Below are 60,948 nucleotides of genomic sequence, written 5' to 3' on the forward strand. Positions count from 1 at the left end.
TTACTTTCAGTGCAGCAAACTCTCTCCAGAAGTTCAGTGAGGATCTCTGAATGATCCAATGTTGACCTAAATGACTAATGATGATAAATACAATCCACCTGTGTGTAATCAAGTCTCCGTATAAATGCACCTGCACTGTGTTAGTCTCAGAGGTCCGTTAAAAGCGCAGAGAGCATCATGAAGAACAAGGAACACACCAGGCAGGTCCGAGATACTGTTGTGAAGCCGGATTTGGATACAAAAATATTTCCCAAGCTTTAAACATCCCAAGGAGCACTGTGCAAGCGATAATATTGAAATGGAAGGAGTATCAGACCACTGCAAATCTACCAAGACCTGGCCGTCCCTCTAAACTTTCAGCTCATACAAGGAGAAGACTGATCAGAGATGCAGCCAAGAGGCCCATGATCACTCTGGATGAACTGCAGAGATCTACAGCTGAGGTGGGAGACTCTGTCCATAGGACAACAATCAGTCATATATTGCACAAATCTGGCCTTTATGGAAGAGTGGCAAGAAGAAAGCCATTTCTTAAAGATATCCATAAAAAGTGTCGTTTAAAGTTTGCCACAAGCCACCTGGGAGACACACCAAACATGTGGAAGAAGGTGCTCTGGTCAGATGAAACCAAAATTTAACTTTTTGGCAACAATGCAAAACGTTATGTTTGGCGTAAAAGCAACACAGCTGAACACACCATCCCCATTGTCAAACATGGTGGTGGCAGCATCATGGTTTGGGCCTGCTTTTCTTCAGCAGGGACAGGGAAGATGGTTAAAATTGATGGGAAGATGGATGGAGCCAAATACAGGACCATTCTGAAAGAAAACCTGATGGAGTCTGCAAAAGACCTAAGACTGGGACGGAGATTTGTCTTCCAACAAGACAATGATCCAAAACATAAAGCAAAATCTACAATGGAATGGTTCAAAAATAAACATATCCAGGTGTTAGAATGGCCAAGTCAAAGTCCAGACCTGAATCCAATCGAGAATCTGTGGAAAGAACTGAAAACTGCTGTTCACAAATGCTCTCCATCCAACCTCACTGAGCTCGAGCTGTTTTACAAGGAGGAATGGGAAAAAATGTCTCGATGTCTCTCGATGTGCAAAACTGATAGAGACATACCCCAAGCGACTTACAGCTGTAATCGCAGCAAAAGGTGGTGCTACAAAGTATTAACTTAAGGGGGCTGAATAATTTTGCACGCCTAATTTTTCAGTTTTTGATTTGTTAAAAAAGTTTGAAATATCCAATAAATGTCGTTCCACTTCATGATTGTGTCCCACTTGTTGTTGATTCTTCACAAAAAAATACATTTTTATATCTTTATGTTTGAAGCCTAAAATGTGGCAAAAGGTCGCAAAGTTCAAGGGGGCCGAATACTTTCGCAAGGCACTGTATTATGCAAGGCAGAATTTAAAAAAATGAAAAGCATAGGATTTTATGTCTTTTGTACATTTTCCAATAAATAAATAAAAAATCTGTATATATACACTATTCTATCCTACATATTCTACAGATATACTAAATATTCTATCCACATACATCACATACTATATATTTATACTCCGGACTCCGATATTGCTCGTTCTAATAGTTTTCCATTTCTTAATGCCATCCTTTTACATCTGTGTGTATCGATGTAAATTGTTAGATATTACTGCACTATTGGAGCTAGAGAAACAAGCATTTCGCTACACCTGCAATAACATCTGCTAAACATGTATATGTGACTAATACAATTTTATTTTATTTTAAGCATTATAGACTTCGATCCGATAAATTCACAGCCATACTTCCATATGCAAATGATTTGAAATCATGCATCTCACTCACGCTTATACAGCTTTTTATTGGTGGACAGTCCAATGAGAGATCACAAGTCTCTCAAATAGTAACTCACATCTGGAAATGTATGTGAGGAGTCAATGTATTTCCCAGGTGTGGAGGTATGGGTTGGCCTTCGTTCAAGAGCTCTGTGCACCAACCATCTCCACTCCAGCCAAATCAGAGTGGTTGCCATAGAGACAGTAGGTGTGTATTCCTCAACAATGGTTGACAGGGGCTGCATAGAAAAAAAGGATATGCAAAAATTTTTACATTATGCATTTGGTGACTAGAAACATCCTCATTGCATGGACAATTCTGAATTTTATATCATTACAGACAACTTTATCTTCAGAGATGCCATAATCAGTGAGTGCTTTGAAAAGCAGTAGCGGTGGATGGGTCAAATCACCGGGGATGCCAAGCCAGGGAAAAAAATGGCATATTGTGTGTTGTGATAATTGTGTTGTTTGCACTAGAACATGTTAGTTCATATGCCTTGCCACTGTGATATATAAGCCTAAAGGCAGAGACAATACGAGGGGGCAGAATAAATTCAACCACCTTTGTTTCATCACAAAACCGGACAACAACATATGTCCACAAATCCTATTGCATGTAAAAAAAATATATATATTAAAAAAAACAGTTACATGACATACAGCATGGACAATCAAGTTCATGTTTGACATTTTCAGACAACTATTTATTTAGAATCACAGAGAGTTACCGCAAGTCGCAAAGAAAACAGGAGATGCCTCCACTATTCCAGCACAATTTCAACTTCCACATCATCAAATCACCTATGCTTAGTCTAATACAGTGACAATTAAAAGATACCAAAAACAATTTAGTCCAATCAACATAAACTAAATATGATGTGGCTGTCCATGGTACCAATTTCTCTGTGTGTGTGTTCGTACAAGTACAAAAACAACATGTTGACTCACCCTACTTGTGGAGAAACGCCAATGCCATCCTCCTCTGTTTCATGTCGCTGAAACAGTCTATGACGATCATACGGTAGGCAACATACGTTTAGTTTTTGTTGTCCTGGCTAAAATGCTTGCTCGCTAGCCTAACTTCCTTTCATGGGCAATGATGAACCAGCTAGTTAACATTAGCCTACTATATCTATCTACATATTGAACTTCGATCCTTTCAGGCCAGGGGCACGTAGAATGTATGAATTTATGGTTGGATCAGAATCGCCTTTATTATCATTGGCCAGTACGGAGAATTTAGTAAAAACCAGACTAGACACCGGAGGAAAACAACAACGAGATGCAACAATTCAAGTTTTTTTCTGTCACTGTCGTTTGGCTGTGTTTGTGATGTGATTGGTGTGAAGTCAAATCCAAACTGTCTTCCATTGACACTTTTTTTTGGGGGGGGGGGGGGGGTGAATCGGGACCATTCACAGTTGAGCTCAATGCTGATTGACTATTGTTTTCATCAAGGGAGGCCAAATGCACGCTGGCTTCCCTTGTATTCAATGTTACGGGAAGCAAATCAAATCAAATTTATTTATATAGCCCTTCTTATATCAGCTGATGTGCTGAAGTGCTGTACAGAAACCCAGCCTAAAACAGCAAGCAATGCAGGTGTGGAAGCACGGTGGCTAGGAAAAACTCCCTAGAAAGGCCAAAACCTAGGAAGAAACCTAGAGAGGAACCAGGCTATGAGGGGTGGCCAGTCCTATTCTGGCTGTGCCGGGTGGAGATTATAACAGAACATGGCCAAGATGTTCATAAATGACCAGCATGGTCAAATACTAATAATTACAGTAGTTGTCGAGGGTGCAACAAGTCAGCACCTCAGGAGTAAATGTCAGTTGGCTTTTCATAGCCGATCAATAAGAGTATCTTTACTGCTCCTGCTGTCTCTAGAGAGTTGAAAACAGCAGAGCAAGGACAGCAAGGAGTCATCATGCCAGGTAGTCCTGAGGCATGGTCCTAGGGCTCACGTCCTCTGAGAGAGAGAAAGAAAGAGAGAAAGAGAGAATTAGAGAGAGCATACTTAAATTCACACAGGACACCGGATAAGACAGGAGAAATACTCCAGATATAACAGACTGACCCTAGCCCCCCGACACAAACTACTGCAGCATAAATACTGGAGGCTGAGACAGGAGGGGTCAGGAGACACTGTGGCCCTGTCCGACGAAACCCCCGGACAGGGCCAAACAGGCAGGATATAACTCCACCCACTTTGCCAAAGCACAGCCCCCACACCACTAGAGGCATATCTTCAACCACCAACTTACCATCCTGAGACAAGGCCGAGTATAGCCCACAAAGATCTCCGCCATGGCACAACCCAAGGGTGGGCTCCAACCTTGACAGGAAGATCACATCAGTGACTCAACCCACTCAAGTGACGCACCCCTCCTAGGGACGGCATGGAAGAGCACCAGTAAGCCAGTGACTCAGCCCCTGTAATAGGGTTAGAGGCAGAGAATCCCAGTGGAGAGAGGGGAACCGGCCAGTCAGAGACAGCAAGGGCGGTTCGTTGCTCCAGTGCCTTTCCGTTCACCTTCACACTCCTGGGCCAGACTACACTCAATCATAGGACCTACTGAAGAGATGAGTCTTCAGTAAAGACTTAAATGTTGAGACCGAGTCTGTGTCTTTCACATGGGTAGGCAGACCATTCCATAAAAATGGAGCTCTATAGGAGAAAGCCCTGCCTCCAGCTGTTTGCTTAGAAATTCTAGGGACAGTTAGGAGGCCTGCGTCTTGTGACCGTAGCGTACGTGTATGTATGTACGGTAGGACCAAATCAGAAAGATAGGTAGAAGCAAGCCCATGTAATGCTTTGTAGGTTAGCAGTAAAACCTTGAAATCAGCCCTTGCCTTAATAGGAAGCCAGTGTAGAGAGGCTAGCACTGGAGTAATATGATCACATTTTTTGGTTCTAGTTTAGCACTAACTGAAGTTTATTTGGTGCTTTATCCGGGTAGCTGGGTAAGTGGAGCATTGCAGTAGTTTAACCCAGAAGTGAAAAAAGCATGGATTAATTTTTCTGCATAATTTTTGGACAGAAAGTTTCTGAATTTTGCAATGTTACGTAAATGGAAAAAAGCTGTCCTTGAAACAGTCTTGATATGTTCGTCAAAAGAGAGATCAGGGTCCAGAGTAACGCAGAGGTCCTTCACAGTTTTATTTGAGACAACTGTACAACCATCAATATTAATTGTCAGATTCAACAGAAGATCTCTTTGTTTCTTGGGACCTAGAACAAGCATCTCTGTTTGGTCCAAGTTTAAAAGTAGAACATTTGCAGCCATCCACTTCCTTATGTCTGAAACACAGGCTTTCAACAAAGGCAATTTTGGGGCTTCACCATGTTTCATCGAAATGTACAGCTGTGTGTCATCTGAATAGCAGTGAAAGTTAACATTATGTTTCCAAATGACATCACCAAGAGGTAAAATATATAGTGGAAACAATAAAACGGAAACTTGAGGAACACCAACATTTACAGTTGATTTGTCAGAGAACAAACCATCCACAGAGACAAACTGATATCTTTCCGACAGATAAGATCTAAACCAGGCCAGAACTTGTCAGTGTAGACCAATTTGGGGTTCCAATCTCTCCAAAAGAATGTGGTGATCGACGGTATCAAAAGCAGCACTAAGGTCTAGGAGCACGAGGACAGATGCAGAGCCTCGGTCTGACACCATTAAAAGGTAATTTACCACCTTCACAAGTGCAGTCTCAGTGCTTTGATGGGGTCTAAAACCAGACTGAAGCGTTTTATATACATTGTTTGTCTTCAGGAAGGCAGTGAGTTGCTGTGCAACAGCCTTTTCTAAACTTTTTGAGAGGAAATGGCCAAGCACAGGAAGCAGCTCTTTCAGTAGTTTAGTTGGAACACGGTCCAGTATGCAGCTTGAAGGTTTAGAGGCCATGACTATTTTCATTATTGTGTCAAGAGATATAGTACTAAAACACTTGAGTGTCTCCCTTGATCTTAGGTCCTGGCAGAGTTGTGCAGACTGAGCTTTGGAGGAATACGCAGATTTAAAGATGAGTCCATAATTTGCTTTCTAATGAAATTGATATTTTCCTCAAAGAAGTTGATGAATTTATCACTGCTGAAGTGAAAGCCATCCTCTCTTGGGGAATGGTGCTTTTTAGTTAGCTTTGCGACCGTATCAAAAATAAATTTTGGATTGTTCTTATTTTCCTCAATTAAGTTTAAAAATAGGACGATCGAGCAGCAGTGAGGGCTCTTCGATACTGTACGGTACAGTGCAGTATCGTACTCTTATTGTCATCCTCTTTTTGACCAGACAACATCAGATAGATGGGCTACTCATACAAATAAATTATTTGTTTATTTTTTGTTGGTCATTTTTGGGGGGGAAGCCTGGCTTCCCTTGGCATCCATGACTAACACGCAACTGTTGAAAAGACCCTTCACTTCAATGCACCACGGAAGGACCCAACATCTGAAAATATCTTATTTCTCAACTATATTTTACACTCACAGAGAGCCTGCCCCCAGGGTCCATAAAAAAATATCAGGACAATAAACGAAGAGAAGCCAGGGTTTTCATTGTGCCAACCAGCTGACAGGAACCATTGGATTGATGCACCGTGAAGAGTCGCATCCTCTCGGACTGCCACATCATCTCCCCCTAAGCTCATCTTTAGAGTTTGAGACGGTCGGGGAGTTAAAATCTAATGTCTTAGTCACTATTCTTCACTCGTCTGCATCTTCCACATCCAACAACAACTAATGAAGGTCATTGACGTCTGAAACAATGTTTTGAAAACAAAATACAATAGCTAACTAAACATGTTTTGTGAGCGAGTCACTTTAGTCGAGCAGGGCGGCTAGCTAGCTAATTCCTCAGATCATATGGGGAGGAACGACACATTAACACATAACGCTAATGAGTTGGATAGAAAGCAGGGCTCTCAAATAAATTTTGGCGATGCGGTTCCGGGGAGAGTGCACTCGTTTATTTTCTAGTTAGACCTATTTTAATGTGCTGGATGAGATGCATGGGTTGTGGTGTCAGTATGTGGATTGCCCAGAGGGCCATGGAGGTCCAGGGTCCTCTAGCGGCATGATGAGAATTTCTATCTCATTAAGAGCAATAGAGCCAGTCTGACCTCTCTCATCTGACCTCATTTTAACAGGAGGGGATGGAAGCACCGGTTATTATGCTCTAACATGAGTGAATGATTACCGAGGCACTGATTAGATGGGAGTGGGGACTTCGGCCTATAGCAAATGCAAAAATATCTGTTCGTACACATACGTTGCCACAATCGCTCTGAAAAGTTCTACAGATGCCAAACTAAGATAGTTGAAATAGGTCAATATAGATGGAAAAGTTTTATTTCATGTGGGGTATGACTTTCATAGGATTTATGCGGAGGATTTGAAGTGCTCTTTATTTTTTCAAACCTTTTACCCTTTCCCTTCACTATATCTGTGGTCTTTACCCCCTTTCCATAATTTCAAGTTATTCAGTCATTCTACATTTCTAAGCAATTGATTAGTGCGGGCAAATGAGCAAAAAAGTTATTTCATAATGTAGACCACTTCTTTCAGCGGCGTGTGTTTTACATGTGTTTTTATCTCCTATCTTTGGCTGTGAAGTTGTGTGGAAACAACTGACAAACATCTAGGCTAATCTGTTTCCTCTTGGCAGCTGAAGTGAGTAACATGAACTACCTTAGATTATATATTTTTGTGTAGAGCTATAGTTGAGACAAGGACCGGAACTCTTGCATGTTATCTGCATACACCACTAATGGTGATGCAAGATGCATTTTGCAAAGTTGCAAAGTCCATTATCTCAGAAGTTGTATGGGCAGTGCATTTTGTGGGGATAAAGAGCTTAAGGTTTGATTTGTAGCACTTTACTTAAAGCCTGCAGGTATAATGAGCAGGCAGTAAGACATGTCATACGCATGCATGACTCCTTAATAACGTCTAGACTCATTATGATCCTGACAAAATACCAATAATTTTGAGTCAAATAAACATTTCCCACATAACTGTATTATACGTCTTGAGCCATTATGAAAGGTCATACACTTATAACAATTCATAAAGCATAAGACCTGCACTTCTGCAGGGTTTAAGTAATCTGTGTCCTCCCCTCTTATTCCTCTACCTCTTTCACTCTCAGTCTCCCCCTTCCCCCTGCCTAAGATGACTGGATTTCCAGGTGGGTCGCATTAGTTTGTCCTGTCGACGTGACATTCCTGGCACTGACGGCACAGTTAGTTTTGGGTGTGGATCAGAAGCTCCCGGACGGAATGGGATTTCCAGCTTTTCTCAGTCAATGTGTTTTGACTCCTGGTGAGATAGGGTCGTGGCAAATGAAAAAGCAGCAGCTGCTTTAATATTGATGTTTCCTACTTCACCGGCGTGCGTGTGACTGTGTGTGAGTGCGCATGCATGCATGTATGTATGTGTGCGTGCATATGATGTATGTGTGTGCACGTTCACGCGTGCGTGTGTGTGTAGGTGCATGGTGAGACTGATCTGGGTTTCTTTTATCAGGGCCATACTGAGGATAACAGTACGGGTCGTGTTTCAGGGAGACACAAAGAGGCCCATCTCTGTCCTACTGGAGGTCTCATAGGCCGGATTATGGGCTGCATATGATCTGACAACTAGGGAGTCCAGTGACACCTGCGAAGGAATGCACACCGCTAGCTGCTAAAGCATTTTAGGGAGTGATGGGCATAGCAGACCCTATTTGATCTGATCTGTGTGCTGTGCTGTGTGGGTTCACCCTCCACCTGTCATGTGTTGTGTTGGTTTGGCTGGTACATTCCCCAGTCCAACCGTACGCCATCAACCATCACTAGACCTCTGCCCCAACACCTGGCTCAGCTAGGCCAATATAGCAAAGCCTCCAAACTTTGGCACTCGTGTACGCCTACCCCGGTGTATTTCAGGTTTTTTTCTCATCTCTTAACTAATTGTAATTGAGCTGTTAATTCAATAATGTTGTGGATAGGAAGTGATAGGAGTTTTGCTCCTCACAAAAGTAGTGGGCGAAGACTGGATACAACAAACCTACAACTGACCAAACAATGTCATGTCAACCCTTGGTTTGTCCACCGCCTAGCAACAGAAACAAAAAGGACTATTTTCTGCAGCCTGGTTGTCTAGCCAAGTGGCCAGTAGGACGGGATGTTTGGTGCGGTCCAGGTAGCACGTGGTTTTAGCCCATCATTAATCACCAACCTCATTGAGCTTCAAAGACGTCCCCAGACAGCAGCCAAGATGGCAGGACGGCACGTTGTGGGCACGCTCAGTGCAAGCTTGTCTTGGGAACGGACCTTAATGGTCTAAAGCCGCCAGCTGAGCTGACGATTGTGGAGCAGTCAAGTAATCCATGCTTAACTGGCTCCATGACCGCTAAGTGGGATTGGGAGTCCTGGCGGGGCTCTAACCACTCTCCGTGGCTATGAAGAGAGACTATAAGCTGCTGGAAGGAACTTTAGCCAATGGATGGGTGAGGACTGCAGCGTATGAATAACTCTTCAACACTCAACTTATGATGTTCTTGGACAGTCTCGGACTGTCAGACACTCTCTAGTGAGTTAAAGTGACATTTGTCACAGAGTCAAAGAGGTAGAACAGAATTGTATTCTTATTCGACACTGAGTCCGTCTTAAAAGTGATGTAAGAGTACAACCTGTAGAGGGCCAGAGTCAAAGGCCACCTTAATTAGGGACAGAGCCGAAAGCACAGACCGTAAATCAGTCCACAGTCGCACAGCCCACTTAAGAGACATACTAGTATCATAAGTCCATTATGGGATGTTCTGTGTTGAGTTCTATTAGAACATCATCTTTATTGAACTGCTCATTTTGAGCCTGGTGTGGCCAAAAATTATATTCTCTCACCCTGAACCCAGAAGCTTGTCTTGCTATAGTTGTTTGCTGTAGGTGTGAACACTTGTGAAAATAGTTGATAAATTGTGATGTGAGACAAGGTTGTAATTCAAATCAAACTTTTTAACTTGCCCGAATACAACAAGTATAGACCTTACCGTGAAATGCTTACTTACAAGCCCTTAACCAACAGTGCAGTTCAAGGAAAGTTAAGAAAACATTTACCAAATAAACTAAAGTAAAAAAGCAAAAAAGTACCACAATAACAAGGCTATATACAGGGGGTACCGGTACAGAGTCTCTGTGTGGGGGTACAGGTTTGAGGTCATTTGTACATGTAGGTAGGGGTGAAGTGACTATGTCTAGATAATAAACAGCGAGTAGCAGCAGTGTACAAAACAAATGGAGGGGGGGTCAATGTAATAGCCCGGTGCCCATTTGATTAATTGTTCAGCAGTCTTATGGTTTGGGGGTAGAAGCTATTAAGGATTTTTTTGGTCCTAGACTTGGCGCTCTGGTGCTGATTGCCTTGCGATAGCAGAGAAAACAGTCTATGACTGGAGACTGGAGTCTCTGACAATTTTATGAGCTTCCTCTGACATCGCCTATTATATAGGTCCTGATTGCAGGAAGCTTGGCCCCAGTGATGTACTGGCCTGTTCGCAGTACTCTCTGTAGCGCCTTAGATGCCGAGCACTTGCCAAATCAGGCGATGATGCAACCAGTCAGGATGCTCTCGATGGTGCACTGTATAACTTTTTGAGGATCTGGGGACCCATGCAAAATCTTTTCATTCTCCTGAAGGGGAATAGGTTTGATCGTGCCCTCTTCATGACTGTCTAGTTGTGTTTGGACCATGATAGATTGTTGGTGATATGGACACCAAGGAACTCGAAACTCTCGACAACGTCCACTAGAGCTCCGTTGACATTAATGGGGGCCAGTTCAGTCCGCATTTTCCTGTAGTCTATGATCAGCTCCTTTGTCTTGCTCACATTGAGGGAGAGGTTGTTGTCATGGCACCATACTGCCAGTTCTCTGACCTCCTCCCTATAGGCTGTCTCCTCATTGTCGGTGATCAGGCCTACCACTGTTGTGTCGTCAGCAAACTTGATGGTGATGGAATAGTGTTTGGCAACGCAGTCGTGGGTGAACAGGGAGACAAGGAGGGGACACACGCCTGAGGGGCCCCAGTGTTTGAGGATAAGCGTGGCAGACGTGTTGTTGCCTTACCACCTGGGGGTGGCCCGTCAGGAAGTCCAGGATCCAGTTGCAGGGGGAGGTGTTTAGTCCCAGGGTCCTTAGTTTAGTGATGAGCACTATGGTGTTGAACGCTGGGCTGTAGTCAATAAACAGCATTCTCATCTAGGTGTTCCTTTTTTCCAAGTGGGATGGCTTCATCTGTGGATCTGCTGAGGCGGTATGCGAATCGGAGTCGGTGTAGGGTATCCGGGAGAATGCTGTTGATGTGAGCCATAACCAGCCTTTCAAAGCACTTCATGGCTACCGACGTGAGAGCTACAGGACGGTAATCATTTAGGCAGGTTACATTTAGTTTCATTGGGCACAGGGACTATGGTGGTCTGCTTGACACATGTAGATATTACAGACTCAGTCAGGGAGAGGTTGAAATATCAGTGAAGACACTTGCCAGTTGATCCGCGCATGCTTTGAGTACACGTCCTGGTAATCCCACTGCTTTGTGAACGTTGAACTCTTTAAAGGTCTTCCTCACATCGGCTACCGAGAGCATTATCAGACAGTCATCCAGAACAGCTGGTGCTCTCGTGCATGCTTCAGTGCTGCTTTCCTCGAAGTGAGCATAAAAAGGCATTTAGCATGACTGGTAGCCTCGCATCACTGGGCAGCTCGCATCTGGGTTTCCCTTTGTAGTCCGTAATAGTTTAAGCCCTGCCACATCCAACGAGCATCAGAGCCGGTGTAGTAGGATTCAATCTTAATCCTGCGTTGACGATTTGCTTGTTTGATGGTTCGCCTGAGGGCCTAGCGGGATTTCTTATAAGTGTCCGGATTAGTGTCCCGCTCCTTGAAAGTGGCAGCAGATGTTGCCTGTAATCCATGGCTTCTGGTTGTGATATGTATGTACGGTCACTGTGGGAACGACATAGTCAATGCACTTATTGATGCTGCCGATGACTGAGGTGGTATACTCCTCAATGCCATTGGATGAATCCTGGGAACATATTCCAGTCTGTGCTAGAAAAACAGTCCTGTAGCGTAGCATCCGCATCATCTGACCATTTCCGTATTGAGCGAGTCACTGGTACTTCCTTCTTTAGTTTTTGCTTGTAAGCAGGAATAAGGAGGATAGAATTATGGTAAGATATGCCAAATGGAGGGCGGGGGAGAGCTTTGTATGCATCTCTGTGTGTGGGGTAAAAGGTGGTCAATAGTTTTTTTTTTCCTCTGGTTGCAGATGTGACATGCTAGCAAAATGTTGTAAAACAGATTTAAATTTGCCTGCATTAAAGTTCCCTGTCACTAGGAACACCGCTTCTGGGTGAGTATTTTCTTGGTTTGCTTATAGCCTTATAAAGTTGGTTGAGTGCGGTCTTAGTGCCAGCATCGGTCTGTGATGGTAAATAGATGGCTACGAATAATATAGAGGAGAACTCTCTTGGTAGATAGTGTGGTCTATAGCTTATCATAAGGTACTCTACCTCAGGCGAGAAATACCTTGAGACTTCTTTAATATTAGACATCGCGCACCAGCTATTATTGACAAAAAGACACACACCCCACCCCTCATCTTACCCGACGTAGCTTCTCTGTTCTGCCGGTGATTCGAAAATCCCTCCAACGCTATATTATCCATGTCATCGTTTAGTCACGACTCAGTGAAACGTATTACAGTTCTTAATGTCCCGTTGGTAGTATAATTGTAATCGTAGGTCATCAATTTTATTTTCCAATGATTGCATGTTAGCAAGTAGAATTGATGTCAGTGGGAGTTTACTTGCTCGCCTACGGATTCTCCAAAGCCAGCCCGATCTACAAAATAGCACAATTGGTTACGAGCATGTAAAACGTCAGTCATCCTCTTCGGCGTCATCTTAAATTCTACTCATCACCTTACTCTCATGTCCAGTCTCATCACCCTTTCATTTCCAAAATGAGGATCCCAGTCTCACACAATGAGGTGGGGCTGAAATGAATAATAAGATGAAGCCAAAGACCGATTCACCGTTATTATTACGAAGCCTCAAATTTTGCTCTAAAACAGAGGGACAACGACTAAGGTCTCATTCAACTGAGTAAGTCGAAGTAAGGTGGGGTGTGTGAAAATGTCCATTCCGGTGGAAGATAAAAAGGTTACATTCAGTAGGCACCAAAAAAAAAAACTGACAGAAACAGGTATGGACTACCTGTACTTGTCCAACAAGAAACAATTGTTGTTTTGCTACGGTGGGCACTAGTGAATACGACCCAGGTGTAGCTAGGCCTTTGCCTGGAATGTTCCATGCTCCGGGTTGGATCGGAGCACCATGTCACAGACTGGGAATGTGGGATGGAAGGAAATGGTATTCCGTAGAGCGTATAAATGATTCCCTTTTCTCAATAAACATATTAATCCTGAGGTACATTATCTCCTCTGGCTGGCCTGGAGGGCAACTGACGGTACTATGAGCTTCCCATCTGCAGGATGAAGAAAAAAACTGACAGAAATGCTGTCTCCGTCTGTCCCTGCACAGGAGGACTGTGCTCCCAGAATGTCTGGCTTGCTGCTCTGTTACGCTCATCAGGGTCGTATTTATGGGAGCACAACGTAGCAGAACGTTGTGCAACAGAAAACAAAACTAGTGCTTCTTACTCAAGTGTAGATAGTATCTCCCCGTTTTGGCCTGTTTCTTCTTTTTTTTGTGCCTCGTGAATACAACACAGGGAGAGAGGGAGAGACATTTATTTTACTCAAAAGGTTGACAACCTACCTACTGGTTGTTAGGAAATGACTCGATGGAAGATTGAGAAACATGGTATAGAGGTGATGGACACACTGGTTGCCCTCTAGGTTACAGAGACCTGGTAGTCCCATCCACCAAACTACCAAGAGTGAAACAGGGAAGAGTCAAGTGGTATGCCAATTTGTTGTAGACCAGACCTAACCCACTCCATTAAGTTAATTAAAACAGGAGCATTTTACATCTTGTTAGAAATAAATAAGTCAATCTCAACAGAGAAAAATGTCCACCTGTGTGCTACCAATATCCCCCCAAAAGACTCCCCATACTTTAATGACGACAGCTTCTTCATCCTAGAGAGGAAGATCAACCATTTTCAGACCCAGGAACATATACTAGTCTATAGTGACCTAAACACCAGAACTGGACAAGAACCTGACACACGCAGCACACAGGGGAACAAACACCTACAGCATTCCCTCCCCCATATGGGAAAGGGGACACCTAGTCAGTCGCACAACTGAATGAATTCAAAAGAAATGTGTCTTCCTCATTTAATCCAACCCCTCTGAATCAGATAGGGGGAGACAGCCCCACACCTGTACACAACTAAACTCAGCAAAAAAAAGTTATGTCCCTTTTTCAGGACCCTGTTGGTCAAAGATAATTTGTAAAAATCTAAATAACGTCACAGATCTTCATTGTAAAGGGTTTAAACACTGTTTCCCATGCATGTTCAATGAACCATAAACAATTAATGAACATGCACCTGTGGGACGGTCGTTAAGACATTAACAGCTTACAGACGGTAGGCAATTAAGGTCACAGTTATGAAAACTTAGGACACTAAAGAGGCCTTTCTACTGACTCTGAAAAACACCAAAAGAAAGATGCCCATGGTCCCTGCTCATCTGTGTGAACTGCCTTAGGCATGCTGCAAGGAGGCATGAGGACTGCAGATGTGGCCAGGGCAATAAATTGCAATGTCTGTACTGTGAGACGCCTAAGACAGCGCTACAGGGAGACAGGACAGACAGCTGATCATCCTCACAGTGGCAGACCACGTGTAACAACACCTGAACAGGATCGGTACATCCGAACATCACACCTGCGGGACAGGTACAGGATGGCAACAACTGCCCGAGTTACACGAGGAAAGCACAATCCCTCCATCAGTGCTCAGACTGTCCGCAATAGGCTTAGAGAGGCTGGACTGAGGGCTTGAAGGCCTGTTGTAAGGCAGGTCCTCACCAGACACCTCCGGCAAAGTCGTCGCATATGGGCACAAACCCACCGTCGCTGGACCAGACAGGACTGGCAAAAAGTGCTCTTCATTGACGAGTCGCAGTTTTGTCTCACCAAGGGTGATGGTCGGATTCTCGTTTATCGTCAAAGGAATGAGCGTTACACCGAGGTCTGTACTGCAGTAGATGATAGAGAACAGTATATACAGTGTGGCAAAAAAGTATTTAGTCAGCCACCAATTGTGCAAGTTATCCCACTTAAAAAGATGAGAGAGGCCTATAATCTCCATCATAGGTACACTTCAACTATGACAGACAAAATTAGAAGAAAAAAAATCCAGAAAATCACATTGTAGGATTTTTAATGAATTTATTTGCAAATTATGGTGGAAAATAAGTATTTGGTCAATAACAAAAGTTTATCTCAATACTTTGTTATATACCCTTTGTTGGCAATGACAGAGGTCAAACGTTTTCTGTAAATCTTCACAAGGTTTTCACACACTTTTGCTGGTATTTTGGCCCATTCCTCCATGCAGATCTCCTCTAGAGCAGTGATGTTTTGGGGCTGTTGCTGGGCAACACGGACTTTCAACTCCCTCCAAAGATTTTCTATGGGGTTGAGATCTGGAGACTGGCTAGGCCACTCCAGGACCTTGAAATGCTTCTTACGAAGCCACTCCTTTGTTGCCCGGGCAGTGTTTTTGGGATCATTGTCATGCTGAAAGACCCAGCCACGTTTCATCTTCAATGCCCTCGTCTGGCACTGCAGGATTTGAGTCCCTGGCGGCGTAGTGTGTTACTGATGGTAGGCTTTGTTACTTTGGTCCCAGCTCTCTGCAGATCATTCACTAGTGGTTCTGGGATTTTTGCTCACCGTTCTTGTGATCACTTTGACCACACGGGGTGAGATCTTGCATGGAGCCCCAGATCGAGGGAGATTATCAGTGGTCTTGTGTGACTTCCATTTCATAATAATTGCTCCCACAGTTAATTTCTTCAAACCAAGCTGCTTACCTATTGCAGATTCAGTCTTCCCAGCCTGGTGCAGCTCTTTGGTCTTGGCCATAGTGAAGTTTGGAGTGTGACTGTTTGAGGTTGTTGACAGCTGTCTTTTATACTGATAACAAGTTCAAACAAGTGCAATTAATACAGGTAACGAGTGGAGGACAGAGGAGCCTCTTAAAGAAGAAGTTACAGGTCTGTGAGAGCCAGAAATCTTGCTTCTTTGAGGGTTACCAAATACTTATTTTCCACCATAATTTGCAAATAAATTCATTAAAAATCCTACAATGTGATTTTCTGGATTTTTTTCTCTCATTTTGTCTGTCATAGTTGAAGTGTACCTATGATGAAAATTACAGGCCTCTCATCTTTTTAAGTGGGAGAACTTACACAATTGGTGGCTGACTAAATACTTTTTTGCCCCACTGTATATGAAAATTGGAACACACCAAACAAACACGAAGAGCCATCAATCCAAAATGGAGATGTATAGATAAACCACTTAACCAATATTTGTGGCCCTATAACTAAGAACAAACCGCAAAAACATATACATGATCCATTATACATTTTAGAATCAGCTATTAAAGACTACCAGAACCTACTACTAGATTATCCAACTCCATTGAATAAGCTACAGGACAAAATACAAACCCAACCCAAAAAAGGCCTGTAGTCGATGGTATCCTAAATTAAATTATAGCCAGACCAAAGTCCATCCTCAGCTCTGGCATCTTTCCCAACATTTGGAAGCTAGGACTGATACCCCAATCCACATAAGTGAAGACAAATTCTCCCCCAATAACTACCGTGGGAAATGCATCAACAGCAACCTCTGGAAAAATTATCTGCATCATTAACAGCAGACTCCTACATTTCCTCAGTGAAAACAAAGTCCTGAGCAAATGTCAAATTGTCTTAACAAATTACAGTACGACAGGCCACGTATTCAAATGTCTACTGTTTGCAGATGATCTAGTTCTTCTGTCCCCAACCAAGGAGGGCTTTTCCTCAGGGCTGTGGGGTGGAACAGGGATACAGCTTAAGCCCCATCCCTCTTCAACATATATATCAATGAATTGGCGAGGGCACCTAGAATAGTCTGCAGCACCAGGCCTCACCCTACTAGAATCTAAAGTCAAATGTCTACTGTTTGCAGATGATCTGGTGCTTCTGTCCCCAACCAAGGAGGGCCTACAGCAGCACCTAGATCTTCTGCACAGATTGTTAACCCTGGACCTTCCTTGAAAGCGAATCTCAGTAAGACAAAAATAATGGTGTTCCAAAAAAGGTCCAGTTGCCAGAACTACAAATTCCATCTAGACACTTACCTTGGATCACACAAAGAACTATGTCCACCTCGACCTAAACGTCAGAATCACAGGTAACTTCAACAAAGCTGTGAATGATATGAGAGACAAGGCAATGGCCCTTTAACACCATCAAAAGGAACATAAAATTCAACATCCCAATAAGGAGCTGGCTAAAAATACTTAAATCAATTGTAGAACCCATTGCCCTCTATGGTTGTGAGGTCTGGGGTCCACTCACCAACCAATAATTCACAAAATGGGGCAAACACCAAATTGAGACTGCAAGCAGAATTCTGCAAAACCATCCTCTGTGTAAAACACAACACCCAAAATTATGTATGCAGAGCAGAATTAGGACGATACCCATTCATTTTCAAAATCCAGGAAAGAGCAATTAAATTCTACAACAACCGAAAAAGGAAGTGACTCCCAAATTAAGGGGAGACAGATGTATTTTACTCAAACCACCTACTGTTAACCACCTTACCTACCCTCTGGTTGTAAGGAAATTACTGGATGGATTTGGTTTAGTCAGTGGCTGTTCTGGGTAAGGGGAAACTGTAAGGAACAGATGACCGTGAGAGAGGCAGAGAAAGAGAGGTCTGAGCTAGATATAGGCTATGTGACAGTGGCAACCAAGGATGACCACAGGCTACCCAAGAGGACAAGGTGGGTGAATTACAACTGCCACGAAGTGTGTGTGTGTCTGTGAAAGAAATTAGATTGGGGGAAGAGATGTGGAAACACTCAAGGCTCAAACTTCAAGATGAAACGCTGATGGTCCCTGTAAGGCAATAGAGAAGACACTCTTCCTCCTCCTCACTGTGCTCATCCAGAAGCGAGTAAACTAGAACCTACTCATTGTTCTGAGTGACCAGAGAAGACTTCCATGCCACAAGTTATCAATGGCTGCGGCCTAAGGCACTGCATATCAGTGCTTGAGGCATCACTACAGACCCTGGTTCAATTAAAGGCTGTCACACAACAGGCTGTGATTGGGAGTCCCATAGGGCGGCGCACAATTGACTCAGCGTCATCCGGGTTAGGCAGTCATTGTAATTAAGAATTTGTTCTTTACTGCCTAGTTAAATAAAGGTTAAATAGAAAAAATGTAATGTAAAGTACACCGTCACAGACTCAGTGGCTGATTCATATTCAGGGCCCACTACTAGGCTACATCCCAAATCAAATCCTTTTCCAAAAATAGTACACTACTTTTTACCAGAGCCCTATGGGCCCTGGTAAAAAGTAGTACACTACATAGAGAATAGGGTGCCATCTGGGACGCATCCTTAAAGACTGAACACAGTTGGGACGGACGTTATCACTCATCTCGGCTCTGGCCAGGGATGAGAGGAGATGGAGGGAGCAAGAGAAAGAGAAAGAGAGAGATTAGCTTAGTGCTTTGAGAGGCATTTTACTCAATCGTCAGATATGAAACACTCAGGGTTGACACTACCGTACATGCTCAAAGTTGGAACTCAAGTAAATATACAGTGCCTTGCGAAAGTATTCGGCCCCCTTGAACTTTGCGACCTTTTGCCACATTTCAGGCTTCAAACATAAAGATATAAAACTGTATTTTTTTGTGAAGAATCAACAACAAGTGGGACACAATCATGAAGTGGAACAACATTTATTGGATATTTCAAACTTTTTTAACAAATCAAAAACTGAAAAATTGTGCGTGCAAAATTATTCAGCCCCCTTAAGTTAATACTTTGTAGCGCCACCTTTTGCTGCGATTACAGCTGTAAGTCACTTGGGGTATGTTTCTATCAGTTTTGCACATCGAGAGACTGACATTTTTTCCCATTCCTCCTTGCAAAACAGCTCGAGCTCAGTGAGGTTGGATGGAGAGCATTTGTGAACAGCAGTTTTCAGTTCTTTCCACAGATTCTCGATTGGATTCAGGTCTGGACTTTGACTTGGCCATTCTAACACCTGGATATGTTTATTTTTGAACCATTCCATTGTAGATTTTGCTTTATGTTTTGGATCATTGTCTTGTTGGAAGACAAATCTCCGTCCCAGTCTCAGGTCTTTTGCAGACTCCATCAGGTTTTCTTCCAGAATGGTCCTGTATTTGGCTCCATCCATCTTCCCATCAATTTTAACCATCTTCCCTGTCCCTGCTGAAGAAAAGCAGGCCCAAACCATGATGCTGCCACCACCATGTTTGACAGTGGGGATGGTGTGTTCAGGGTGATGAGCTGTGTTGCTTTTACGCCAAACATAACGTTTTGCATTGTTGCCAAAAAGTTAAATTTTGGTTTTATCTGACCAGAGCACCTTCTTCCACATGTTTGGTGTGTCTCCCAGGTGGCTTGTGGCAAACTTTAAACAACACTTTTTATGGATATCTTTAAGAAATGGCTTTCTTCTTGCCACTCTTCCATAAAGGCCAGATTTGTGCAATATACGACTGATTTTTGTCCTATGGACAGTCTCCCACCTCAGCTGTAGATCTCTGCAGTTCATCCAGAGTGATCATGGGCCTCTTGGCTGCATCTCTGATCAGTCTTCTCCTTGTATGAGCTGAAAGTTTAGAGGGACGGCCAGGTCTTGGTAGATTTGCAGTGGTCTGATACTCCTTCCATTTCAATATTATCGCTTGCACAGTGCTCCTTGGGATGTTTAAAGCTTGGGATTTTTTTTAGTATCCAAATCCGGCTTTAAACTTCTTCACAACAGTATCTCGGACCTGCCTGGTGTGTTCCTTGTTCTTCATGATGCTCTCTGCGCTTTTAACGGACCTCTGAGACTATCACAGTACAGGTGCATTTATACGGAGACTTGATTACACACAGGTGGATTGTATTTATCATCATTAGTCATTTAGGTCAACATTGGATCATTCAGAGATCCTCACTGAACTTCTGGAGAGAGTTTGCTGCACTGAAAGTAAAGGGGCTGAATAATTTTGCACGCCCAATTTCTCAGTTTTTGACTTGTTAAAAAAGTTTGAAATATCCAATAAATGTAGTTCCACTTCATGATTGTGTCCCACTTGTTGTTGATTCTTCACAAAAAATACAGTTTTATATCTTTATGTTTGAAGCCTGAAATGTGTCAAAAGGTCGCAAAGTTCAAGGGGGCCGAATACTTTCGCAAGGCACTGTATATATATACTCTGCTAAAAAAATAAAGGGAACACTAAACTACACATCCTAGATCTGAATTAATTAAATATTCTTATTAAATACTTTTTTCTTTACATAGTTGAATGTGCTAACAACAAAATCACACAAAAATTATCAATGGAAATCAAATTTATCAACCCATGGAGGTCTGGATTTGGAGTCACACTCAAAATTAAAGTGGAAAACCACACTACAGGCTGATCAACTTTGATGTAATGTCCTTAAAACAAGTCAAAATGAGGCTCAGTAGTGTGTGTGGCCTCCACGTGTCTGTATGACCTCCCTACAACGCCTGGGCATGCTCCTGATGAGGTGGTGGATGGTTTCCTGAGGGATCTCCTTCCAGACCTGGACTAAAGCATCTGCCAACTCCTGGGCAGTCTGTGGTGCAACGTGGCGTTGGTGGATGGAGCGAGACATGATGTCCCAGATGTGCTCAATTGGATTCAGGTCTGGAGAACGGGCGGTCCATAGCATCAATGCCTTCCTCTTGCAGGAACTGCTGACACACTCCAGCCACATGAGGTATATCATTGTCTTGCATTAGGAAGAACCCAGGGCCAACCGCACCAGCATATGGTCTCACAAGGGGTCTGAGGATCTCATCTCGGTACCTAATGGCAGTCAGGCTACCTCTGGCGAGCACATGGAGGGCTGTGCGGCCCCCCAAAGAAATGCCACCCCACACCATGACTGACACACCGCCAAACCGGTCATGCTGGAGGATGTTGCAGGCAGCAGGCGTCTCCAGACTGTCACGTCTGTCACGTGCTCAGTGTGAACCTGCTTTCATCTGTGAAGAGCACAGAGCGCCAGTGGCGAATTTGCCAATGTTGGTGTTCCCTGGCAAATGCCAAACGTCCTGCACGGTGTTGGGCTGTAAGCACAACCCCCACCTGTGGACGTCGGGCCCTCATACCACCCTCATGGAGTCTGTTTCTGACCGTTTGAGCAGACACATGCACATTTGTAGCCTGCTGGAGGTCATTTTGCATGGCTCTGGCAGTGCTCCTCCTTGCACAAAGGCGGAGGTAGCGGTCCTGCTGCTGGGTTGTTGCCCTCCTACGGCCTCCTCCACATCTCCTGATGTACTGGCCTGTCTCCTGGTAGCGCCTCCATGCTCTGGACACGCCGCTGCCAGACACAGCAAACCTTCTTGCCACAGCTCGCATTGATGTGCCATCCTGGATGAGCTGTACTACCTGAGCCACTTGTGTGGGTTGTAGACTCCGTCTCATGCTACCACTAGAGTGAAAGCACCGGCAGCATTCAAAAGTGACCAAAACATCAGCCAGGAAGCATAAGAACTGGTCTGTGGTCACCACCTGCAGAACCACTCCTTTATTGGGGGTGTCTTGCTAATTGCCTAGAATTTCCATCTGTTGTCTATTCCATTTGCACAACAGCATGTGAAATTTGTCAATCAGTGTTGCTTCCTAAGTGGACAGTTTGATTTCACAGAAGTGTGATTGACTTGGAGTTACATTGTGTTGTTTAAGTGTTTTTTTTTTTAGCAGTATATATATATATATATATATATATATATATATATAAATAACTTATAAAAATGTATGTTACCCATTAGATGGAAATTCAGCTGTTACATTCTATGAACAAGGAGAATTTCAGGAGATATCCACATTCATATAGTCCAATTCTGCGCAGGAGAGCATCTCTGGAGTATGTCACGTTCATTAGCGAGAGGTAAACGACTAATGAGGTAAACACTTCACACCATGTGCCTGTCAGTGACCTAGCTGGACCATTCCGACTTGACATGGAGCCAAGTCTTTCTGAGAGCCTTTCTGTGTAACGCATCATCTCAGTTGACTAATTGAGCTTAATGGAGTAATCACTAGGAACTCAGGTCTCAGTCTCTGGCTGACTCCTGATGTCATACTGTATCGACTTAGGACTATTAGGACCCCTTAATCACCACCCGTCCTCTCTTTCCATGGCAGGGTCATCACGGGTAGGCGTTTAATAGTTGTTTATTTATGCAGAGCACAGATGTTAGAGTGGAGAGAGGCACTGTTGTTTCCATTGAGATTGAGAGCTACATTGAGAGCTACATTTGTCAGGGAGCTTGAGGGAGATTGCCTCCATTCTTGTGGGGACACTATAGACATCACACAGAACTATATCATTAGCCTTGGACATTCTCCCACCCTTGTTTTGCATAACACAAGGTCTATTGTAATATAGCACAAATAATTATAAGACCAATTCTACAATAAGAGTAATAGAACCAGGAAACATGGTCATTGCACAGGTGAGTTTATTGCATGCCATTTTCTCACATCCAAAGTCCCAAACGAAGGGTGCTGCATGGAATAAGACTGGGTTTACATGGTCCGAGTCTGGGTTACCAAGCCAACACATCGGCTCCAGAACACAAAATAAAGCAAAAATACTCAAATACAGCCAGCCAGAAAGTATTGAAATTATTAGTGTGTGTACATCAGAGGATCGTTAGGGTGGAAGCAAGGCACAAACACTCGTCAGCTTGTCCTATAACTCTGATAAAAGGGAAACACCAGCAACCTCTCATATGCAATTAGCTCACATTAGAAAACGGCAGGATGTATGACAGTCACTCGCTACCCTCCTCCTTTCATGATTCAACTACACTGCATCACACAGTATATCCAGAACACAACTAATTTCCCAACTCATAAAGTAGAACTAGGTAGCAACCAGATCAGGCTAGCCTCTGAATTCCAGGCTCCGACTTCCTTTCGTCCTAGTTCTTCTCAGAGGAACTTGTGCTGTAGTACTTTCCCTAATTGGCACACAGCTTACGCACGTGCTGAAACAGACCAATCCTTCTGGGTAATGTAGTTTTGGACCCAATTTGTAGTTTGGACTGCTCCACTTCCTTAAATAATTGTGTCTTTGGCAAATTCTTAACTACTGTGAACATATTTTAAATAGCTGAAACTTTTTGGAAGAATATCTTTACTTTAATGTTTTGATGGCAAGGTGCAAAAAACGTGCATAACATGAGATCTTAACTTATATACCTCGATCTTTTCTCCCCCACTGTTCCTTCCTCAGGGACACTCGCAAAAGGTTAACACGAGAAAAGAACACGAGTTAAGCATAAAAGACCTGCGTCAGACCCAGCCCACTGGCACAACTGGGCCTGGGGTATATCTTAACACTGACTGACAGGAGATACATAAGGATGTGTGGGTGTGACGCCTCACAACGCATGTGGGTGTGGCGTTACACCCACATGCGTTGTAAGACGTCTCAGTGTTTGTTCCAGAAGGGGGTGGCGATGGGCCCCTGGACAGACCTCTCCACCACAATCATCTCGTTGGGGTTGTTGCGGGCGCCATAGTGATGCAAAAGCTCTTGGATCGCTGCCTCCTCAATCTGAAAAGAGGAGAGAGGGAGAAATACAAACACAGTTGGAGTGTTTTAAAGCCACAGCCAAGTCAAGGCAGCTGTCAAACGGCACAGCTGGAAACAAGTCATTTCTACTGACATTAGACAGAGGTGATGAAAGTATTTCTGATTTCCCCTTAGAGACACTTATCAAGGTACTGAGTTGAGTATGTGCGTTGGACAGACAAGCTCACAGTGAAAGGAAAAGCACAGTGTGCATAGTAAACATCTGCTACAAATTTCTGCACACACACACACACACACACACACGTTACCTGAATGAGTGCAAGCAGTTTCTCTCGGCTACGGATTAGTGCAGCCTCCTGCTGTTTCTCCTCCTCCACGATCGAAGCAAAGGTTACCATGGAGGCCGTAGGGGGGCTGCCCGCCGCTCCCAGCACCCAGGGGCTGGTCAGTAAAGAAAATGACCTTGAGTTTGTGACAGGTTGAACATTATCCCCCTCAAAACAATTGTTCCTTTTCCCCCCCCTGAGGTTGTTCAGGTTTTTTTTTACGGTTGGGACAAGTTGACGTGTTAGGTACATCCTGTAATAATTCTGACGCTGATCTGACAGAGTAAGACACAAACAGAGAAAGACCGGTCTGAACTAGATAGATCATGTGACAGTGGTAACCAAGGATGACCACAGGCTACCCAAGAGGACAGGGGTTGGGTGAATTACAACTGACACGCACACAGAGAGAGACAGAGTGTGTGTAAGAAAACGCTAATGAAACACTGATGGTCCCTGTAAGGCAATAGAGAAAACATATTCTACAAAAAAAAAAAAACTACACATATGGATATTACACTTTCCCCAGCCCTGAACTTTCCCTCCTTCCATCCCTCCCTCGGTGCTCATCAGCATGAGTAGACGAGAACCTGAATCCTACTTCCTGTTCTGACTGATCACTTGTGACATGGAAGTCTTCTCTTATCAATGCTGATTAGGATCAGAAGCCAACAATACATCAGACTCACTGGCTGATTCATATTCAGGGCCCACTACTAGGTTACATCCCAAATAACCCCATATGCCCTACACGGTGAACTACTTTTGATCAGAGCATGGAGTGAGTCATGTGGGCCATGGTAAAAAAAAAAAAAATTTTAACTAGGCAAGTCAGTTAAGAACAAATTCTTATTTACAATGACGGCCTACCCCAGCCAAACCTGGACGACACTGGGCCAATTGTGCGCTGCCCTATGGGACTTCAAATCACAGCCAGATGTGATACAGCTTGGATTCAAACCAGGGACTGTAGTGGCACCTCTTGCATTGAGATGCAGTGCCTTAAACTGCTGTGCCACTCGGGAGCCCAAATGTAGTGCACTACATAGGGAATAGGGTGCCATTAGAGACTGCAGTGGGAGCGGACGTCACAGACCAGAACGAGAGTGTTTCCAGTCTGTGGGCTTTAATCCATCTTGGCTCTGGGCATAGATAAAAGATTTACGTCTGGAAGACAGATGCCCCGAATGACCCTGATAGAAGAGGAAGTAAACTAAAGTCAAGAGCTTCTGCAGAAAGAGAGATAGACACCATTGGGTCACACAAGTGCACACACACACACACTTCCTGTAATTCTTTGGCCTGATAAGACTTGAGATGTCACAATTCTAAACATTGCTACCAAAGTTAAAGTAAAAACATCCACCCATTGGTTTCACAAGCATTCCTCAAACACCTCTGCCCATATTATGTGTTAATCTAGATGTCAACGTTATAGGATACAGCACCAGTTTATGAACAATCTCTCCCAAACGTTATTGTTATGTCAAAACACCCATTCTGAAGTCGTATCGTTTACTGTCGTTTCAAATCAGGAGCACACAGTATTCAGTTACCCTGGTCTCAGATCGGTTTGTGCGGTCTTGCCAACTCCAATGGTTATTTTCATCGTAGCGCAAACAGATCTGAGAACATGCAAGTATTCAGCTCTTTTGGCTTCTAAAGCTCTACCAATCCAGCTGGTGTCTGAGTGGTGGTGTAGTTCACAGTGCAGGTTGAAGTTGCACTTAGGGAAGCTGATCATAGGATCTGTTCTTATGAGAAAGTTCACCCGAGGCAAAGTCGACTAGGCAGTTATTTTAACTGATGTGTCAGTCTTGTTGAATGGGAAGTGAAAAGGTCATAGTGACCATCAGCCTAATTGCACCACAGCCCTAGCAGTGAGTCACACCCTGCTTCAGGCAGCTGCCTCCCTTTCAGTACATTGACCATTCACTAAGCCCCACCCCACTTGATTACTGTTGGAACCTCGGACAACATCCCAGGAAGCCAAATTCCCCCTTCCAACCACTGGCGAAATCCTCTCACAATGACCTAAAAATGTGTTTTTAATACACAATGACATTTTAAAAAAGACTATTATTGGGTATGTTGTGGACTGTCATTACCGGTATAGATGCACAGACCGGTTTGGATTTTTACTTTACATCCTATAACGGTATTTGAATGTCTGGTTTTTAAAATGTGATACGCCATGTGTAACATACACTGCTCAAAAAAATAAAGGGAACACTTAAACAACACAATGTAACTCCAAGTCAATCACACTTCTGTGAAATCAAACTGTCCACTTAGGAAGCAACACTGATTGACAATATATTTCACATGCTGTTGTGCAAATGGAATAGACAACAGGTGGAAATTATAGGCAATTAGCAAGACACCCCCCAATAAAGGAGTGGTTCTGCAGGTGGTGACCACAGACCACTTCTCAGTTCCTATGCTTCCTGGCTGATGTTTTGGTCACTTTTGAATGCTGGCGGTGTTTTCACTCTAGTGGTAGCATGAGACGGAGTCTACAACCCACACAAGTGGCTCAAGTAGTGCAGCTCATCCAGGATGGCACATCAATGCGAGCAGTGGCAAGAAGGTTTGCTGTGTCTGGCAGCGGCGTGTCCAGAGCATGGAGGCGCTACCAGGAGACAGGCCAGTACATCAGGAGACGTGGAGGAGGCCGTAGGAGGGCAACAACCCAGCAGCAGGACCGCTACCTCCGCCTTTGTGCAAGGAGGAGCAGGAGGAGCACTGCCAGAGCCCTGCAAAATGACCTCCAGCAGGCCACAAATGTGCATGTGTCTGCTCAAACGGTCAGAAACAGACTCCATGAGGGTGGTATGAGGGCCCGACGTCCACAGGTGGGGGTTGTGCTTACAGCCCAACACCGTGCAGGACGTTTGGCATTTGCCAGAGAACAGCAATATTAGCAAATTCGCCACTGGCGCCCTGTGCTCTTCACAGATGAAAGCAGGTTCACACTGAGCACATGTGACAGACGTGACAGTCTGGAAACGCCATGGAGAACGTTCTGCTGCCTGCAACATCCTCCAGCATGACCGGTTTGGTGGTGGGTCAGTCATGGTGTGGGGTGTCATTTCTTTGGTGGGCCGCACAGCCCTCCATGTGCTCGCCAGAGGTAGCCTGACTACCATTAGGTATCGAGATGAGATCCTCAGACCCCTTGTGAGACCATAGGCTGGTGCGGTTGGCCCTGGGTTCCTCCTAATGCAAGACAATGCTAGACCTCATGTGGCTGGAGTGTGTCAGCAGTTCCTGCAAGAGGAAAGCATTGATGCTATGGACTGGCCCGCCCGTTCCCCAGACCGGAATCCAATTGAGCACATCGCATCTCGCTCCATCCACCAACGCCACGTTGCACCACAGACTGTCCAGGAGTTGGCGGATGCTTTAGTCCAAGTCTGGGAGGAGATCCCTCAGGAGACCATCCGCCACCTCATCAGGAGCATGTCCAGGCGTTGTAGGGAGGTCATACAGGCACGTGGAGGCCACACACACTACTGAGCCTCATTTTGACTTGTTTTAAGGACATTACATCAAAGTTGATCAGCCTGTAGTGTGGTTTTCCACTTTGATTTTAAGTGTGACTCCAAATCCAGACCTCCATGGGTTGATAAATTTGATTTCCATTGATCACTTGTGATTTTGTTGTCAGCACATTCAACTGTGTAAAAGAAAAAGTATTTAATAAGAATATTTCATTCAGATCTAGGATGTGTTATTTTAGTGTTCCCTTTATTTTTTTGAGCAGTGTACATTTGTAAAGTTTACTTCGCTACTTGAGTCATCCGGTCTCCGCTCTCTTACTTCATGCCGCTTTCCACACAGACCTAGCCCCGTCCGTCACTCAAGGAGCGCATGTGTTATTCCTCACCACGAGACACTTTGCGTTCCATCTGCATCCAGCACATGCAACAATGTGGATGACAAGGATACTGTTTTCACTTTGATTCTTACCATAATTCCACTAGCGTTCTTTTACTACACTATTGGGTTGTGTTTCTTACATCTGCAAACAGCTCGTTTGTATTTTCTTTGCAAGTTAAGGTCTAAATGTTGTTAGCTGCTAATGCTAGCTAATAAACGTTGTCAAAGCAAACGTAATTATATATACACACACACCCACAGTGTAGACAGTGTAGACCTAAATCAGCATGTCGTTTGTGCAACAGTATCTTATAAACCAGAGAGGAATACGCGAAGCATGAATATGTTAACTACAAGAAGTAGCTAAGAGAAAACATTAAAAAGTAGCAAAAGATTATTGGGTCCCCTCGGTAACATGTAACAAATTTGCTTCCTACCCTGTCACAATAACTCCTCCTTGGCATTTTTAATTGTATTCAAACACTGTATTCAAAGCTCCCACTATTATGTTTTATCTATAGAATTAGAATAATCATTATATTTCAATGACGCCAACAGTTCACGCAAGTGTTTTGCTCTAAATCACATGTCAAATCGCAATTGCAACATTTGGTTAAAAATAATGCCTATAAAAGTTGGAAATGCAGAACTTTATGAAAATAAAAATGGATTGACTTGAACAGTATAAACAAAATCAGAAAGGAGCTAGACCCATCGAAATCACTTAGATTTGACAGTCACGTGTAACCGATGTGAAATGGCTAGCTAGTTAACAGTGGTGCGCGCTAATAGCGTTTCAATCGGTGACGCCTTTGTGGAGCGACGGGTAACGATGCTTCGTGGGTGTCAGTTGTTGATGTGTGCAGATATTTTGCTGATGTCGATAGCAGATATGTTACATAACTAATATAGCCAACTTAGCAAGCTAACTTAGAGAAAAAGTTATATTAAGTAGTTAGCTAGCTAGGCAACTTTAGCAATGTTTGGTGCTCAATGAGAAATATGCTAGTAGCTAATGTTAACCAGTTGAGCTAGCAAAGTACAATTTCGTGTTAGCAAAATACTCCCAAGAGTCTGCATTTCATGAATCACAGTGGCAAGTACCTCTAGTGAATAGTTCAATTATTTAGCCATCCCCACTGGTTTGCATGTGCTCACAAGGTGCTGGACTCGACGACAGTTGCTATCCAGTGCTGCGATTGAGTGCCCAAAATTCCAGGGCAGGTTTAGCGAAAGCAGTTAGGGCTATATTTTTCCTCTCGCTAAAAGAATGACGGCTTTGCCATTTTTTTGTGCCATCTGTGCATCTGCATAGATCACTTTGCACCCATGTAGGCAGGAGTTTCATGCGAGTGAATGTAGAGAAGGCGGCTTCTTACCTTCTGATTACATTTGAACATTTCCTGATGCATCTGCTCAAACAAACCACAGACTCAGGGCTGGTTTCCCAGACTAGCCTAGTCCTGGTCAATAGAGTCCAGGAGTTGGCTTAATCTGTGTCTGGGAAACCGCACTCCAGAGCGTTTCATTTGGACAGTAAAGCTTAACATAGTCAACTCTAAATTCTCTGTATAAAAACAAGTAGTCCTCCAAATCATTATTCCTTCTTTCGTCTGCTTCCCTTTGGAATAACAGAGAATCATCATAGAGAAACTCTGCCAGTCATTTGCTGCTTTCTTAGTGACTATGTTTATTCTAAAGAGATACCTCAGAGTTTGAACTAATTCCTGTATTCTTAACCATCAGCTATAACATAGGCCTAATTAAGGCACAATCACCATAGATACAAGCTTTACCATCTCCTTACTACAACAAATTTGTTTCTCACCAAGGTAACCAAATGACATTGACGCTAGTAGATATGTTATTGTGTCAGATTCCTGTCTGATAGAAACAAGAATGTGCATGAGCATGGCAACACACTAGAGACATCTGGTGGACAATCCTGGTACTTTGGGGTAAAGACTAGTTCATAGATGTTTATTTAATTTAACTAGGCAAGTCAGTTAAGAACTAATTATTATTTACAATGATGGCCTACTGGAGAACAGTGGGTTAACTGCCTTGTTCAGGGGCAGAACGATACATTTTAACATTGTCAGCTCGGGGATTCGATCCAGCAACCTTTCGGTTACTGGCCCAAAGCTCTAACCACTACCTGCCGCCCCAAAATTAATCAGCCATAAGGGCATTCATCCCTTGGCCATACACAAATGCAAGTCTATATTGTGTGTTTATATAATGGACACCTCTATGTGTGTTGGTGACAATTAACATAAAATATGACAGACTGCATATGTGTGCGTGTCTGTCTGTGCGTGCATAGTCTTACCCGGCGAGTCTCTCTGGCTCACTGGGGGGCTCAGCCGTACATTTGAAGGTAACCCTCCGAGCAGCAGAGACCGGAGGCCCCTGAGCTACTGGCCTTCCCAGAGCCCCTGGCCCCCCGTTCCTGACCCGACTCTCCTCCTCCACCAGGAGGTCCCGGAACGCTCGAGACGAAGGTGGTGTCTGGAACGGAGTGGCCCTGAGAAGAGGTGGTAGGTGGAACCACATTTGATAATCAAAAGTTCTACTTCAAAGCATTAAAAAGTAATACTTTTACTAACAGCTGAGGGAATAGGCAGATTTTGTATTTGTACATTTTCAACACAAAATGAGAGACAGCGACAGGACCTATTCTATTACATAGGGATTGTCACACCAACCCACCACCTTCTGTGCTGGCTCTGATAGTAGGAGCAATCCTTATGGAGAGGGGCTTACCATGTTTTCGCACTCTTCGAGGGAGTAATCACTGGTGTCGATTTGGATATGGTGCACTCAGCACTGCCCTCCTTGGTTGCCATGGCGATCATCTTCCTCTGCTTCTGGGAGAGTTTGGCTGGGAGAGGGGACTGCTTGCTGCTGCTGCCAACACTGCCAGGACTTTTGGGAGTGGCTCCGAGACTTTGTGTCTTTGAGCTGGCTTCCATATCCATGATTGCCCTGAGGTCCAAGACAGGAAGTGACAGAGCAGGACTGGAGAAAGAGAGAAACGACACAATGTCACATACAGTTCCACCCCTGACCTGGTCCACAGTGACCTGGCTCACCTGGCTGTGATCTTGGGGATGTGCTCTAGAGCAGAACTCTTTGGGGGTTCTGCGGGGAGGCCGTTCCTCATGGTGGTGGTGCTGGGGGGAGTCTTCAGCCTGAAACCTCCTCCAGCCCCCTCCTCCTCGGGCCTGTCGTGGAACACGGGACTCTGGAGGTCTCGGGGGCTGCCCACACCCATGTAGCTGCCCTCAGAGTCAGACGTCATCAGCTCCTGCAGAGACTCCATGGAGTTGGTCTTTCCTGACTTTACCAGGCTGGGAGAAAGGACTGAGACTAGAAGAGACATATCATAATCCATATCAGCCCAAATCCAATTAAAGGAAATTATTATGTGCCGTGACAGAGTGTGTGTGTGTGTTCTACCTGCAGCAGGTGGGCTCTGGATGATGTCAGAAAGGGTGTAACCCCCTGAGCTGTCGGAGCGTCGCCTAGGTTTTCTCTTGGCCTTTAACTTAGCCTTCTTCAACAGAGTCTCCCTGAGAGGAGGAAGATGAGACAGATGATGAAGAGGAACAAATTCAACCACGGTTCAAATGTTAGGGAGGCTACTGGCTGGATGCATTTCATTCCAAAACATTGGAACCTAGTTTCAGCACCAATTCAGTCCCATCTCATTCATGACAGGGAGTGAACGAAGGAGCAACTTTGTGGAATAAGATGCAGCCACAGTGTTGTACATAGTTTGATAGATGGTATAGTACCTGCAGGAGTTGTTCAGTTCCGTGTCAGCTTTAGAGCTGAATGAAGAGTCCCAGTCCTCGTACACACTGAGGTCTGGGGCGTCTGGGTAAGGAGTGATCAGTCGCATCTGCATGGCTGGAATCTGACAGGAACAGGATGGTAACAGGTCAGTTAGTCAGAACCAACAGTCGTGTTCAGTTCAGAACCTATGGTTGTGTTCAGTAGGAATCGAATGGAAGAAACAAGTGAAACAGGGAGGGACTATCTGAGGAACCATCCAATAAGAAACACCTATTGTCGTTTTCTGTTTGGAACAGTTTCTGTTGAGTTCCCCAAATGAACATATGCCAGGTATCTCACCATGCAGTTGATGCAGGTATGGTAACGGCACTGAGGAGAAGTGACTCACCATACTCCTGTAAGAGGCAGAGAGCTCCACCAGCACGTCATCACTCAAGATATCCAGCGCTCTGAAGAGAGAGAGTTACGGATATATAAACAGAGAGAGAGACGGAAAAAGAGAGGGAGGGGCGGAGAGAGGGAGAGAGAAAGAGAAGAGAGTCTATTGAAGAATCCATAGACTAGCCACTTCTGGGAAGATTGGAAAACACCAAACACGAAAAGTTATTGATCCAAAATGGAGATGTATGGGTAAACCACTTCTCCAATCTTTTTGGCCCTATAACAAAGTAAAAACAGCAAAAACATATACATGATCAAATACAAATCTTAGAATCAACTATTAAAAGACTACCTGAACCTACTGGATTCTCCAATTACATTGAATGAACTACAGGACAAAATACAAACCCTCCACCCTAAAAAGGCCTGTGGTGTTGATGGTATCCTCAATAAAGTGATAACATATACAGACAGCATTCCAACTGGCTATACTGAAACTCTTGATCATCATCATCATCATCCTCAGCTCTGGCATATTCCCCAATATTTGGAACCAAGGACTGATCACCTCAATCCACAAAATCCAATGAGTCAACAGCAACCTTGGGAAAATCCTCTGCATTTCATTAACAGCAGACTCCTACATTTGTCAAATTGGATTTTTACCTAATTACCTTACGACAGACCACGTAGTGACCCTGCACACCCTAATTGACAAACAAACAAATCAAAACAAAGGTAAAGTGTTCATGCTTTGTTGATTTCAAAAAAGCTTTTGACCTAATTTGGCACCAGGGTCTGCTATACAAATTGATGGAAAGTAGTGGTGGGGGAAAAACAATCATAAAATCCATGTACACAAACAAGTGTGCGGTTAAAATTTATTTTCACAGGGCCATGGGGTGAGACATGGATGCAGCTTAATCCCCACCCTCTTCAAGATACACAAATGAATTGTCGAGGGCACTAGAACAGTCTGCAGCACCCTGCCTCACCCTACTAAAATCTAAAGTCTAAGTCTACCGTTTGCTGATGATCTGGTGCTCCTGTACCCAGCCAAGGAGGGCCTACAGCAGCACCTAGATCTTCTGCACAGATTATGACAGACCTGGGCCCTGACAGACCTGGGCCCTGACAGACCTGGGCCCTGACAGACCTGGGCCCTGACAGACCTGGGCCCTGACAGACCTGGGCCCTGACAGTAAATCTCAGTATGACAAAAATAATGGTGCTCCAAAAAAGGTTCAGTTGCCAGGACTACAAATACAAATTCCATCTAGACAGTTGCCCTAGAGCACACAAAAACGATACATACCTCAGCCTAAACATCAGCGCCACAGGTACGCTGTGAACGATCTGAGAGACAAGGCAAGAAGGGCCTTCTATGCCATCAAAAAGGTACAAAATTCAACTTGCCAATTAGGATCTGACAAAAAAAATACTTGAATCGGTTATAGAACCCATTGCCCTTTATGGTTGTGAGGTCTGGGGTCCACTCACCAACCAATAAATCACAAAATGGGACAAACACCAAATTGCAAAATTCTGCAAAAACATCCACTTTGTGCAACATAAAACATCAAATAACGCATGCAGAGCAGAATTAGGCCGATACCAGCTAATTATCAAAATCCAGAAAAGAGCTGTTAAATTCTACACCCACCTAAAAGGAAGCAATTCCCAAACCTTCCATAACAAAGAGATTAACCTGGAGAAGAGTCCCCTAAGCAAGCGGGTCCTGTGGCTCTGTTCACAAACAGACTCCACAGAGCCCCAGGACAGCAACACAATTAGACCCAACCAAATCTAGAGAAAACAAAAAGATAATTACTTGACACATTGGAAAGAATGTGTCAAGTAATTAACAAAAGAAACTGAGCTAACTAGAATACCATTTGGCCCTAAACAGAGAGTACACAGTGGCAGAATACCTGACCACTGTGACTGACCCAAACTTAAGGAAAGCTTTGACTATGTATAGACTCAGTGAGCATAGCCTTGCTATTGAGAAAGGACGCCAAAGACAGACCTGGCTCTAAAGAGAAGACATTTTGTGGGCAATGTACACATAGCCTGAGGTGGAAACTGAGCTGCACTTCCTAACTGCCTGCCAAATATATGACCATATTAGTGACACATATTTCCACAAAGAATTCAAAACCTATTCTAAATTTTGATAACTTCCCATATCTACTGGGTGAAATACCAGTGTGCCATCACAGCAGCAAGATGTGTGACCTGTTGCCACAAGGGAAACCAGTGAAGACCAAGCACCATTGTAAATACACAGAGAGCGAGAGAATCATCGGTTTCCTAAGTAGTATACAGTATGTTCACATAACATAAGCCATACATCCAACAGAAATATCTTATTTACATAAGTATTCAGACCCTCTGCTGAGACTCAAAATAGAGCTCAGGTACATCCTGTTTTACACTGATCATCCTTGAGATGTTTCTACAACTTGATTGGAGTCCACCTGTGGTAAATTCAATTGGTTGGACATTATTTTGAAAAGGCACACACCTGTATATTTAAAAGGTCCCACAGTTGACAGTGCATGTCAGAGCATAAACCAAGCATCGAGGTCGAAGGAATTGTCCATAGAGCTCCAGACAGGATTGTATTGAGGCACAGATCCGGGGAAGGGTACCAAAACATTTCTGCAGCATTGAAGGTCCCTAAGAACACAGTAGAATCCATCATTTTTAAACTGAATATTTTTTGTTGCCACCAAGACTCTTCCTTGAGCTGGCCAAACTGAGCAATCAGGGGAGAAGGGCCTTGGTCAGGCAGGTGACCAAGAACCCAATGGTCACTGACAGAGCTGTAGAGTTCCTCTGTGGAGATGGGAGAACCTTCCAGAAGGACATCCATCCCTGCAGCACTCCACCAATCAGGACTTTATGGTAGAGTGGTCAGATGGAAGCCACTCCTGAATAAAAAAAGGCACATGACAGCTTGCTTGGAGTTTGCCAAAAGGACAGACCATGAGAAACAAGACCCTCTGGTCTGATGAAACTAAGAGTGAACTCTTTGGCCTGAATACCAAGCGTCACATCCAAAGAAAACCTGGCACCATCCATATGGTGAAGCATGGTGGTGGCAGCATCATGCTGTGGGGATGTTTTTCAGCGGCGGGGACTGGGAGACTAGTTAGGATCAGAGGAAAGAGGAACGGCTCAGGTCCTCAGACTGGGGTGAGCCAAGACGACGCAGGAGTGGCTTCAGAACAAGTCTCAGAATGTCCTTGAGTGGCCCAGCCAGAGCTCGGACTTGAACCTGATCAAACATCTCTGGAGAGACCTGAAAATAGCTGTGCAGCGACACTCCGCATCCAACTTGACAGAGCTTGAGAGGCTCTGCAGAGAAAAATGGGAGAAACTCCCCAAATACAGGTGTACCAAGCATGTAGCGTCATACCCAAGAAGACTCGAGGCTGTAATCGCTGCCATAGATGCTTCAACAAATTACTGAGTAAAGAGTCCGAATAATTATGTAAATGTGATATTTCAGTGATTTTATTTGTAATACATTTACATTATGGGGTATTGTGAGAAGATTGAGAGGACTTTAAATATATTTTTATATATATTTTAAATCCATTTTAAAATAAGGTATGACAAAATGTGGAAAAAGTCAAGGGGTCTGAATACTTTCCGAACGCACTGTATACACACACACTCACTTGGACTCAAGCAGGGCAGCCATGTTGAGCACAATGAACTGGATGCAGGACAGTTTGAGCTGCTCAGCGTTGTACATGGCAGAAAACTGCAGCAGCTCCGCAGCATTCTTCAGTGTCACTGAGGAGACGGAAGAGGAAGCCATTTTTTTTTTTTTTAAACAAACAGGACAGTGCTCTCACACGAGTGCTTTTTAAGACACAACAAAGCTGTTTGATATCATGTTGAGAGGCATGAGGGAGAGGAGAGGACAGAGGGATGAGACGAGAGCAGAGGCGGCTAAAAGGACAGAGGGAAGATGAGAGGACGTACGGTTCTCAGTAATGGCCACTTCACACATCTCCTTCAGTCGGGTGATGAGAAGCTGATCGGCCACCACCAACACGTTGCAGACAAACTCCACATTCAGGGACTCTGGAAGAGGAGAGAGAGAGACTTTGCTTCCACCATGTAGCTTTCAACTACCTTGTGCATCAACATCAAAGTCAACATGATGAGGTTCATAAATATTATGGGTAGCCACATGACACTTATTTAACGCACTTATTTGACAGGGACAGCGCACACTTATTTCAGAGTCAATGTATATGTACCCAAGTTGGCAAAAGAGCTATTTTCCATCCATAGTCCTGAAGCGTGTGTGTGTGTGTGTGTGTGTGTGTGTACAGGTTGTATACGCATGATCTGGGGTGTCCTGTGTACCTTTGATAGTGGGAGACTCGTCAGTGTACACATATTCTAGGATGACCTGCAGTATATCTGAACTGGTGGGCATCTCCAGTGCACTACATGAAGTGGCCTGTTGGGAGCACACAACAACAACATTACCAACACTGTTCACAAGTAGCAGCACACTTACTCAAGCACAATGTGAGACAACGTTTTCAGAGCCAACGGTTCCTTATGGCAATGTTAAAATGAAGCTTTCGCGTACAATGAGCAAGACCTCCAATTGCCAGCAACTAAAACAAACATTTGATCATTTGTATAATTTAATACAGATTGATAAAACTGAAATAACAAACAAAACATACCTCTATCCAGGGGTTCGCCAGCATACTGTGGAAGTACTCTGAAAACCCATAGAATGTTTAGAATGCAACCGCCACTAAGAAATTTCAATTACATTTTTTTTACATATTAAAATCATCTCCCAGATACTGATTCATCTTAGTGCTTAATTAAAAATAAATTTTCAATTGAGATTCTCCATTGAGCATGCTTTTAGGCTAGGCTCAATCTGTGTACGGAGATCTGGCCCCATAGCTTCAACAAATGACTGGAAAACCTAGTGTCAGATGTCGACAACATTGAATAACCCAAACCCGTTCACCCCTCACACTCCAAGAAACGCAACCATAACCATAAACACACTGAAGCTCACCAAGTCTGGCACACAGCACACACTTGTGACAGGGGAACTCCTTGCCATCCACAGATCTCAGAGTGACGTCACAGAGGTAGGAGCTTCGGGGAGACAGATACAGCTTAGACGGAACAAGATCTCCTCTGATATTGTGATCATCTGACATTATCTCTGCCGTGATTATCTGGCACAACAATTGAATAGAATCACAGAACATTGACTTGAATAAGAATGTCCATTCTAGTAGTTATCTTTCTATGAACACAATATTTTCTCACGTAAATCTGCCACATGGCAATTACTCACCACTTTTTCTGGTTACATCGTGGCTTGTTGGCCGTCATCTTGCGCGCTACATTGATCTTCCCGTTTTCATATTTCACTCCATCCAAACTGTAATAAATGTGTTTAACAAAATACACTACATGTTAATAACCCCCCCTAAGGTCAATGCCCGTGCAGAAATCAATTTTAACATAATATAAAATTGCCATCCAAATCCGACAGTTAGACTTTTATGTGCATGGGGTTGTGTCTCAATCTAACGCATCCGGCGACGTCCTCCTTCCGCATCTGCAATGGAAGATGGCAGAGCTACAGAGGTGTTTGTCAGACCAGGAGACTTCCAGAAAAATGTGTTTTTCACGCAGTGTCAAAACGGTTGCGGCTAGAAACTATTTGAACACAAATGGTGTTCTCGGTTTTGCTCTACGACACCCACACGCTTCACAGGACTAGTCTCATGTCGCTAACACCGGGGTCTCAACTCCGGACACTTCTGTCAAGTCCGAACGGTTTGAGCTACAAACTAATATGACTCCAACATCAAAAGCGAAGACTCACAAATGTGTTCTCCGTTTTGCTCTATAATGCCCACAAGTTTCAAGAGACTCTTCAAGGTAACCCGGTAAAAAATGAATGAAAATAGGATTTTCTGGCACAAGGTTACACATGTAACCTTTCTTTATGCTTTCCTATATACACTATCTCAGATGCATTTCAGACACCTCAAACCTTCATTTTGACACATTGACTGTATTGTCACGTATGAATGTATCTATAAAGCCCTATACAGAAACCCAACCTAAAATCCCAAACAGCAAGCAATGTAGATGTAGAAGCACAGTGGCTAGGAAAAACTCCCTAGAAAGGCAGGATCCTTGGTAGAAACCTAGAGAGGAACCAGGCTCTGTTATTCAATGCTTTTAAGGCTAATAGCAGAAGCCAAAATTCAATGTTTCAAATATATATTTTTTTATATATTTTTTTTATACCTACAGGGGTCCTAAAATTCCAAATCAAATAGCTAAATGATCCATGGTATGACCATCTTAAAACAATTCCAAATGTTAAGTCCCCAAAGGCTTAGGGGTTAATAGCAAGACAAATAACAGTAAACATGTTGTCCCCCACAAATGTCAAAATCGGGCAAGTGGTGCCTGAGATAATGTACATACAGATGATTACTATAGCGCCCCCCTTGGGCCAATCAGTGTAATTTTGCAAATGCTGGATCTCTATGGCAAGGCAAAAAGTCACACGAGACAAAATCAGCCAGTGTTGACTGAGATATCTCATGGGTTAGCTAGATTCATATCCTGAGCAAATGTGCCAAATTTCCTCACTCCGAGTCAAACAGATCAAGAGATAAAACATGTGCCTGTAATGGCGCCACCGTGTGGTCGATATGAGTCTTGAGTGTTTGCGAAAATGTGTACTTTTTTTATATATATTTTTTTATAAATACAAATATCCTTGACTGATTTTATTGCCTTTATGTGCCAAACCACACCCACCTGAATGTTTATTGGTCATGTTGTTTCAGGTACTAGTTTAAAAATATTGCATTAAGAGACATTTTTCCATTGATGCCACATATCAAATTTCATCATTCGGTGCCAGAAGAGCATCTTAAGGGTTTTTCACAAAATTCTAAATGACGGAGTATCCATCATGGCGGACCTTGTGTGTCCGAGGCAAATTTGTTCCTTGTGGGGAGAAGGACCTGTTTTTGAATTTCATGACTTCAGGTCAAACCGGGGTGAGGTGCATGACCTTTCAAACTTGGCATTTTCAATCTTATTTTATAGCACCACCATCCGGCCAATCAGTATAATTTTGTAAATGTCAGATCTCTATGGCAAGACATCATTCACCCAAGTTGTCAAATTCGGGCCAGAGCGGTCTGAGATATCGCGTGTGACGAACGTACTTACGGACAGAGACAGGCGCACAGTACACTACCCGATTTCATCGTGGGGGACAACAATCATAACCAACTCAGTCCTTACCGTGCCGACAGACTGCCCATGCCGAGCTTCTTGGCTACACCCTGTAAGGTCTTGACCGGGTTGACTTTCCCTCCCTCTCCAGCTCCAGCCTTGCCTCCCTTGCCTTTTTTCCCAGGCTTGGTACTCTTGCTTTTGGGCTTGTCTCCGTCTCCTCGGGCCAAGGGGGTCAGCGAGCGGTACACTTCCAGGGCCGAGCGGTCCCTCAAGTTGCCCTCATGGAAGCCCAGGTCCTGCAGGCTGCTGATCAGCTGCTCCTGCTCCGGGTCCTGTTGTTTCTGGTTCTGGCCGAAGACCCGAGGGCAGTGGCCCTGCACCAGCAGATCACAGGAATCCGTATAGATGAACTTCAGGACGTGAGCCAGCATCTCAGGGCTCACCGTCTCCACCACCAGCAGGTCACAGCCCACCGCATCCTCGCTCCTCCTCACCTCCCGGTCTCCCTCCTCCCCGTCCAGCACCAGCTGCTTCCTGAAGAACTCGGACCTCATGGACAGGAGGTACTTGTGGGCGGGGAAGGTGCGGTCTCCGGCCTGCAGGGTCACGTCGTGAATACTATCCGTCTCGTCCGCTTCCTCCAGCAGGCTCTGGAAGTGTTGGGAGAAGGAGGAGGGAGATACGCTGGGAATCTCATACAGGCTGGGCGGGGGAAGGAGAGAAATCAGACATTTTGTTCAGTAGGCACAAAATGCTCCAAAAATGAGTTAGTACATCCCTGTTTATGTGAATTTACCCAACAAACACTTCTTGTTCATTTCAAAACGTTTTGTTACAGTGTGGCCTAATGAAGACGACATAGTTCAAATGTTTTAAAGAAGCGACAACACACAGAGAGGAACAGTACCTGGTTTTGGGGTCCGACTGCAGCACTCCAAAGTTGCGTCCCTTGGAGTCCATGGTGATGCTGACCGCACGGTGGACATAAGGGAGCTTCTCCAAGCGAATTCGCTCGTACACAGTTCCACCCTCTGGGTAACCACACACCTCCACACTCCCATCTAAAGCACACAAGGGAAAAACGCTTTAGTCAAATTACAATGCAGTGATTCCAACTAACAAAAAATGTCTGATTTATCTTGGATGATACACATCATGAAGTACAGAGAAATAGTAAATAAGATTACTTTTGAATCCAAGTCTTGTTTACTATTTTTCCAGAATTCATGAAGTTTATCATCCACCATATATGTAAAAGAGGAAAGTGTGAAATACTGATAATATTCAAAAGTATCATTATGTCATCGCTGAGCTATGAGAGTAAACAATTTTCTCATCTCACCTTTCTTCTCCACACTCTTCCTGTACTCTCCGTGCCACTGTCCGCTGAAGCCCTCCCCTTCCTGTGTGACAAACATCATGTTGTTCCTGCTCAGGGCAATGTCCGACATGAACACCTGGCGCCCGTACACCCACCTGCATTGTCTCACCGAACCACCCACTGAACGCCAGCAGAACACCTGATGGAGACGGAAATCAATTGAATACAACTTTAATAATCCAGAGGGGCAATTAGAACGGCATCGTCAGTGAGTGGCGACAACAAATACATTGGATAAACATAAAAGACCAAACAGATCAACACACATCATCCAAACTTCATAACATCCAGACACAGAAAAAACAAAGTGAGAAAGACTGGGATAAGATGATCAATGACTCAAATACATCGGCTAGAGGTGATCATATGGAGTGAACATTAAGAATCCACCAACAAATGGCTGTAGCTAGTTACTAGCTAGCTACTAAGTATTTCTCAATGTATCGGACCCAGCTGGTCCTTACCCGCCCAGCTTCATCCAGGGCCAGGATGGCCACCTTCTCGCCACCTCCCTCATTCAGGACCTGGGGGTCCACACGATGGTCCAGGCTGCCTCCGCTCACAAGGACCTTCCGGATGTTCAGTTGTCTGAAAGAGAGGCATCGGTTATGGGAAAGAAAAACTATGAGTTGACAGCGAGCGAGTGACTGAGTAAAATTATCACATCTCTCACGCTCTCCCTCTCCTGTTAACCCATGAGTCTAAACTGAAGATCCCGTACAACGCTGTGTACAGAACAGCAAGAAGATGAGTACATTAGTGTCTAGTTTGAGAAACAGATGCCTCAAGTCCTCAACTTGCAGCCAAATTAAATAGTACCCGCAAAACACCAGTCTTAAGTATCAACAGTGAAGATGCAACTGGGATGCTGGCCATCTAGGCAGAGTTGCAAAGAAAGCGCCATCTCAGACTGGCCAATAAGAAGAAAAGATTAAAATGGGCAAAAGAACACAGACACTGGACAGAGGAACTCTGCATAGTAGGCCAACATCCCGGAGTCACCTCTTCACTGTTGACGTTCACTGTTTTGTGGGTACTATTTAATCAAGCTGACAGTTGAGGACTTGTGAGGCGTCTGTTTCTCAAACTCGACACTAATGTACTTGTCCTCTTGCTCAGTTGTGCACCAGGGCCTCCCAATCCTCTTTCTATTCTGGTTAAAGCCAGTTTGTGCTGTTATGTGAAGGCAGTAGTACATAGCTTGCACGAGATCTTCAGTTTCTTGCCAATTTCTCACATGGAATAGCCTTCATTTCTCAGAACAAGAATAGACTGATGAGTTTCAGAAGAAAGTTGATGCTCCAGATAGTCAACAAGGATAAGAAGGCCAGGTTTATTGCTTATTTTTCAGCTGTGCTAACATAACTGCAAAAGGGTTTTCTAATGCTCAATTAGCCTTTTAAAAATGATAAACTTGGATTCGCTAACACAACGTGCCATTGGAACACAGGGGTGTTGGTTGCTGATAATGGGCCTCTGTAGATATTCCTTTTTTTTTTAAACAGTCGTTTCTAGCTACAATAGTCATTTACATCATTAATAATGCCTACACTGCATATCTGATACATTTTATGTTATTTTAATAGACAGAAATGTGATCTTTCAAAAACAAGGGCATTTCTAAGTGACCCCAAACTTTTGAACGGTAGTGTATGCGTTCATGAGTCTCACCTTTACACAGAGGGGTCAATTTAGTATGTTGCCCAAACTGTTCTGCCACTACAGACAGAAGTTGGGAGACCGGCTATACCGACTTCAGACGAGTCCTAAGACACTTGTGGGGGTCGTAGAGGAAACACTATCGTGTTCGTGAGAGTAACCTTTCCATAGAGTGCACATAATATTTTGTAGGCCACAAACTGGTCGGATGCTCCAGAAGATTGTGATTAGACTGATTTTCGGGATGTCTCATGGTCTGACAAACACCCCTCGAGCTCTGTCACCTTTCACAGCAAATGCGGAAGTGTTAAACAGGCAGATGCGGTGGATTGTGTCGCATCCAATGCAAAACAGATATCTCTAGCTTAAACTGACATTTTGGTATTATGCTAATTAGAGGGATCTTAGGTTAATGTCGTCTCTTATCATAAAGAAAATGTAATTTGGAATTCGGTCAATTCAGGAGGTACATTTTGATTACAATACTCCTCACTGAGAAATTGGAATTGCAGTTTACTTCCTGAGATGACCGAAATGGAATTGACGTCAACCCTGGTAGTCACTTCTCCACTATCGGTGTAGTCACCTGGATGCCAACTTCTTGCACTGATAGTTAGCCAGCAAGTAGACATCTCCCTTCTCTGTCACCACCAACGTTGCCCCATTACTGGCCACTGCCATGGCGATGGTGACATCCTTGTGGTAGAGGGCGGACACCTGGCGAGGCGCGGTCACACACCTCTCCCCGTTTGGGTCCATCAGGTAGCCTACATCACCATGTATAATGGTAGGGGAATAATAGAGCATATCATTATAGTGGCCTTAGCTTCAAGTTTCATGTTTTGCTACGGTGTGCCAGTCATAATGACTTACCCAACTGCCCTCCATTCAGTCCCACTGTGTAGAGAGCCTCCCTGGTCCACAGCACTGTGTGGAACCTCCCTGCAGCTACACCAATCACAGTCCTGCCTTTGAGGGTCTTGGAGAATACCTGCATCCAATTGGTCAAGACCAATGTCAGTCAACAACCAATCCAAACTGTAATTCAGCATACCACACATTCAAGTGTCTGCTCTGTGTACATGTTTGTCTTATGATGGGGGCCGGGGGCCGTGAGTGTCACGTTCATAAATAATTAATATAAAACACTTTGTCAATGTGATTTCAGCATTTACATAAGTTTAAGTTGATTGAAAAGGAAAACAACATTTATGCAGTAAGTATTCTTGCATTGATTTTGTTTATGCAATTGTCATAATAAATGAGACCACAGGAGTTTTCCTTAGCTTGTCCTACTCTAGTCACATGGTAAGGGAAAACTCCCCATCTGGCTGCCTAGCTATGATGGCCAGGTGCTCTCTTACCTGTTTTGGCAGGTGGCTAGAGGCGGGCGGGGGAGCCAGGCCCAGCTGGTGGAAGGTGTTGAGGCCGAAGGTGTAGACATAGCCCTCCTCGGTCAGCACCACTGTGTGATCCTTGGCTGCAGCCACCTGGGAGCAGTGATGAGACAGGAGCCCCTCCACCATCCGAGGAACCTGACAGATGATAGGCACATGAGCCCAAAATCCACAGCCCTATTTGACTTTTTAAATATATCAAATACTTTGAGCGTTTGCTTGAGCCTGCCCTGGAGTACCTTCAAAAATGGGGCAATATTGAAGTTGACACTTTTGGAACTATTCCATTGGTTCCATTGTGCCAGACAAGCTCAAACATATCAAGAACTGTTTGAACCCAGGTTAACAAAATGGTGTTAGAGAGAGGAGGCGGCAACTAAACCCCAGGTACACTCAGGGTGGACTGGTTACAGCTAACCAAGCTAGAAGCATGTGAACACAGGCAGCATTACAGCAGGTAGCCTAGCAGTTAAGAGCGCTGGTCCAGTAACCGAAAGGTTGCTGGTTCGAATCGCCGAGCCAACTAAGTGAAAAATTTGTCAATGTGCCCTTAAGGGCACTTAACCCTAATTGCTCCAGGGTCGCTGTCAATAATGGCTGATCCCTGGTCATGACTCCCTCTCCAAGGGTGTCTCAGGGGGAGTAGGATATGCAACAAAAAAACATTTCCAATTCACACACATAGAATATACATGTGAAAAAGGACAAATGTAAGCACCAACAGAATTATTATAATACAGGCCACAACAGTCGGAGTAGGTCAAGCATTTCGCTACAACCGCAATAACATCTGCAACTTGCAAAACATGCGGGAAGAAAATTACAGACGGAGGCGCAACAATTTCCAACTTTGTTCGACATTTGAAGCTGCACAAAGAACGGTAAATCGTGAATAATATAGCCGACAGCTACAGTGGGGAGAACAAGTATTTGATAACCTGCAAAAATCGGCAGCGTTTCCTACTTACAAAGCATGTAGAGGTCTGTAATTTGTATCATAGGTACACTTCAACTGTGAGAGACGGAATCTCCAGAAAATCACATTGTATGATTTTTAAGTAATTTATTTGCATTTTATTGCATGACATAAGTATTTGAGTATAAGTATCAGAAATGCAGAACTTAATATTTGGTACAGAAACCTTTTTTTGCAATTACAGAGATCATACGTTAGTATGACTACAGTATCATACTGTAGTTCTTGACCAGGTTTGCACACACTGCAGCAGGGATTTTGGCCCACTCCTCCATACAGACCTTCTCCAGATCCTTCAGGTTTCGGGGCTATACAGACCTTCAGCTCCCCCCAAAGATTTTCTATTGGGTTCAGGTCTGGAGACTGGCTAGGCCACTCCAGGATCTTGAGATGCTTCTTATGGAGCCACTCCTTAGTTGCCCTGGCTGTGTGTTTCGAGTCGTTGTCATGCTGGAAGACCCAGCCACGACCCATCTTCAATGCTCTTACTGAGGGAAGGAGGTTGTTGGCCAAGATCTCGCGATACATGGCCCCATCCATCCTCCCCTCAATACGGTGCAGTCGTCCTGTCCCCTTTGCAGAAAAGCATCCCCAAAGAATGATGTTTCCACCTTCATGCTTCACTGTTGGGATGGTGTTCTTGGGGTTGTACTCATCCTTCTTCTTCCTCCAAACACGGCGAGTGGAGTTTAGACCAAAAAGCTCTATTTTTGTCTCATCAGACCACATGACCTTCTACCATTCCTCCTCTGGATCATCCAGATGGTCATTGGCAAACTTCAGATGGGCCTGGACATGCGCTGGCTTGAGCAGGGGTACCTTCGTGCGCTGCAGGATTTTAATCCATGACGGCGTAGTGTGTTCCTAATGGTTTTCTTTGAGAGACTGTGGTCCCAGCTCTCTTTAGGTCATTGACCAGGTCCTGCCGTGTAGTTCTGGGCTGATCCCTCACCTTCCTCATGATCATTGATGCCCCACGAGGTGAGATCTTGCATGGAGCCCCAGACCGAAGGTGAGTGACCGTCATCTTGACCTTCTTCCATTTTCTAATAATTGCGCCAACAGTTGTTGCCTTCTCACCAAGCTGCTTGCCTATGGCCTGTAGCCTATCCCAGCCTTGTGCAGTTCTACAATTTTATCCCTGATGTCCTTACACAGCTCTCTGGTCTTGGCCATTGTGGTTGGAGTCTGTTAGATTGAGGTTGTGGACAGGTGTCTTTATACAGGTAATTAGTTCAAACAGGTACAGTTAATACAGGTATTGAGTGGAGAACAGGAGGGCTTCTTAAAGAAAAACTAACAGGTCTGCGAGAACCGGAATTTTGATCAAATACTTATGTCATGCAATAAAATGCAAATTAATTACTTAAAAATCATGCAATGCGATTTTCTGGATTTTTGTTTTAGATTCCATCTCTCACAGTTGAAAAAAAATACAGACCTCTACATGCTTTGTAAGTAGGAAAACCTGCAAAATCGTCAGTGTATCAAACACTTGTTCTCCACACTGTATATATTTTATTACTTTACTAGTGTATCATGTAGGCTAACAATGTTTAATCAATGAGCCTCCACAGTCAGTCAGTGCGTGAACGTGATCATTGCACCCAAGATTGAGCAACAACTGGCTAGGCAGTTGGTAGCCTAAATCCTGCCTGATGTTACTGCTACTCCTAAAACAAAGGTTGGGTGATGGTGTACAAGCCTACATCGCCCGATTGCACCCCATAGCGATCCTCGATAGGAATACACTATTGGGGGAGGGGGGGTAATAAATAGATATTTTTAAAAGCATTCATGATTTGCGTAAATGTAATATACTAACTTTTACTCTTGTTAAAAATATGAAATGGTATTACATTTGGTGAAGAGTACATTATGAATTGTTTAGGACTTGAAACTTGACACTTAATGGTCTTGACTTGAGACTTGAGTGCTAAGAGTAACTTGTAAAACAATGACTTGGTCCTACCCCTGCAATACAGTATACTATTCTCACCAGATATGTTTGTTCGTCCCCGTGTCCCAGCCGACCTCCCTGCCCGTGTCCACAGGTATACACCTGTCCCTTCTGAGACAGGAACACTGTGTGGAACTTACACAGCACCACCTGAGAAGAAAGGAAACACATTTTTTTGGTCATCAATAACGTAGGTCGATTCATGGAGACAAATTCTGCTCCGTTGTCAAATTCTCTTTACAAGAACTCAAAGACATCAGCATGTTTGATTGTTGATTGTGCGCATCTTCCATTTCCGTGGCCAAAGCCCTCTCGTAGTAATAGTCAAATAGTGGTGGTACTTTAGGCCGGGGCACAAGTGGAAAAGTAAACATCATTAATAATGCATCACTCCCCTCCAGCTCGCAATAGGGCGAAAGGGATGTTTCCCCCGAGTATCACATTGATAACGAGACAGCCCCACACACACACAGCCGTGGCTCATTTAATTAAAGCATGGCATACTGGATTAAATATTTAACACCCAGCACCTGCTGAACTGTGAGCAGGTAGCACTGAGGACAAAGGCTCTCTGCTCCATGTAGGGGGTACCAGTAGGTCACTGAGAGGTCTTGAAATGGAATCTGCTCCCCACTGAGCAAAGGTCATGAAAATGCCCAGGTCATGAAAGGTGTATAAAATATAGAAGCTAAATAGCAACCTGCCATAAGACAATTATGAAACTCAAAAGTTGTCATTACCTTTCAATATGACATCTGATATATCTATAATGTATCTAACCCAAAGACTTGTCAAAATCTGTAGTAAACTAGGAAGGCATGCCACCCTATGACATCATGAGCTGTAGCAGAGCACTAGAGCTGATGTCATAGGATTGCATTCCCTAGCATAAGTCTAAATAACTGCTGGAAAACGGTTCTAACCACAGTTAGGGTCTACATCTTTACAACGTTAGATCACAGATCTCTAGAACATTACCTAAAAAAATACAAAGTTACCTTACAAGGTTTCTTCCTCAGACCTCTCAACGCCCTCTAAACCAGTGATGGATTCTGGGTTCTAACTCCTAAACTTTGAATAGGGTAAATTATCAGGTATCATAATGAAATTTTAAGTGATTAGGTTTAGGTCTACACCAGAAGTTAACGATCACATGGAAGCACTGAAAAATGGAGAGAGCAGTGGATTAGTGATGAAGGGGGTTGAGGTCAGGTCACGTTAAGGAAGAGTTTATTGCCCGCGTCACTTCATTTCCTGCCTAACAGAGAAGTAGTGTTTAGAGAGGAGGAGAATCCACATCCACAAATTGGGGTACACATACTACCACCATTGTAAACATGTTTTTGTCTGTTCAGCTGTTCGATCCTTTAGGAAGAATAAACTTGGTTTAAGCTTTCATAGTATCCGTCGAGTTCTTACTCTGATAATTAAAACCTAACACATGGGACCATTAACTAGATTCAGCCGCGGCCTGATTTGTTTTTGAGCCGGATGATAGGGGCCGGAACATACAGTTGAAGTCAAAAGTTTACATACACTTATGTTGGAGTCATTAAAACTTGTTTTTCAACCGCTCGACAAATGTCTTGTTAACAAACTATAGTTTTGGCAAGTTGGTTAAGACATCTACTTTGTGCATGACAAGTCATTTTTCCAATAATTGTTTACAGACAGATTATTTCACTATCACAATTCCAGTGGGTCGGAAGTTTACATACACTAAGTTGACTGTGCCTTTAAAGAGCTTGGAAAATTCCAGAAAACTATGGAATGGCTTTAGGAGCTTCTGATAGGCTAATTGACATCATTTGAGTCAATTGGAGGTGTACCTATGGATGTATTTCAAAGCCTACCTTCAAACTCAGTGCCTCATTGCTTGACATCAAAGGAAAATCAAAAGAAATCAGCCAAGACCTAAGAAAAAAAATTGTAGACCTCCACAAGTCTGGCTCATCCTTGGGAGCAATTTACAAACACCTGAAGGTACCACGTTCATCTGTAAACAATACTATGCAAGTATAAACACCATGGGACTACGCAGCTGTCATACCGCTCAGGAAGGGGACGCGTTCTGTCTCCTAGAGATGAACGTACTTTGGTGAGAAAAGTGCAAATCAATCCCAGAACAGCAGCAAAGGACCTTGTGAAGATGCTGGAGGAAACAGGTACAAAAGTAAGTGTGTGTGTGTGTGTGTATATATATATATATATATATATATATATATATATATATATATATATATATATCTATATCAACATTACCTGAAAACTCAGCAAGGAAGTCATAAAAAGCCAGACTATGGTTTGTAACTGCACATGGGGACGAAGATCGTACTTTATGGAGAAATATTATTTGGTGTATGAAACAAAAATAGAACCGTTTGGCCATAATGACCATCATTATGTTTGGAGGAAAAAGGGGAACGCTTGCAAGCCAAAGAACATCATCCCAACCGTGAAGCACATGGGTGGCAGCATCATGTTGTGGGGGTGCTTTGCTGCAGGAGGGACTGATGCACTTCACAAAATAGATGGCATTATGAGGGAGGAAAATAATGTGGATATATGGAAGCAACATCAAGACATCAAATTAAAGCTTGCTCGGAAATGGGTCTTCCAAATGGACAATGACCCCAAGCATACTTCCAAAGTTATGGCAAAATGGCTTAAGGACAACAAAGTCAAGGTATTAGAGTGGCCATCACAAAGCCCTGACCTCAATCCCATAGAAAATTTGTGGGTAAAACTGAAAAAGTCTGTCCGAGCAAGGAGGCCTACAACCCTGACTCAGTTACACCAGCTCTGTCAGGAGGAATGGGCCAAAATTCACCCAACTTATTGTGGGAAGCTTGTGGAAGGCTACCTGAAATGCTTGACCAAAGTAAAACAATTTAAAGGCAATCGTACCAAATACAAATTGAGTGTATAAACTTCTGACCCACTGAATGTGATGAAAGAAATGAAAGCTGAAATAAATCACTATTATTCTGACATTTCACATTCTTAAAGTAAAGTGGCGATCCTAACTGACCTAAAACAGGACATTTTTACTGAGATTAAATGTCAGGAATTGTGAAACTGAGTTTAAATGTATTTGGCTAAGGTGTATGTAAACTTCCGACTTCAACTGTAATTACAAATAATTTGTAAACTGCAAATTGACTGCAAGATGCCCAAAAAGATAATGTTTGACTAAAACAATCATTTCAAACCTTGCTTAAATTTGTATACGATCACATCTCTATTTTGCATGGGAATACTTGGAACAGATATCTTAAATTAAAATCACTTCGAGCGGATTTCCTGGTGTTTTTACAGTCTTATGTCCAACAATGAAAACTATTTTTTTCTCTGAAAACTTGGGGGGGCAAATAAAACAAGGGGCCAACAGTTAGGGAACCCTGCTCTATACTAAAGAGAGAGACAGACTGGGCAGTGACACAGGTGCCAATAGCTATAATCACAGTAAGGGCCTCCACATGGCCATCAGTGACACTGTAGAGCGGATCGCACATAAAGCCAACGTGGGTTAAACCATGCAGAGCTGGGCTAGACAAAGCCAGACACAGAAACCCAAGCCCAGTGCACCTGTCCTACTCCTCTCATTCATTCACCCTCTCACTCAGCAGCTCACTCCTGATATTTCAATTTCTAAAATCTCCCAAATCCATAGTGATAGGAGGTCAATGATGTCAGTCAGTGTTTCCCCTGTATTCGCATTACACCAAAAAAATAAGCAATGCTAATGATAACTGTCTTCTGGTAGATGGAAAGGCTTTCCCAAAAACCTAATCAATTATAACAATAACTAACTAAAGAGTAGCCTCTGCCTACCTGGTAGAACCATTTCAGGATTATTTTCATCAGTGCAGTAGGCATTTGTTTTGCTAACACTATCACGTGTGCTACAGAGAAACACAGCTAACTAAACAGTGCTCGGTGCATGTGCACTTGAATTAAAAGGTAACTACACAAAAAAAGTGTGTCTTAGATGTTTCCCAGACTTCAAAAGTGGTGCCCTGATGTAGTTTTTGTTAGAGAGCTTCATAATAGCCAGTTACCATTGCTGTGATTGTACCCCTTATACTATACACAACCACCCAATAAGAACAATGCCAACTTATACAAAACATGCCCGTTGTTCCTGGGAGAGCAGCCTGTTGTGAGGGCAATATCCCAGGAGGGGGTCTGTTTTGCAGGAGGTGCGGGGGGTGGGGGCAGGTGACGTGCCTGTTATCCAGGAGATGCCACAGATGGTACAACCATGTTTTTACATAAGCATTGTTGTGATGGATCCCCCTAGTGATCCATAAATTGAGGCCAAGTCTGTGTGTGGGGGGGGGGGGGGGGGGCCCAGGAGACTAGGGTGTTTAAGGTGGGGAAGCCCTAGAATGACTCATGTGACTAGCTAATGGCAAAGAGGCAGAACATCTCCACTTAATAAGAACAGAACAGAGCGAAGACTGAAAATAAGTCAAGAGAACATTTATTGGATCTCTATAGTCTCACTGTTGCAGCTTGCTATAGACCTCCCTCTGCCCCCAGCTGTGCCCTCAATACTATATGTGAACTAATGGAAACTAAGCTTGATGCCCTCAATCTCACACAAATTATCAATGAACCTACCAGGTACAACCCCAAATCAGTAAACACGGGCACCCTCATAGATGTCATCCTAACTAATTCACCCTCCAAATACACCTCTGCTGTTTTCAATCAAGAGCTCAGCGATCACTGCCTCATTGCCTGCATCCGTAATGGGTCTGCGACCAAACGACCACCCCTCATCACGGTCAAACACTCCCTGAAACACTTCTGCGAGCAGGCCTTTCTAATCGACCTGGCCGGGGTATCCTGGAACGACATTGACCTTATCCCGTCAGTAGATGACGCCTGGCTATTCTTTAAAAGTACCTTCCTCATCTTAAATAAGCATGCCCCTCAAAAAAATCAGAACTAGGAATAGATATAGTCCTTGGTTCACGCCAGACCTGTCTGCCCTTGACCAGCACAAAAACATCCTGCGGCGTTCTGCATTAGCATCGAATAGCCCCCGTGATATGCAACTTTTCAGGGAAGTTAGGAACAAATATACACAGGCAGTTAGAAAAGCTATGGCAAGCTTTTTCAAACAGATATTTGCATCCTGTAGTACTAACTCAAAAAAGTTCTGGGACACTAAAGTCCATGGAGAATAAGAGCACTTCCTCCCAGCTGCCCACTGCTCACAGGCTAAGAAACATTGTCACCACCGATAAATCCACTATAATTGAGAATTTCAATAAGCATTTCTACCCCGGTCAACTGCCCGGCACCCTCCACAGCAACCCGCCAAAGCCCCCACCATTTCTCCTTTACCCAAATCCAGATAGCCGATGTTCTGAAAAAGCTGCAAAATCTGGACCCCTACAAATCAGCCGAGCTAGACAATCTGGACCCTCTCTTTCTAAAATTATCTGCCAAAATTGTTGCAACCCCTATTACTAGCCTGTTCAACCTCTTTCGTATCGTCTGAGATTCCCAAAGATTGAAAAGCTGCCGTGATCATCCCCCTCTTCAAAGGGGGAGACACTCTAGACCCAAACTGCTACAGACCTACATCTATCCTACCCTGTCTTTCTAAGGTCTTCGAAAGCCAAGTTAACAATCAGATTACTGACCATTTCGAATCCCACCATACCTTCTCCGCTATGCAATCTGGTTTCAGAGCTGGTCATGGGTGCACCTCAGCCACGCTCAAGGTTCTAAACGACATCATAACCGCCATTGTTAAGAGACATTACTGTGCAGCCGTATTCATCGACCTGGCCAAGGCTTTCGACTCTGTCAATCACAACATTCTTATTGGCAGACTCGACAGCCTTGGTTTCTCAAATTATTGCCTCACCTGGTTCACCAACTACTTCTCTGATAGAGTTCAGTGTGTCAAATCGGAGGGCCTGTTGTCTGGACGTCTGGCAGTCTATGGGGGTGCCACAGGGTTCAATTCTCAGGCCGACTTTCTGTATACAGCAATGATGTCGCTCTTGCTGCTGGTGATTCTCTGATCCACCTTTATGCAGACGACACCATTCCTTGGACACTGTTAACTAACCTCCAGACGAGCTTCAATGACATACAACTCTCCTTCCGTGGCCTCCAACTACTCTTAAACGCTAGTAAAACCAAATGCATGCTTTTCAATCGATCGCTGCCCGCACCTGCTCGCCCGTCCAGCATCACTACTCTGGACGGCTCTGACTTAGAATATGTGGACAACTACAAATACCTAGGTGTCTGGTTAGACTGTAAACTCTCCTTCCAGACCCACGTCAAACATCTCCAATTCAAAATTAAATCTAGAATCAGCTTCCTATTTTGCAAAAAAGCATCATTCACTCATGCTGCCAAACATACCCTAGTACAACTGACCATCCTACCGATCCTCGACTTTGGTGATGTCATTTATAAAATAGCCTCCAACACTCTACTCAACAAACTGGATGCAGTCTATCACAGTGCCATCCGTTTTGTCACCAAAGCCCCATACACTACCCACCATTGCGACCTGTACACTCGCGTTGGTTGGCCCTCGCTTCATACTCGTCGCCAAACCCACTGGCTACAGGTTATCTACAAGTCTCTGCTAGGTAAAGCCCCACCTTATCTCAGCTCACTGATCACCATAGCAGCACCCACTCGTAGCACGCGCTCCAGCAGGTATATTTCACTGGTCACCCCCAAAGCCTATTCCTCCTTTTCTTCCATTTCTCTGCTGCCCATGACTGGAACGAATTGCAAAAATCTCTGAAGCTAGAGACTCACATCTCCCTCACTAGCTTTAAGCACCAACTGTCAGAGCAGCTTACAGATCACTGCACATAGTCCATCTGTAAACAGCCCATCTATCTACCTACCTCATACTGGTATTTATTTAGCTCCTTTGCACCCCAGTATCTCTACCTTGCACAATCATCTTCTGCCGATCTACCATTCCAGTGTTTAATTGCTATATTGTAATTGCTTCGCCACCATGGCCTATTTATTTCCTTAACTTACCTCATTTGCACTCACTGTATATAGACTTTGTTTTCTTTTGTTCTACTGTATTATTGACTATGTTTTGTTTATTCCATGTGTAACTCTGTGTTGTTGTATGTGTCGAATTGCTACGCTTTATCTTGGCCAGGTCGCAGTTGCAAATGACAACTTGTTCTCAACTAGCCTCCCTGGTTAAATAAAGGTGAAATAAAATAAATAAAAATAGTAGTTGGTTTGTTTACCTGTTTGACGTAAACCCCGGTCCGGGAAAACAGATCCACAATCTCAGGATGATGCCTGCTCTCCTGGTTCCCATGCCCCAGACTGAAATTGGTGTTGTTCCCCCAGGTATAAACCTCAGTGGGGTCTGAGAGAGAGAAAACCAAAAGTTTAAAAAAAAATGCCTGCCACAGCCAAGACTTCCAACACTATTTTCTACAAGTAGGCAACAATGATTGACACCCGTCTTGACTATGTGCTTAAAAGAAACATCCGCTTTTCCCTTTTTATCATGCATAGTCCAAATGAGAGATCGATATGAAATGATAAGCGATCCTCACCAGTCTTTGTAAATACAACGTGTGCTGGTCTGTCCTTCATGGTTAAGTCCAGGACAGAGAGGCCCTCCTTATCCTGGGTGGAGAGAATGCCGCCATGCTGCAACACAGAAGCACCATTCTAGACTAGAGCCACAATATTATTTCCATTTAACTACACCTAGCTGTAGGCCAGTGATGAAGCAAGCAAGAAAAGAGTAGCTACAGAACAAAAGTACTGCCAATGGAAGTCATATAAATGTCTTCCTCCACATACCAATCATTTACAGTGGCAAGCAAAAGTATGTGAACCCTTTGGAATTACCTGGATTTCTGCATAAATCGGACCTAAAAATTTGATCAGATCTTCATCTAAGTCACAACAATATACCAACACAATGTGCTACAACTAATAACACACAAAATATTGTATTTGTCTATATTGAATACATAATTTAAACATTCACAGTGTAGGTTGGGTTAAAGTATGTGAACCCCTAGGCTAATGACTTCTCCAAAAGCTAATTAGAATCAGGAGTCAGCTAACCTGGAGTCCAATTAATTGAGATGAGATTTGACATGTGAGTTAGAGCTGCCCTGCCCTATAATTTTTTTTTTTAAACTCACAAAATGTGACTGCTCTTCACAAGAAGCATTTCCTGAAGTGAACCATGCCTCGAACAAAAGATCTCAGAAGACCTACGATTAATAATTGTTGACTTGCACAAACCTGGAAAGGGTTACAAAATGATCTCTAAAAGCTTTGATGTTTGTCAGTCCACGGTAAGACAAATGGTCTATAAATAGATTAAGTTCAGCCCTGTTGCTTCTCTCCCTAGGAGTGGCCATCCTGCAAAGATAACTACAAGAGCAGTGCAGAATGCTCAATGAGGTTAAGAAGAATCCTAGAGTGTCAGCTAAAGACTTACAGAAATCTCTGGAACATAATAACATCTCTGTTGACAAGTCTACGATACATAAAACACTAAACAAGAATGGTGTTCATGGGAGGACACCACAGAAGAAGACACTGCTGTCCAAAAAAAACATTGCTGCACATCTGAAAGAGCACCTGGATGTTCCACAGTGCTACTGGCAAAATATTCTGTGGACAGAATAAACTAAAGTTGAGTTCTTTGGAAGGAACAAACCCAACGTGTGGAGAAAAAAAAAGGCACAGCACACCAACATCAAAACCTCATCCCCACTGTAAAGTATGGTGGAGGGAGCATCATGTTTTGGTGCTGCTTTGCTGCATGCTATCATCAACATAAAAAATGAATTCCTAAGTTAATCAAGACTTTTTGCAGGAGAACGTAATGCTATCTGTCTGCCAATTGAAGCACAGAAGTTGGGTGTTGCAACAGGACAACGTCACACAAAACACACACACAAAAAATAAATAAATAACTGGCTTCAACAGATGCAAATATACCTTCTGGAGTGGCCCAGTCAGAGTCCTGACCTCAACCCGATTGAGAGGCTGTGGCATGACCTCAAGAGAGCGGTTCAACCAGACATCCCAAGAACATTGCTGAACTGAAACAGTTTTGTAAAGAGGAATATCCAAAATTCCTCCAGACCATTGTGCAGGTCAACTACAGAAAACCTTTAGTTGAGGTCATTGCTGCCAAAGGAGGGTCAACCAGTTATTAAATCCAAGGGTTCTCATACTTTTCCCACCCTATACTGTGAATGTTAACACGGTATGCTCAATAAAGACATGAAAACATATAATTGTTAGTGTGTTATTAGTTAAAGCACATCTATTGTTTGACTTTGAAGATCAGATCAAATTTGATGACCAATTTATGCAGAAATCCAGATAATACAAAAGGGTTCACATACCTTTGTCTTGCCACTGTGTTGTAGAGGCCAAAGGAGGCCCAGTCATCTCTACATTATTTCAGAAACACAGAGGGAGACTCACCTTAACAAGTGACATGAGGCAGTGGATGTGTCCGTAGAAGACGCTGCGGTGCAGGGCGGTCCAGCCAGACTCCTTGTCCTTCACCATGAGGTCAGCGCTCTTCCTCTCCAGCAGCCACTCCAACAGGGCCCTCTTGCCCAGCGAGGCGGCCAGGTGCAGGGCCGTGCGGCCGAAGGCGTCCCTCAGTGTGGCCGCGTTGTGGCAGTGAGTGTTGAGGAAGGCCCGCAGGCGCCCCTCTGAACCCTGCGTCAGCGCCGCCACCACCTCATCTGCATGCCGCATGGAGCGGCATTTTGGCGTGCAGTCTGGGGTTGCCATCACCACGCTCATCCTGAGTGACTTCTAAACCTTGCTGTGAACTCCCCGCTCTAACGCAGTCAGGGAGACCCTGCTCCCCTCAAACTCCAAACTCTAAAACAAACACTGAAACACCCTTCAGTACAACAACAAACCCTAAGATAACGCTTTAGGGCAAGTCAGTTTGACTTTGAAACTATAATGTTTTAATGTAGCTGCTCTCGGAAGAAAATAGAAAAAGGTGGGAGATTGTTTTGGGGTGCTAGAATTGTGCTTGTGTTGAGGTTCCACCGCACCCTAGCAACCCCAGGGCCTTGTTTTAGGTCATCTCAGTCCACCCAAAGCTCAACACAACCAAATGTGTTTGAAACATTCAGTGGCATCAGGAATTCATTAAATAAACATCTATAAATACTATACTTATTTAAAAATATTTCCAAAAATACCTACTCCTTTTACAAATATTTATATATATATATTTTTAAATACAATATTTTACAAAGTTCAACAAGTTCATTAACCCTCCAGAAGGTCCCTTCAAATAGTCCATCCAAATTGAGGGGAAAGGCCCCCTTTCCCCCCCAAGACACACAAAACCCTTCTCAAAACTCCATAATTGTATTAGGAACCTGGGGGAGAAAGGGTGGACAGTCATTAGTTTATAAAACACTGGAAGTACATGCAAGGCAGAGAAAACAACTGCTACACAACATAAACCTGGCATGTACTAAATGTGTCCACAAATCCACAGAACAAGCTTATTCAAAGCACCAAGAACAAATACATGCTCTGGAAAATCCAACATACCCCCCTTGCTCTTTAACTGTACTATGCTACATAGATGAAATGGTTCAAACCTAGCAAGACATGTTGAAAGGTCAACGTGCAGTTCAGCACCCCAGATATGCAGAAACAACCATCAAGGATCAATTGACTTGACACTACTATGCCTATAATAGCAGCCGAGCTAGGCTGTCTCTTGACTCCAGGCCAAAAATATTGCACAAACTTTTTAGTCACACGAAAATGGGTATCAAAACAGGAACATGCAACAGTTTGACTGTTTCCACATCATTCACCGTTTGGAGTTGTGAAAGTGAAAAACATGAGTATAATAAAAAGGTATTTAAATAAAGACGCATTGGTCTGCAAAATACCTGTCAGGTGTACTGTGTGCATTAAAATATCCACAGTGTAGTGAACATAGCTAACATATCTTGATTAGCTAAGACAGAAGCGGATACAGTCGCTGCTGCTTCCATCTACCCCACTTGCTACTTAGCTAGCTAACTAACATAGTTACCTTAACGTTAAGACTCTTAGGGAGAACTGCACCAGACAATAGGCCACCATTTGTATTCATTGTGTTGCTAGTTACAAAGTAATCCAGTGTTATTGCAACCAGCTATATACATGTACACCAACGTTTTTCACCATGATTTAACCGTTTCCTTAATCTTTCATTCTCTAAATCATGGCTAGTTACCTGCTAACGTTACATTGTTAGCTAGCTAGCATTTGAACTTGGAAAAATGAAAATTAGCTACAAAACATTAACATATTGGACAATATCTCAAATACTTTAATCTAAATAAAACTTGTTATATACGGCACAGGTGACAATGTATCGTTGGTTGTTACTCTGATGTGACCATCGAAGTCTGAATGATGTTACTGACGTGATGATGTTTAGTTAGGTTAGCTATGCTAGCGAGTTGCATTGAAAATAGATTGCCACGATCACATTTCACTTTCTCACCTGTCGCTAGATGAAGACGAAAGTGCTTATGAAGCTTGCGCCAATGATACACATCCACTGTGTCATCGTTTCAAAAATAAACATCGCTAAATGCTCTTATTAAACCTAGATATTTGAACAAAACAGATGCTATTCCACAGTTAAGTAAGGATCCAAAAAAGAGGGAGGCTGGGCAACACGGAGACTTCTGATTGGTTGAAAGATCTTGCAATCCCGTTTTCTATTGGACGGTTTCACTATAATCGCTTAAATAATTCCTCTCGATGATTGACGTCACTGCTTGGAGAAATAGGCTGTTTTTTAATGAACGAAAAGTGACACCTACTCTGAGTTACGAGTTGGGAGTAGACTAATTACATGAACGTATTGATTGTTATATCAACACAATATGTTGTTGTTTTTTTACCGTATCACTGGTTTCTCTGGTCCTGGGGGTACCCAGAGTAGGTCCAGGTTTGCCTACCCTTGGGCCACTGGTTTACAACTTGAAAATAATACATCATGACCTCAAGTAATAAATGCATGAAGTTTCCTGAAAAGGAAAAATGATTTCTCCTCCACATCTCTTAGTTTCAAATGATGGTCACTTGGGCTCCAGTTAAGAATAGATAAGGGGTCAAGGTTGGAGTTAGGGTTAGACGTTGGGTTTACGCCAGGGCTTGACACACAATTACATATTGATGAGTCTTTCCTTCTCTAGTCACACATTTACTTTTTTTGCTACAATAGCAGCATTATTCTACTTAATCCTAGGAGAACAATTCTGCTGCTGAGTAAGATCAGGAGGCCAGTCATTAGAAACGACCACTAATGAGGAAAGAGTGCTATTTCAGCCATACCCGTTGCTGACAGGTGTATGAAATCGAGCACACAGCCATGCGATCTCCATAGACAAACATTGGCAGTGGAATGGCCTTACTGAAGACCTCAGTGACTTTGAATGTGGCACCTTCATAGGATGCCAACTTTCCTACAAGTCAGTTCCTCAAATGTCTGCCCTGCTAGAGCTGCCCCGGTCAACTGTAAGTGCTGTTATTGTGAAGTGGAAACGCCTAGGAGCAACAACAGCTCAGCTACGAAGTGGTAGGCCACACACGCTCACAGAACAGGACCGCCAAGCACTGAAGTGTGTAGCATGTACAAATAATCTGTCCTCGGTTGCAACACTCACTACTGAATTCTAAACTGCCTCTGGAAGCAACGTCAGCACAATAACTGTTAGTCAAGAGATTCATGAAATGGGTTTACATGGCCGAACAGCCGCACACAAGCCTAAGATCACCATTTGCAATGTCCCACGTCCGCTGCAGTGGTGTAAAGCTTGCCGCCATTGGACTCTGGAGCAGTGGAAATGCGTTCTCTGGGTTGATGATTCACGCTTCACCACCTGGCAGTCCGACGGACTAATCTGGGTTTGGCGGATGTTAAGAGAACACTACCTGCCCAAATGTAGTGCCAACTGTAAAGTTTGGTGGAGGAGGAATAATGGTCTGGGGCTGTTTTGTGCCCCCATGCACAAAACGAGGTCCATACAGAAATGGTCAGTCTAGACCGGTGTGGAATAACTTGACTGGCCTGCACAGAGCCCTGACCGCAACCCCATCGAACACCTTTGGGATTAATTGGAAAGCCAACTGCGAGCCAGGCCTAATCGCCCAACTTCAGTGCCCGACCTCACTAATGCTCTTGTGGATGAATGGAAGGAAGTCCCCGCAGCAATGTTTCAACATCTAGTGGAAATCCTTCCCAGAAGAGTGGAGGCTGTTGTAACAGCAAAGGGAACTCCATATTAATGCATATGATTTTGGAATGAGATGTTCGACGAGCAGGTGTCCACATACCTTTGGCCATGTAGTGTTATGTCTGCCTCACTCTGAGAAAAAAAGTTGCACTACAAAGTTTTACACCGTTAAATGTGACACATAATTACATTTTAATAAAGAACTGTACAAATGTATTTATGTACTTAAATATAAAAAAATAGGCCTATATTTAACCATCATATGAGATCTGGGCTCTGGTCAAAAGTAGTGTACAATACAGGGAATAGGGTGCTACTGGGGACGAGCCCAACTAAACGCTATAGCATGAGGCCAGATTTATTATAGGTATAATTTCTATGTTAAATATACAGGATACTTCTATTCCAGCTAAACAATGGGATATATACAGTGGGGCAAAAAAGTATTTAGTCAGCCTCCAATTGTGCAAGTTCTCCCACTTAAAAAGATAAGAGAGGCCTGTAATTTTCATCATAGGTACACTTCAACTATGACAGACAAAATGAGAAAAAAAATCCAGAAAATCACATTGTAGGATTTTTTATTAATTTATTTGCAAATTATGGTGGAAAATAAGTATTTGGTCAATAACAAAAGTTTATCTCAATACTTTGTTATATACCCTTTGTTGGCAATGACAGAGGTCAAACGTTTTCACAAGGTTTTCACACACTGTTGCTGGTATTTTGGCCCATTCCTCCATGCAGATCTCCTCTAGAGCAGTGATGTTTTGGGGCTGTTGCTGGGCAACACGGACTTTCAACTCCCTCCAAAGATTTTCTATGGGGCTGAGATCTGGAGACTGGCTAGGCCACTCCAGGACCTTGAAATGCTTCTTACGAAGCCACTCCTTTGTTGCCCGGGGAGTGTTTTTGGGATCATTGTCATG

The 60,948-nt window shown here is 43.7% G+C and overlaps 1 protein-coding gene across 1 annotated transcript; it reads right to left on the reverse strand.

The window, feature by feature from the left end:
* Window positions 1-22,596: 22,596 nt before the first annotated feature.
* On the reverse strand, window positions 22,597-58,501 carry LOC110489894 (inhibitor of Bruton tyrosine kinase). The gene is made up of 26 exons (XM_021562860.2): window positions 58,279-58,501; window positions 56,223-57,148; window positions 54,317-54,413; window positions 53,999-54,123; window positions 46,776-46,886; window positions 43,768-43,938; window positions 43,277-43,394; window positions 42,990-43,170; window positions 41,209-41,332; window positions 40,706-40,883; window positions 40,271-40,424; window positions 39,430-40,065; window positions 37,445-37,531; window positions 37,157-37,239; window positions 36,807-36,844; window positions 36,475-36,571; window positions 36,085-36,186; window positions 35,775-35,892; window positions 32,093-32,153; window positions 31,704-31,825; window positions 31,366-31,478; window positions 30,999-31,275; window positions 30,670-30,924; window positions 30,236-30,430; window positions 24,004-24,136; window positions 22,597-23,716 (listed from the first exon to the last, which is right to left on the reverse strand). Exons 2-26 carry the CDS (start codon window positions 56,550-56,552, stop codon window positions 23,591-23,593), a joined length of 4,032 nt encoding a protein of 1,343 aa, XP_021418535.2. The 5' UTR covers window positions 56,553-57,148; window positions 58,279-58,501; the 3' UTR covers window positions 22,597-23,590.
* Window positions 58,502-60,948: the final 2,447 nt, after the last annotated feature.

Source organism: Oncorhynchus mykiss, chromosome 2 (genome assembly GCF_013265735.2).
Source record: "Oncorhynchus mykiss isolate Arlee chromosome 2, USDA_OmykA_1.1, whole genome shotgun sequence".
NCBI lineage: Eukaryota > Metazoa > Chordata > Actinopteri > Salmoniformes > Salmonidae > Oncorhynchus > Oncorhynchus mykiss.

What these genes read in the sequence shown, in the direction of transcription:
- LOC110489894 (XM_021562860.2), bottom strand. Translation starts at nt 56,552, where the DNA reads ATGAGCGTGGTGATGGCAACCCCAGACTGCACGCCAAAATGCCGCTCC. An exon ending in CAGTCGGACCCCAAAACCAG is followed by an intron (nt 40,066 to 40,270) that starts GTACTGTTCCTC and finishes TCCCCCGCCCAG; the next exon opens with CCTGTATGAGATTCCCAGCG. An exon ending in CCAGAGCCCACCTGCTGCAG is followed by an intron (nt 31,276 to 31,365) that starts GTAGAACACACA and finishes TGTCTCTTCTAG; the next exon opens with TCTCAGTCCTTTCTCCCAGC.